This window comes from Momordica charantia, assembly GCF_013281855.1.
Source record: "Momordica charantia cultivar OHB3-1 chromosome 5 unlocalized genomic scaffold, Mcharantia_2.0 BLBB01000005.1, whole genome shotgun sequence".
In the NCBI taxonomy this organism is placed as follows: Eukaryota; Viridiplantae; Streptophyta; class Magnoliopsida; order Cucurbitales; family Cucurbitaceae; genus Momordica; species Momordica charantia.
Genome location: NW_028275163.1, coordinates 8,973,679 through 9,045,379, shown reverse-complemented (window position 1 = coordinate 9,045,379; position 71,701 = coordinate 8,973,679). Strand labels below are relative to the sequence as shown.

General features: G+C 38.3%; 4 protein-coding genes across 10 annotated transcripts; 3 read left to right on the top strand and 1 right to left on the bottom strand.

Moving 5' to 3' along the window:
- Nucleotides 1–9,612: 9,612 nt before the first annotated feature.
- LOC148211250 (uncharacterized) lies at nt 9,613–11,226 on the top strand. The gene is made up of 3 exons (XM_088124343.1): nt 9,613–9,788; nt 9,876–10,143; nt 10,555–11,226. Exons 1-3 carry the CDS (start codon nt 9,613–9,615, stop codon nt 11,224–11,226), a joined length of 1,116 nt encoding a protein of 371 aa, XP_087980469.1.
- A 14,036-nt stretch (nt 11,227–25,262) lies between these two features.
- Nucleotides 25,263–31,846, top strand: LOC111015170 (FKBP-like peptidyl-prolyl cis-trans isomerase family protein). Of its 2 annotated transcripts, XM_022290103.2 has the most exons (11): nt 25,263–25,422; nt 25,531–25,591; nt 25,793–25,930; nt 30,163–30,248; nt 30,349–30,399; nt 30,494–30,574; nt 30,658–30,702; nt 31,000–31,055; nt 31,320–31,395; nt 31,479–31,621; nt 31,721–31,846. In XM_022290103.2, exons 1-10 carry the CDS (start codon nt 25,351–25,353, stop codon nt 31,581–31,583), a joined length of 771 nt encoding a protein of 256 aa, XP_022145795.1. In that variant the 5' UTR covers nt 25,263–25,350; the 3' UTR covers nt 31,584–31,621; nt 31,721–31,846. The 2 variants fall into 2 exon arrangements, with proteins under 2 accessions (XP_022145795.1, XP_022145793.1); XM_022290101.2 differs by having other exon boundaries at nt 31,479–31,846.
- On the bottom strand, nt 31,784–34,687 carry CYP51G1 (CYTOCHROME P450 51G1). Of its 2 annotated transcripts, none has more exons than XM_022290100.2 (3): nt 33,914–34,687; nt 32,257–33,277; nt 31,784–32,031 (listed from the first exon to the last, which is right to left on the bottom strand). In XM_022290100.2, exons 1-2 carry the CDS (start codon nt 34,373–34,375, stop codon nt 32,279–32,281), a joined length of 1,461 nt encoding a protein of 486 aa, XP_022145792.1. In that variant the 5' UTR covers nt 34,376–34,687; the 3' UTR covers nt 31,784–32,031; nt 32,257–32,278. The 2 variants fall into 2 exon arrangements, with proteins under 2 accessions (XP_022145792.1, XP_022145791.1); XM_022290099.2 differs by lacking the exon at nt 31,784–32,031 and having other exon boundaries at nt 32,033–33,277; nt 33,914–34,384; nt 34,483–34,686.
- A 19,364-nt stretch (nt 34,688–54,051) lies between these two features.
- LOC111015206 (ubiquitin thioesterase otubain-like protein) lies at nt 54,052–59,570 on the top strand. Of its 5 annotated transcripts, none has more exons than XM_022290162.2 (10): nt 54,053–54,409; nt 55,139–55,418; nt 56,226–56,291; nt 56,374–56,457; nt 56,556–56,678; nt 57,492–57,544; nt 57,680–57,729; nt 57,800–57,900; nt 58,823–59,098; nt 59,392–59,570. In XM_022290162.2, the coding sequence occupies exons 2-9, from the start codon at nt 55,251–55,253 to the stop codon at nt 59,084–59,086; spliced, it is 909 nt and encodes a 302-aa protein (XP_022145854.1). In that variant the 5' UTR covers nt 54,053–54,409; nt 55,139–55,250; the 3' UTR covers nt 59,087–59,098; nt 59,392–59,570. The 5 variants fall into 5 exon arrangements, with proteins under 5 accessions (XP_022145855.1, XP_022145854.1, XP_022145852.1 ...); XM_022290160.2 differs by having other exon boundaries at nt 55,124–55,418; XM_022290161.2 differs by having other exon boundaries at nt 55,121–55,418.
- Nucleotides 59,571–71,701: the final 12,131 nt, after the last annotated feature.

The window sequence follows — 71,701 nt, the reverse complement described above, 5'->3', positions numbered from 1 at the left end:
ACCTGCACAAAAAGGTGAGCACTCCGATGATCAAGTCAGTATAGGTCGGATTCCAAGTCTAGTTCGAAGCCAGAAATCATCGTACCTGATCGGGGAGTGAGGTCCCCTACTTATGGGTGGTGGTCTCGCTAATCTAGCGACTGTTACATTCGGTAATCTCGGGACCGTCGGTTACATCCGGTAATCTTGGGACCGACGGTTACGCCCGATAATCACGCCGCAGACAGCTGCGCATCTCGGCCCATACCGAGCTCCCCGGTGGGTCGGACCTGGGCCAGGCTCACCTCGGCCCTCACACTTGGCATTTGTCGGCGTTGGTGGCGGCCATCTCGGCCTTCCGAGCTAGGCATGATTCATGAGTCATCTTGGAGTACCGATAGGGGTCTTCCACGTGTCCAGAGTATTCCCTTCCCCAAACATTGGCCCCCTCTCTGTCTGGTCCGATCTCGACCTGGCAGAGAAGTTAATTCGACTTGCTTTGGACACGTGGCGACTTCCTATTCGTGGGAAAATACAACCGTCGCGGAAGATTTATCGTCGGAATATTCAAATATTCCGACGCTTCGGATCTCAGAGAGAATCCCAGCCGCTCGTTGATTACACGTGTACGGTGGGGAAATCCTCCCGACGGGCTATAAATGCCCCCAATCCTTCAGATCATACCTTACGTTCCTTGAATTCTTGGAGTTCGATCTGAAGGCAGCTCGAACCCTTGGTAGGTCGGTCTCTTCCCTCTCTCTTTCGAACATAATTGTCATGTCGTCCTCTATTAGCAGCAACCTAGGATCCGATTTAGCTCGTAGGTTAGAGTCCGAGCTCGAGGAGATAGAAAACTTTAGAATCTCCGATGACGGGGAAGATAGCGACGCCTCCACTTCAGGTCAGGGTTTAGAATACCCTTCTAGGATACCTGAGCACTACCTCGGATCCCTTCGTAGGGGGTTCGCTATCCCTGAGAACATCCTCCTCAGGCTTCCGGAGGAGGGGGAGAGAGCTGACCATCCTCCAGAGGGATGGGTCACTCTCTACTTCAAAATGTTTGAGTACGGCCTCAGACTTCCCCTTCACCCTTTTGTCCAAGAATTTCTCTTCCGGACTGGGTTGGCTCCGGCTCAAGTGGCCCCCAATGGGTGGGGTGTCATTTTCGCTTTGGCCATCCTCTTTTGGCTTCGAACTCGGGATAGTGAGGAGGCCGAGCTGTTGGACGTAAACCAGCTCCTCGCGTGCTTCGAGGCGAAAAGGATAGCTAAGAAGCCTGGTCGGTTCTATATGTGTCAGGCGGTATAATTAAGGGGCCGACCTCCATCAAGGGATGAGTGAGGAAGTGGTTCTACGCTTCGGGGGAATGGCTCGCAAAGGACGAGTCAGGTCGTTCCTTCTTTGACGTCCCCACTAGGTTTGGGAACCTAGGTACGGAGTAGTTCTTACTTTTCGTAATTTTCTTCTGTCATTCAGGTCTAACTCGGATTTTGTCTTCGTGCAGTTTCAATCCGACCAGTCCCCGAGCTTACGCAGGCCTCCTTCGATACTCTGAAATACTATAAGGAGCGCTTTCCGAGGGGTAGGAAGGTCGGAATCCTGGTGACTGACGAACTGCTGCTTGAGTCCGGGCTGCTAGATTACAATCCTGCAGTTCGTCCCATCGAATCCTCAAGGCCGAACTCTGAACTTGGTATGCCGAACTTGCCTTCCCCCTTTTTCCTCTAACCTTGTGTTGACCCTTGTTTCTATCTTGTAGCCATGGTTTGCGGATTTGCAAGCGGCGTGAAGCGCAAGTCTAAGGGCCGAGCCCATGCTCTTGAGGCTGCCCAGAGTTCGAAACCTCCCACCCCTGCCATGGTAGGGCCTGCCTCGGAAGATCCAGCCCCGGTGATCGAGCTGGAGTCTTCTGGGGGTCCCTCGAGGGAGAAGCGCCCCAGGGGTCAGACCGAGGCGGTGGACGCCCAGACCGAGGCGGCGGACGCCCAGCCTTTGGGAGAGGAGGCGAGGGAGGAAGCCCCTCTAAAGTGAAGAAGGAAGAAAAAGAAGGCGATCTCTCCCTCGGAGGTCGGAGCTTGCAGGGTCTTGCCTGCAGGTTGGGCTGATCGGGTGGACGATCCTACGGCCAGGATGGGCGGGACGTCCGATGTGACGGCGCGGTTCAGAATTGAGCCGTCAAGTCTCGAGGTGAGGGAGCAGGTGACCCGCATCTCAGCTGCGAGTTTGGACCGCTGCCTAAGGAGGGCATCCAAATTTGTGAGCGCCCCTGGGTCCGTTCTGCAGAGGACCATTGACTACGCCGCTGAGGTAAGACGAGTGCCCCATTTTTTGCTTGATTTCGCCCAACAGGTAGTTCGATCTAACTTTTTCCTTGTACCATTTCTCAGGCGTTTGTTGCTTCCATTCAATCGGCTCTGGTTATAAAGGTCGAGCTGGATGGGAGGGAAGCTTTGGCAGCGAGGGAGAAAGAGGAGTTCTCCGCTGCCTTGGAGGCTGCTTCCTCCACCATGAAGGATGAGCTGCTGAAGGCTCACTCCGAGGTGGAGACTTTGAAGGCCGAGGTGGAGTCTCAGGCCGAGCTACTGAAGAAGGAGGAGGACAGGCGCAAGGCTCAACTCCGAGCTGCCCACGCCATCACCAGGGGCTTGGAGAGGGAGAAGTTCCAGCTCCTGAAGGAGAAGGACGACATGCTCCAGGCGCTCGAAGCGAAGGATAAGGAGTTGGAGCATGCGACTGCCAAGCTGGAGACGGCGAAGGAGCGCCTCAGCAATGGAGTCCTGCTGGAGGAATCGTTTAGGCAACATCCTGACTTCGATGGATTTGCCAAAGACTTTTCTGACGCGGGCTTCAAGTTTCTCATGAAGGGCATTGCTTCCGACATGCCCGACCTTCAGATCGATTTCAGTGGTCTGAAAAGGAGGTATGCCGAGAAGTGGGCGTCTGGGCCTAGCGGCACCCTTGGCCCCCAAGCGTTGGTGGATCAGTATGTCAGGGATCTGGACTCTGACTACTCCGATCCCGAAGAGGACCAGGTTGACTCCACTCAGGAGGGCGCTCCCCCAGCAGGCTCTTAGGCGACCATCCTTCACGAGGCTTTTCGCTGTTCTCCCTCCCTTTTCTTTTTGTTTGTAAGTGTCAGGGCAGAGCTGCAAGGTCTATAAGCCTTGGCTCTGCTCTTCATTCAATAAAGAGACTCCCATTCGCTTCTACTTTGTTAGTGACCTCTTTTCTTTGCTTTCCCTTTGAACTGCAGCTAATGTCACCTCGTACCTCTTTACTTTTGAGGTCGCGCCTTTAATTAAAATAATTTGAAAGTTTGAGTTTGAATCTCTTAATGTTCAACACGTTCCACCAACTCTGGATTTTTAACATTTCACCCTTAACTTAAAAAGGTAAAAAGGCTAAAATCCGTAGCTATTCTTCATATCGTTCCTCGTATCCTTGGGCTTCGAAGGATTAAATTTGAACCATCGGCTGGAATGCGAACGCGTGCGAGTCCGTGGCCTCCATTTAATTTCTGGTCGAACTCGGAAGCATGAAATTAAATCATCACACTTATTCCGATCATAATGCCTTTGGGACAGTCGTTACAAATTCATTGAAAACCCTTTTGGCATTTCAAGGATAATAACGCTTCAGGTGTTCCGCGTTCCACGGGTGCGCGAGGACATCTTCTTTCAGATCGGCCAATACATACGTCCCAGGTCGGACTATGCCCTTGATCTCAAATGGGCCTTCCCAGGCCGGATCAAGGGCACCCACATGCGTTTGGACCCTCCTTAAGACCAGATGTCCGACCTGAAAGGCCCGAGGTCGAACGCAAGCATTGTAATGTCTGGCCATCCTGCCCTGATATTCTGCCCGACATAGCTGGGCCATTGTTCTTCTTTCTTCTAACAAGTCGAGGTTGAGGAGCAGCTCTTCCTCATTTGTCGAAGGCTCGTAATGCTCTACTCTGTCAGATGGCATGCCGATCTCAACCGGGACTACAGCTTCGGAGCCGAAGGCCAGGGAGAACGGGGTCTCACCCGTCGACCCCCGTTGGGTGGTCCGGTACGACCATAGAACTTCTGGTAGCTCCTCGACCCACCTGCCTTTCTTGGAGTCCAGTCTAAGTTTGATGCCTCGCTTGACGATCTTGTTGACCGCCTCCACCTGCCCATTTGCTTGCGGATGTGCGGGGGACGAGCTGAGATGACTTATGCCAATTTTGCTGCAAAAGTCTTTGAACTTGGCGTTGTCAAACTGCTTCCCATTGTCTGTCACTACGGCCTGTGGTATACCAAAGCGACATATGATATTCGTCCATACGAAGGACGTGACCCTGGATTCCGTTATGTGGGAGAGCGCTTCGGCCTCGACCCACTTGGTGAAGTAATCCACAGCAACCACAGCGAACTTGGTCTGGCCCTTGCCCAAAGGGAAAGGACCAATGATATCTACCCCCCACTGCGCGAATGGCCACGGGGCCGAGATGGGGGTGAGCAGCTCGGGAGGTTGGTGGATTATGGTTCCGTAGCGTTGGCAATTGTCGCAAGTTCTAACGAACTTCTTGGCGTCCTGGCTGAGGGTCGGCCAATAGTATCCTTGTCGGATCACTTTGGCTGACAGCGACCGGGCGCCTGAGTGATTGCCGCACACTCCTTCGTGGATCTCTCTGAGAACGTACAGGCCCTCTTCAGGGGTTAGGCATCTCAACAGAGGCAGGGAAAGGCCACGTCGGTACAATGCCCCATCTCGGACCACGAACCGAGCTGCCCGTCTTGCCAACTTTCTGCGCTCCTTGGGGTCTTGTGGTGAGTTGCCCCTAATGAAGTCCGCGATCGGGTCCATCCATGAGGGTTCTGGAGCGCCGATCTCCATCAGATCTGGCTCTAAGATCGAGGGTTTATCTAGGATCTCGACGGGGACCGACCTGGCCAGGTCGGTCTCGTACGCCGATGCTAACTTGGCCAAGGCGTCAGCATTAGAATTTTCTACCCGCGGAATCCGGCTTACTTCATAAGTTCGAAACTGGGCGAGGTATGATCTGACCTTGCCCAAATACTTCTCCATTCGGGTGTCTTTGGCTTGGTATTCGTCCTTGATCTGGCTCACAACCAGCTGGGAGTCACTGAAGACCTTAACACAAGAGGCCCCCAATGCTTGAGCGACTCGCAGGCCGGCAATAAATGCTTCATACTCAGCCTCGTTGTTAGAAGTCCGGAAGCTGAACCGCAAGGCGTACTCAAATCGTTCACCCCCTGGTCCGAGCAAGAGGACCCCGGCTCCGCACCCTTTCTCATTGGAGGATCCGTCGACATAGACTGTCCAAGGCAGGTCGGACCCGCTCAGCTCGGAAGGTGGTGTGAGCTCGGCTATGAAATCTGCCGCTGCTTGCCATTTCAACGCAGTTCTGGGTTCGAACTGGATGTCGTACTCACTTAGCTCTATTGCCCACTTCATTAGGCGTCCGGAAGCTTCCGGCTTGTGGAAGATACTCTTAAGGGGCAAGTTAGTGAGCACCACCACCGTATGGGCTTGGAAGTATGGTCTAAGTCGTCGGGCCGAGGTGACCAAAGTGAGAGCCAACTTCTCCATCTGAGGGTATCTAGTCTCGGCTTCGGTCATAGCCTTGCTTGTGTAGTAGACCGGGTTTTGCCGCACTTCCTCTTGCCTGATTAGGGCCGAGCTGACGGCACTGTCAGACACTGCTAGGTACAATTGGAGTTTGTCCCCCGGCATAGGCTTGGCAAGCAAGGGTGCCGAACAGAGGTAGTTCTTCAATTGCTGAAACGCTTGCTCGCACTCCGCCGTCCATTCAAACGGCCCTTTCTTTCGTAAGACCTTGAAGAAAGGGAGGCACTTGTCCGTTGACCTTGAAACAAACCGGTTCAGGGCCGCAATCCTGCCATTGAGGCACTGAAGCTGTTTCAGCGTTTTAGGTGCCTCCATCTCGATCACGGCTTTAATCTTTTCGGGGTTGCATCGACTTGCCGGTCACGCTGGGGCAGAACCAAACCCGGATCACTCAAATGGCCGAGTTCGTGGTAGTTGACGGTAGGTCGGCCTATAACGCCATCTTTGGGAGACCCATCATCCACTCATTTCGGGCCATTCCTTCAACACTTCATCAAGTTTTGAAGTATCCCACCCCCAATGGCGTGGGCACGGTCCGAGGAGAACAAACCGCTTCGAAGGAGTGTTATGCCGCCGCACTCAAAGGCCCATCGGTCTGCGCCCTCGAAACTCTCAGGGATGGGACGCTCGAGTTCGAGGCCGACCTGCCGAGGAAGGAGTTTGCCGCGCCCACTGAGGAGCTCGAGCTTGTTCCTCTGCTTAGTCCCGAGAAGCAGGTAAGCATAGGAACCAAGCTGGGGGCCACCGACAGAGAGGAGCTAATCCACTTCCTCAGATCCAACTCGGACGTCTTTGCGTGGTCCCATGAGGACATGCCTAGCATTGACCCGCGAATTATGACGCATCGCCTCAGCATAAATCCATCATTCCGACCTGTGAAACAAAAGAGAAGACCTATGAACAAGGAGAGGAGTGATGTAATTGTTGAGGAAGTTAACAAACTTTTGAAAGCTGAATACATAAGAGAAATTTCGTATCCCGAGTGGCTCTCCAATGTTGTATTAGTTAAAAAATCTAACGGCAAGTGGAGAATGTGCGTAGACTTTACGAACTTAAATAAGGCATGCCCGAAAGATTGCTTCCCACTGCCGAGGATTGATCAGCTCGTGGACGCCACAGCTGGGCACGAACTGCTCACTTTCATGGACGCCTATTCTGGGTACAACCAAATCAAGATGCATGTCCCAGATGCATTTCCCACAGACGGCGCCAAATGTTTATGCAAAGATGTGCACAACAGTGTGCTCCTGGTTGTAGCTCGAACCCGGCCTCCGGACCGACCTGACCACTTGGGCGGACCTGCACAAAAAGGTGAGCACTCCGATGATCAAGCCAGTATAGGTCAGATTCCAAGTCTAGTTCGAAGCCAGAAATCATCGTACCTGATCGGGGAGTGAGGTCCCCTACTTATGGGTGGTGGTCCCGCTAATCTAGCGACTGTTACATTCGGTAATCTCGGGACCGTCGATTACATCCGGTAATCTCGGGACCGACGGTTACGTCCGATAATCACGCCGCAGACAGCTGCGCATCTCGGCTCATACCGAGCTCCCCGGTTGGTCGGACCTGGGCCAGGCTCACCTCGGCCTTCACACTTGGCATTTGTCGGTGTTGGTGGCTGCCATCTCGGCCTTCCGAGCTGGGCATGATTCATGAGTCATCTTGGAGTACCAATAGGGGTCTTCCACGTGTCCAGAGTATTCCCTTCCTCAAACAGATATGTCGATGTCGATCGATATTTGGAAAAAATTATGGAAATTGTGAAAATTAATAAAAAATATTTTAATTAGTAAATAAAACTTTAATTATAGCTTAATTAAGTTATAATTCATCAAGTTTTACACATCATATATAAAAATATGAGTAACTTACTTATGCAAATGTCGAGGTCGATAGAAAGGTTGGAACAAGGTAACGAAAATTGATGAAAATAATTTGAATTAGTAAATTGAAGTTCAACGTTGCTTAAATATGTTTTATTAATAATTTATAACCAACTTTAATCTTAATTAAATACGTAATTGAACAAGATATGAAATATTAATATATACACACATATATACCTATGATGATTAAATTGAGTTATTAGAAATTAAATGATATGTTTAAAAATTTAGAATTAGATTTGAAAAGAAAAATAGATATAAGGTAAAAAAATCACAAGAATAAAAATAGGATGGATCAATAATCGAAATTAAAATAAATAAATAAATTTAAATAATAATAATATATTATTATTATAAAAAAATAAAGGAAAAAAAAAGAGGCAAAACAAGTGCTCAGCTCCCGCGGTCCAACATCCTATATGCATGGAGGGGGGAGGGGAGTGCCCCTGTAAAATCCCCTCCCTGCCCTTTGATTTCTTCACGCATTACCAACCAATTGTGGATGGGCTGGGCCATTACGTGTGCCTAGAAGTATAATATATATATATATATATATTTTAACGATACGTCGGTATATATCGTTGAAATGTCGATATTTTTTATATTTCGGCAATATTTAAAAATATCGTCGATAAGGGGGGAAAACAAATTTTCCCCCATATGTCGATGTCAAGTCGTCGATATGTCGACATTTAAAATACAACTTGTATTATACGAAAACAAACAGATGTCCCATAAAACTCTTTTTTTTCTTTTTATTCAAAGTAGATTGTTTAACCTTCGAATCTTAAAGACACATCACTATGCCAACTTAATTACAAAGGAGAGCACCCAGCGGAAATAATTGGTACTAGTTCGGATTACAGCCGAACTGGGCATTCAGCTGAATGGTTTTATCCGCTACCCACGTAACAGACCAACTGTTCCCCCACTAAACACGCAAGTCTCCTACTTTTTTGGAACTGGAACCGTTTATTCAAATGGAGAGCCATATTTCTCAACGGTTACTTTTCACATCTCTTATAAATATCATAGAAACAAATGAGCCTGGTACGTAAAAATTGATCAATTAAAATTCTTATTATTTACTTAGCACAAAAACTAACTAGATCGTTTGAGTGCTAACTTGTTTTTGCAGGTTCTTTATCCTAGAGTGTTCGTAAGGATCTATTGGAATTATCGGAAGTTTTACGGTAAGAACAATTGGCGGCATCTGTGGGGAACGAAAGTTTTCTTTAAGTCACAAATCAACAACGAGTCTTGTTCGAAACTATCACGACAATGGCGGATGATGGAATGTCTCAACGACCATTCACAAGCAGTCGGACACAGAACACGACGTGCACCCCAACTCGGGGGCGGGGACGACCACCTTTGATGAGAGGCGGTGAAGCGAGAAGCAATGTTCCTTGACCCAATACCTCAAGTACAGCCCGACAAATGGGCCAGGAGTTAACAAGCTTGCGCGCGGAACTTAATGAGGTCCGGTCTGAGTTAGGTGGAGTCGCCCACCTAAAAGCAGAAATAGCAAATTTGACTGCAGCTTTGCGTCGTAGTCAAATTCCAGAGATACCCACAGGGCATGTTCCGGGACAGTCAGTCAGGGTCCGAGAGGTTGATGTACACGAACATATAGGCGAATCCTCCATTCCCCGAGATCCGGCATGCGGAAAAGCTCCCGCGATATCGAGGGAAGAAGAAGTTTAGCCGTGTGTGTCGTCTGTCCATGAACGCATAAATTTGGGAGCGAGGCAGACAGCGACGCTCGATCCGAGAGAAGGCCTGCGGGTGCATATTACTACAGAGGCACCCGACCTTCGTCAAACTCTGAATGAACGCAGTGTATCCCAGCAAGTGGTGGAACAAACTCCGGTCACACCGAACTTGGAGTTTACCCCAGCCACAGGAAGAGTCACTTTGAACACGAATCAGCGGCCGCATACCACAGCGACCGCGACTACATCGACATATCAGGTCACGGTGGACATACCGGAAGTGCCAAACTCTATGAAAGAATGATTAGCAAGCTTCAAATGATTTTGAAGCTTTAAGGTAAAGTTGCAAGGCGGATGATGCCCACTGGGTAGAGTTGGGTTAACAGGAAGATCCCCCTTTCACAGCCCCCATAATGGTATATCCCCTTCCACCAAAAATGAAGAAGCCAGACATGAAACTGTATGACGGATCAACTGACCCGATTGACCACATCAAGCTATATGAAGGTTTGATGGAGCTAAGTGCTACAAGGGACGAAATGAAATGCAGGGCCTTTTCTGTCACTTTGAAGGGCCAAGCTCGATCTTGGTACCGACAGTTGAAACCCCAGACCATCGGGTCTTAGAGACAATTAAGAAAGATTTTCATTAACCAATTTTCTACGCAGCATGACAGGAAAAAGCCTGATACCCACTTTCTCACTATTTATCAATCAAAGGATGAGTCGCTGCACAAATTTGTTGGAAGATTCATGGCGGAAAAAGTTTCGGACTACTCGGATGATGTAGCCAGAATGACGTTTATGTCGGCTATAAATAATCCAGACCTGATTCAGTCTTATACCCTGCAGCCAGCCCAAACTTACAGCGAAGCTATCCAACGAGCGCGTCAGTATATGCACGCGGAAGATGTGCTCCGAGCGAAACATCTTCAACATCAAACGGTGACATCCAAGTATGCCCAGGCGTGGGGGCAGAGCTCGCAATCGAAAAAGATCATTTGAGCCGTGACACATGAACAAAAGAAGTCCACTCATGACAGTCGACCACGACAAGAGTGGACGGACGAGTTCATGATGTCGTTTAAAGGAGTTCGACCGTTACACCCCTTTCAATGTCTCGCTCTCGGAAATCCTGGCCAACATTGAAAATAGCGACTTGCACACCATGTTGGAGAAGCCGAATAAGATGAAGCCAAGCCTGGATAAAAGAAATAAAACAAATATTTTAGGTTCCATGGAGATCATGGTCATGATACTTCACAATGTTATGACCTACGAGATTAGATCGAAAACTTGATTAGCCAGGGTCGTTTGAAGAAATATGTGGGTAAGAAAGACGCTTGCTCTTCCTAGGGAAAGAGAAAGTTCGACAGCACAGACCGTGATGACACAGACAAATTGCCCTCGCCAAAAAGAAGAGAGGCGAATGGGAAGCGACCGGTGGTCATTACCACCATCTTCGATGGCCCAAGTGGGGGTCATTCGGGCAATAAAAGGAAAGCTCTTATCCGTGAAATCTGGTATGAAGTTAATACTTCCTATGTTCGACCAACAACTGCAATAACCTTTTCTGCGACAGATCTGGAAGGGATTCATCTGCCGCATAATGACGCACTGGTTATCTCACCAATAATAGATAATGTGCAGGTCAGGAGGGTTTTGATAGACGGAGAAGCTTCCACCAACATACTCTCCCTCTCAACGTATTTGGCATTGGGTTGGGAGAAGTCACAATTGAAATGGTGTCTGACACCCTTGGTCGGTTTCTCTGGCGAATCAGTAGTTGCTGAGGGATGTACGGACCTTGCGGTCATCATCTGCAAAGGAAAGGATGAAGTTCGGAAGGTGACCGAGTTCATTGTGGTAGATGGTGCGTCGGCATATAATGCGATACTCGAGCGTTCATATATCCACGATCTACAAGCTGTGTCCTCGACTTATCATCAAATGTTAAAATATCCAACAGCTGAAGGTGATACGCAACAACCCAAGCATATTGAGCTACTCGAGCCACAAGCCACTTGAATCCAATCATATAGATGGTTCAACTCGAAAGGCCAAGGTTAAAGGGATTACCTTTGCAGTCATTACCTTGAGCAGACAGATGACTCATTATGCTCAAGGTTGGAAACACTCCACGAGTTTGATGACCAATCAAACAAGCATGCTCTGAGGGGGTCAAACGAAGGCAGGATTCAAAATTTGAGAAGGGATTTGCACGAGACAAGGGGTGAGAACACTCTCAGTTCTATTCAACTTCAATAATCCAAAGGTGTCTTACAATGAGGGGGGTACAAGCCTATTTAAAGGCTAAGGCCCATAGATTTTAAAGGAAATTAACAAAATTAAAAAGAAAATAAAAATTGATAAATTGCTAAAAAAGTGCTAAACTTGCCTAAAGTTGAAATTAAAATTGATAAATCAAAAACAAATTCCACAAAATAAACCAAGGAAATAAGAAGAGAATCTTTTCCTTAGGTGTGATGGAGTGGGTGGCAAGGCAAGTTGGGAGCACCCATGGAGGGTGGCAACATCAAGTGGTGGGTGCCCATGGGGTTATGGTGCGCGCAACGAAGTAGGCACTGGACGAAGGCACGCGCGCGCGAAAGCGGCACTGACATGGTGTGCGTGGCGAGCGGATGCTTGGACGTGGGGCGCGCGCGGGCAGGTTGGGTTGCGTGCATGGGCATTGGGCACGCGTTGGGAACGTGTGCAGTAGTGGGCGTACGGTAAGAAAATTCGACGTGGACGGCAGGCAACGCTGGCATCAGGCGGACTCGGAGTTTTCAGTTTGCACTCGAAGCACCTTCTCTTCCAACCTGGTCTGTTTGACCTTGTACTTGTTGTTCTCAATAATGCATTTCTCGGATGCAGCGAGGACGTTGAGAGCTTCAAGTCTTAGAGTTTTGAACTCTTCCTTCTCTTTGGCTAGAGCTTCATGTTATTTCTTAAGTTCTTCCAGTAATGTGTTGTAGTCGGCCAACTGGGTGGAGCAAGCTTCAACCTTCTTGGTGACTTACGCCAGCTTGATCTTATTTTTTCGTCCAGCAGTGTCACGCTGAGAAAGTTCTACTCCAATGGAAGCCATTCCACGACATGAGAGAGCTAAGTCCTGAGATTGAAAAGTAAAACTTAAAAAACGAACATGGTAAAAGTATATAACAAAATAAGATATGGGTTAGACGTTACTCTTGCGATACATGTGGTTACCTCAGAGAAAAGCTCATGAGATGATGAAGGATTGATACTCCGAATGTGCTTCTCCGAATCACTAGAGAAAGCATGATAGAACTTATCCGCAAGCGATAAAAATTATGCCCCGCCTAGGTTGGTTAGGAATGGGGGAACCAAATCAACAGAGACGGGGGGAGTCCCAGAAACTTCAAAAGAGCACTCTCTAGCATTGGAGAGTCTAGCAGCAAAACCAGCATTGTCGATTAAAGGAGAGTGCGACTGACCTCGTCGAGTTCTTGAAGGGATATATCGGGCCCATCTCCTGGTGCTTCAAATTCAGATTCAGCCCCTCCATGACCTCTGTGCGGTGAAATGTTAATTCCAAGAAGAATCGGGGAAGTAGGGTCCGTGTGAAAACCAAGAGGTTGTACAGTAGGCAGATTAACAAGATCATCTTCACGCCGTGCTCTTTTCCTTTTCAAAGGTTGCTCTTCGACACCTTCGTCTTGTAAAGAGTGTACACTGGAAATCTCATTTATTTCCACTTCGACAAGAGTGGAAGCAGGTCTTCGTTTGGAGGTATTCTTCGGAGTAGGTGGTTTAGATAAAGGAGGATGAATTGCACGGAGGGTCCCTGGATTCGACGGCGGGTGCAGGTCGCGGTTGTGTCATACAAAATTTTTTATGTTTTTCCTTTATACGAGGAAAATTTGTGGCCACCTCTTCCCTTACAGCAGAGCTAGTTGTACCTTCTCCCAACAGGATTTCGCGGCGGCGGCTGCTGTTAAACTTAGATGGACGAGGGTTCATTTCTTCTACACAAGAATTGGAATTCGGTTAGTGAAAATTCCAATGAGAAACAAAAGAGGAAGAAGGTAAGGGAGATCAACCTTCTGTTAGTTCAGCCGCGAGCCCATAGTTCCTCAAATTCAAATTAGACAAGAGGTCAGGACTATTGCGATCCCTAGCTAAAAAAGTTGCATAGCCGGCCAGAACTGATCTGGTTTCTTTGTTCAACTCTGGCGGAGGGTCGATCAAAACTGCAAAAGCAACGAACTGGTTAATAAAAGAGCCTAGTTGAAATAAAGAAAGGAATAAAGAGTCCTCAGGCAAAGACTTAGCCAGTCTACCAGATTCCATAGGGACCTCACAGTAAGGGGCCCTTCACTAATCGTCATTAACCAATTCTCTGAAACGTAAAACCGCCTTTGTTTCTAGTTCTTTATGGAGGTGGGACCATTCACAATTGAAGAAAAGCCTTTCTCCATTACCGACCCGTTGACTAATTTTGCAATACCAGGAAAGCAACTTAAATAAAATCGGTTAGGAGCTTTGGATGATTTCTTGATAGTGTGGATGGCGAGCATTTGTTCGACAGACAAGGTGCAAGTTCTATCTTCACAAAATCTCCACCATAGATACTATAAGTCCATCAATGTGCCCCATCCATTAGGTGTTAATTGAGATGGAGCTAAGTTGACAGCATTGAGGAAGAACTGGGCAAAAGGATGTAAAGGAAACCTAATGCCATATTCAAACATTTGAGGATATAAACTAACACACCCTAGCGGGGTCTGTCGATTGTTTCACCCGCCACAGGGATCCTCAACTCAATATCATTCGGGATGGAGTAATTATATCTAAGAATCCCTAACAATTCTTCAGAACAGCTTGAATACGAATAGTTAGAGCATTCGCCACTAATGTCCGGTGATTCACTACGCTTACGTTGGTGAGATTTTCTACGTTTTATTGGGGGGTTCTCTAGGGGAGTTTGGGAAGTTGAAGTCCTATGAGAACTAGCATCAAAAAATTTGGTCTTAGCCATTTACGAAGCTTAAAAGGCAAGAAGAAAGTTAATATCAAATGTAAGGATTACCTAATGCAAAGCGAGAGTGAAAGGAGCACCCAACCTCGTCAATTCGCGATGGTCGAAATCCCCTGCCCTAGCCGCTCAACGAAGCTCTCTGAACAATTTTCAATGCTTGAGTGAGAAATCGCGTTGAGGCATTATAAATACTTAACGGAAGACGGTATTAGTTCGGAAGAGTGGGGGGAAAAGACGAGTTCGAGTCTACAACGCTGCAATGCAAATTAAATACTACTTCAAGAATTTCAAATAATGATCCTAGAATCTTCTTGAAGTAGGGGGCTATTGTTTAACCTTCGAATCTTAAAGACACGTCACTATGCCAACTTAATTACAAGGAAGAGCACCCAACGGAAATAATTGGTACTAGTTCGAATCACAGCCGAACTGGGCATTCAGCCGAACGGTTTTATCCACTACCCACATGGCAGCCCAACTGTTCCCCCACTAAGCACGCAAGTCTCCTACTTTTTCGAAATTGGAACCATTTATTCAAATGGAGAGCCGTATTTCTCAATGGTTACTTTTCCCATCTCTTATAAATATCATAGAAACAAATGAGCTTGGTACGCAAAAATTGATCAATTAAAATTCTTATTATTTATTTAGCACAGAAACTGAGTAGATCATTGGAGTGCTAGCTTGTTTTTGCAGGTTCTTTATCCTAGAGTGTTCTCAAGGATCTATTGAGATTATCGGAAGTTTTTCGGTAAGGATAATTTAGATTTTTTTTTTTACCTCTTGTAAGTTTAAATTGTATATTTCCTTTTATGAATTTAAATTTATCTACAAATTTTTTTAAAATATAAAATTGTAACAAATATACAGTACTTCATCATTTAATTCGTGTATTAGTTAATTCTTGTTTCCATTTCTTCTTTAAATTTTGTATATATATATACATTGCATGGTTTTTTTGTGTCAAAATTTCAATTATTCCTCCAATGAATTATAGGCAAGAGTTCTAATTTATCCAACTAAATTTCTCCCGTGTTAAACTAGATCTTATCTTCAATTCTAATTTCCTATTGTAATATTAAAAATTGATTTTAAGTTATCGCATTTTGCATATCTTTTTTACTCAACTATGTGTTGGGTATTTTTCACATTGTGTGAAAAGCCAACTTTAAGGCCCACATGGGCCATTAATGTTTTAGGTTTTTTTTTATATATATATTATGGTGCAGCCGAAAACTATATTGTGAGGAGAGAGAGGGAAAATTTTTCTGCATGCAGTTCGAGGGGAGAAAACAGAAGAGAAAAGAAAAGCTTCCATACATAACGGTTTTTTGCACGATTGGAGATCGATTCGTGGTTCGATCGAGGTGAAATTTTGACAGCATGTTCACAACATGAGGGTCTTCAATTTGGATGCTGGAGATTTCTTTTGGAGTTGCCTATAGTCAGATACAGTGGATAGTTGGTGCCACTTTCTAAGTGAGATCTTTCTAATTTTCTTCCCCGCTTTATTCCCTTTGCTTGCCTAGATTTATTGTCTTAAGATATTATTATTATATGCCTCTAGTTGTTGCTAGAGAGAACTTGGTGTACCCACTATTGTTTATAGTGGGGATTTTGACTTCGGTCCGTGGTTTTTTTACTCCTCACATTGAGGGGATTTTGCCACGTTAAAATTGCTTCTGTCCTATGCTTGTTTGAATTATTATTTTTACTTGCTATTTCCTATTAGGTTCACACAAGAGGGGACAATTAGTCCATAAGTTTAAGTGTTTATCCCAACAAAGTGGTATTAGAGCGAGGTTAAAAATTAATTAGGTCTTGTGTTGAACAATGGAAACTAGTACAAGTAGAATGGTGACTTTGAATGGCTCAAATTATCAAGTTTGGAAAAGGAAATTGGAAGATGTTTTAGAATAAGAAATATGTCATAGAAAAGTTTGTGGCTTTATTAGATATTGGGTAGAAGAAAATATTCTAAACCATATTGGAGAAGAAATACATGCACAGACTATGTGGAACAAGCTTGAGTCGTTATATGCCCCAAAAACCGGTAATAATAAAATGTTTCTAATAAAGTAAATAATGGCTTTGAAGTATCAAGATGGAACACCTATGTAAGATCACTTAAATACATTCCAAGGTATCATTAATCAACTTGCTGGAATGAAGATCAATTTTGAGGATGAAATACAAGGGTTATGGCTTCTTGGTACATTGCTGGACTCGTGGGAGACTTTCAGAACTTCGTTGTCGAACTCAGCCCCAAATGGAGTAATAAGTATGAACATGGTGAAAAACAGTGTTTTATATGAAGAGATGAGAAGAAAATCACAGGGCTTTTAATCACAGTCAGAGGTTCTTGTAACTAAAGAAGGGGGAGAGTAAAGGTCTGAGGGGTAGAGATAGAAGCAAAAGTAATAGCGGCCGGTTATCCAATGTTGAGTGTTATCATTGTAGCATGAAAGGACATATAAAGAAGTATTGTCGACAACTGAAGAGAGAAAATAAAAATGATAAAGGTAAAGGAAAAGAAAAATGATGATGGTAATGACGCAGATAGAGTTGTTGCAGCTACTGAGGATTTCCTTATCTTATTTGATGGTGATGTTATTAATCTAGCTACACGGGTGATTGATAGTGGCACGTCACTTCATGCTACATCCAGGAGGGATTTCTTTGCATCCTACACATCTTGTGATTTTGGCTGTGTTAGGATGGGTAATGATGGATCAGCAAAAGCCATTGGTATTGGTGATGTGCACTTGGAGACCAAGAATGGTACTACGCTGGTTTTGAAGAATGTGAAACATATCCCTGATAGTCGCATGAATTTAATTTCCATAGGTAAGCTTGATAACGAAGGTTTCTGCAATACCTTCTACAATGCATATCCATTTCACTACAGGCTCAATGATTGTAGCTAAGGGAGAGAAGTGTACCTCACTGTATTTGATGCAAGCAAAGATTATTGATTCTGCCATAAATACAGTGGATGATGAAAAGAGTGTTGAATTATGACATAAGAGACTCAGTCACATTAGTGAAAAGGGATTGATGATTTTGGCAAAAAAGAATCATCTTTCTGGTATAAAGAATGCACCTCCGAAAAGATGTGCTCATTGCTTAGCTGTGAAACAAACTAGAGTTTCCTTTAAGGCGTTTCAACACTCGATAAAGCCAAATATACTTGACTTAGTATATTCTGATGTATGTGGTCCTATGAAGATAAAAACACTAGGAGGTTCCTCATATTTTGTGACATTTATAGACGATCATTCTAGGAAAACTTGGGTCTATATGTTGAAGACTAAAGATCAAGTGTTGCAAGTGTTTAAACAACTTCATGCCATTGTTGAAAGAGAAATTTGTAAGAAGTTGAAATGCATCCGGACCGATAATGGAGGCGAGTATTGTGGACCTTTTGATGAATATTGCAGAAGTCATGGTATTCAGCATCAAAAGACAACTCTGAAGACTCCTCAGTTGAATGGGCTAACTGAGAGAATGAATAGAACACTAGTTGAGCGAGTGAGATGTTTGCTTTCACAGTCACAGTTACCGAGATCGTTTTGGGGTGAAGCATTAAGCACAGTTGTGCATGTTTTGAATCTCATGTGTTCCTTTGAATTTTGAAGTCTCGGATAGAATTTGGTCAGATAAAGAGATATCCTATAATCACCTGCATGTCTTTGGATATAAAGCTTTCGTACATGTTCCTAAAGATGAGAGATCGAAGCTTGATGCAAAGACAAGACCATGTGTGTTCCTTGGCTATGGCCAAAATTAGTTCAATTATAAACTGTATGATCTAGTACAGAAGAAGCTCATAAGAAGTCGGAATGTTGTATTTGTTGAAGACCAAACCATAGAAGATATTGAGAAGACAGATAAAACAGAGTTTCAGCACAGTGATGATTTGATTGACTTGGATTCAGTTCCTTTGACACAACCTTCTACATAAACTCAGAATGAGGTTCAGAATGATCAATTTGATGGTACAGTAGAGAGTCTAGAACAGGTTGAGGTAGATGATGATGTTCATGAACAGTCAGCAGAAACAGAAGTTCTTGCAGAGGTTCATGCAGAGGTTTCACTTAGAAGATCTACCAGAAATCGGCGTTCTTCCACACGTTATCCAGTTGATGAGTATGTGTTATTGACTGATAATGTGGGAGAACCTGAGAGTTATGAGGAGGCCATGGAAGATGAAAACAAAAGAGAGTGGATTGATGCAATGAAAGATGAAATGAAATCATTGCATGAAAACCACACTTTTTACCTTGTCAAGTTGCTTAAAGGAAAAACCACACTGAAAAATAAATGGGTTTATCGAGTGAAACAAGAAGAACACACCTCACAACTGCGTTACAAAGCGAGACTAGTTGTCAAAGGGTTCAGTCTGAAGAAAGGTGTTGACTTTGATGAAATTTTTGCTCCTGTTGTAAATGTTGGGTACTCTGTCCTAAAACTTGTAGTTCTTAAACAGTGAACATTAATGTGAGGTTATTCAGACAAATGTTGTTAAATGAAAGTGAATTTGTTTTTTTAATAAATCCAATAAACTACGAACCCTTGGCTATTATTATGAGTACTTGGACTTTATGTGGAGACATAAACTGGATCAAGTTCAAGTAAATAGCCTAAACAGTCTATAGTACATGGATCAAGTTGGGTACTTTTTCCTGGAGACACTATTGAATACGGCCCGCTTTATGATTATTACAAATGTTGTAAGGTGTCATACGATCCTGTTTCGTTCGTGTAGAAACATGTGAGCGGGGGTGTTCTACACAATGAGATTGTGTAAGATTGACCCTGAAATAATCACTGTTATGTATTAACACCGTTTACGGATAACACTGATTATTTTCGTTTATCGATGACCTAAATAACTTGATCTAAATCCTGAGCCATCTATGAACTCCTATTTATTCAGGATTCTCCCTTGAAGGAGAAACGGTGTAACTTAGGGGTAAAATGGTTTTTTTTTTACCTAGCTGAGGTTACGAACGGCCTGTGAAGGATCAACTTACCTATGACGGTTATATCGAATGGACACAAATATATCTACAGTGAGGGGAGTGCATCTACAGGCTATAGTGGACACTCCTGTTAGTTAACGAATGTTGATTAACTAAGTTAAAGAGTTTGACCGGTTAGTCTCGAATCGTTGGAGCCCATGATCTGTAGGTCCAACAGGTCTCCATGCTAGCTCATAAAGGATAAAATTGATGAACTAGGTGAAGCAAGAATTTTAAGTGTTCAAATTCGGTTTTAAGGGAATATTGTATTTTATATGAGATATAATATATAATCTAATTGACATTTAATTATTATGGAGAATATGACTTATTTAAATTAGTTTTAAATAAGTTAAAAGCATGAAAAAGAGTTGTAATTTGATTAATGTGATTAATCAAGCTTAGGTGTCAAAGACCAATTAATATGAGATATTGATTTGGCTTGGTTTTTGTTTTAATAGAAAATTGATATTTCAATTTTTGTTTTTATAAAAATTAGTTTTATCAAAGTTGGATTTTCCCACTAACTAGTGGTTTTTGAAGTGTTTCTTCAAGGCAATGACACCTATCTTTTACATGCTAGTGGAGTTTGAAATGGAAGGCATGTCTTTGCATGCATTTGGTCTTTATATAGGTGATGAAAATCACTTGGATAAGGCTAATGCTTACTTGCATAAGTGTAGAATTTTCCACTCAAATTTCTATTGTCTTCTCCTAGCCATTAGTGTTTTCCCTTTGTTTTCACTCAAAATTCGGTCCCACAACCGTGTTCATCAACCCGAGGATAACACGGATTTGTTGTTGGTGGTCCCATTGAGTTAGGAGAAGAAGTTATAATGGAGGTCTTCAAATGTATAAAGTTAATTTTTTTCTCTTTACCTTTTTCATCATTTTTCCAAGCATGCTTATTTTAGTTAAATTGCTTCATTAAGTGTATTATGATCCTTAGCTTTCGCTGTGCATGTCTAAGAGTTCCATCAGTAAAGATGTCTTCTATTCGTGTAGCTATGGGTTTGGCAACGAGCCTTGACTTGGAGGTTGAGCAGATGGATGTCAAGACTGCATTTTTGCATGGTGATTTAGATAAAGAGATTTATATGGAACAACCAGAGAGATTTGAGGAGAAAGACAAAGAGGATCTTGTATGCAGGTTGAATAAAAGTCTTTATGGGTTGAAACAGGCACCAAGGCAGTGGTACGACAAGAAGTTTGAGTCAGTTATGAGGAAGCAAGGCTTCAAGAAGACTACTTTTGATCATTGCATATTTGTGCAGAAGTTTTATGATAATGACTTTATTATACTGTTGCTTTATGTTGATGACATTTTGATTTTTGACAGGAATATTTTAAGAATTGACATGTTGAAGAAATAGTTGAGCAAATCCTTTACCATGAAGGATTTGGGGCCAACGAAGAAGATTCTTGGAATCCGTCTAGCACGAGATAGAGCATCCAAGAAATTGTATATGTCTCAGGAGCGTTACATAGAGAAACTACTTGAAAGATTCAACATGAGTAAGACTAAAGCAGTAAGTTCTCCTCTATCCAATCATGTTAAACCGAGTAGCAAGCAGAGTCCTTCTACAGATAAAAAGAAGGAAGAGATGAGCAAAGTTCCGTATACTTCAGCAGTTGGGAGTTTGATGTACGCTATGGTGTGTACTAGACTAGATATTGCCTATGTTGTTGGGGTTGTTAGTCGGTTTATGTCCAATCCGGGAAAACAACATTGAGAGGCAGTAAAATGGATTATGAGATATTTGTGGGGGTACCAGTTTGAAGCTCACTTTTGGAAGTGGAAAGCTAGTGCTTGTCGGTTATACTGATTCATATATGGCAGGAGATTTAGATAACCGAAAGTCTACTTCCGGATATTTGATGACATTTGTAGGTGGTGCAGTGTCATGGCAGTCAAGACTACAAAAGTGTGTTGCACTTTCCACGACTGAGACAGAATATATTGCAGCAGCAGAGGCATGCAAGGAGATGTTGTGGATGAAGCGGTTTATACAGGAGCTCGGCTTCAATCAATAACAGTATGTGATATTCTGCGATAATCAAAGTGTTATTCATCTTGGTAAGAATTCAACATTTCATTCGAGAGCGAAACATATTGATGTGAGGTATCACTAGATGAAAGATACTCTCAATGATGGATTGTTTGAACTTGAAGATACATACTGATCGTAATGGATCCGATATGTTGACAAAGAATCTACCAAGAGAAAAGCTTGAGTTTTGTCGTTCCGTTGCAGGGATGGTAATTTCTTTCACACAGTGAAAATGGGGAGATTTGTTGGGTATTTTTCACATTGTGTGAAAAGCCCAACTTTAAGGCCCACATGAGCCATTCATGTTTTAGGGGGTGCAGCTGAAAACCATATTGTGAGGAGAGAGAGGGAAAAGTTTTCTGCACGCAGTTGGATGGGAGAAAACAGAAAAGAAAAAGAGAAAAGAAAAGCTTTCATACATAACGGTATATTGCACGATCGGAGGTCGATCCGTGGTCCGATCGAGGTGAAATTTTGACAGCATGTTCACAATACTAGGGTCTTCAATCTGGACGGTGGAAATTTATTTTGGAGCTGCCTATAGTCAAGTGGGTAGTTGGTGCCACTTTCTAAGTGATATCTTTCTAATTTTCTTCCCCTGTTTATTCCTTTTGTTTGCCGAGATTTATTGTCTCGAGATGTTATTATTGTATGCCTCTAGTTGTTGCTAGGGAGAACTTGGTGTACCAATTATTGATTATAGTGGAGATTTTGACTTCGGTCCATGGTTTTTTACTCCTCACATTGAGGGGGTTTTTCCACGTTAAAATTGCTTGTGTCTTATGCTTGTTTGAATTATTTTTTTACTTGCTATTTCCTATTAGGTTCACAAGAGGGGATAATTAGTCCATAAATTTAAGCGTTTATCCCAACATACACTATGTTGGGTGAATTTCACATACCTTCTAATTTAAACATTTAAAAAAGTATTTGGTTCACTGTTTTGATCTAGTTTGTTAAGCCCGTGTTTAGTTGGTGCAGGAAATAGGTTTATTAAGTCTGTGTTTTATATTTTGTTAAACTGACTTTATTAAACTTGTGTCCGGTTAGGTTGAGTTTTAATTTTTTTTAAAAAAATGTATAAACTAATTATTTAATTAAAATAATTTAAATTACATTTTAAATATATTTTACAAAAGTAAATTTTCTAATGAAATTAAATTATGAAATACTATTTTAAGAATATATAAAATATTTTTAATATATTTGTACATCAATTTTTTTTCTAATGATTAATTTTTAAAATAAATATTAAATTATCTATTAAAATACTTTTAAAAATAAATTTTACCATAGAGAAAATGTTATCAACCATTTATTTAATTTTTCACCATTTACTATCTTAAGTAAATTTGATTACTTAATTATTCTAAAAGAAGTTATTACTTCATTATCATCAACATTACTATTAAATTTCACTTATTTTTATTTGACAATTACGTTTTATTACAAAGTAAAAATCTTTTAAATAATAACTGTTTAAAAACTATTAACTTCAAAGTTAAAAAAGATATAAAATTAAAATAAATAATTATATAAAATTATAATGTCTTTCATTGATTATGCAAACAACTTTTACATTTTCACCAAATACACAAGAATACTTACATTTTATAGACCTTCTTCAAGGTAAGTTTCTGGTTCACTCATCAACAACGAGTAAACAAATAAAGTACATTTCAAAGTAGTGTAAATGTTAGCCTTCTTTCTTATTCATCATATTATCTTAATAAATTATAAATTTTAAAACTAAAATGATATATTTGCAAAAATTTCAAATTTTAAAAATAAGATTTTTTTATTTGGTTATATTTGCAAAATAAATTTCAAAACTAAAATAATAGAAATATTAAATAAATATATCACAAGCTTATTAAACTTCTTCATAACAAACAAATTCTGATACTTAAATAAATAAAGATTTAATATTATCTAAAAAATTGTCGACCTTACCATAAAATTTTTACAAATGTGATAGTGATAACAAAAGGTAAATAAAAAATAGTAGAAACAAAATCAACAACTATATAAAATGAAAAAAAATAAAAATAGTTAGAAATAGATAGCAAGAACAAAAAAAAAATTAGATTTTCTCGGATCATTTGGAAAAAAAAAACCTAGATAAAAAAGTGTTAATATATGAATTAATTATTTATTACATGTAGTTTTAATTAAATTGATTTACTTAATTATAATTATAATTATAATTAATTAATTTCCTCAATTATTTAATATAATTATTAACAAAATAAATGCATTTTAGGGGAGAGAATAAAGACAAAATATACACGGTACCAACTTGGAGAGTAAAGATAAAGTACTGTAGCAACTTGGGGAGTGGAATAGTGCTTACTGTTGCAACTAGAATTTACTGTAAGAAACCTGAGGGGTGAAATAACATTTACGATAGCAAACCTGAGTTTATAAAACTGTGAAACAAACGAGGGTTTGTAACAAACCCTACCCGCCGTTTTGAAAATGGGGAACCAAACATCCCCTTTAGGTGTTTAGTTATATTTTTTCTAAAAGTTATTTTGATCACAAGTTTGTTTGATTGCTCTTTCATATAAAAGTCAAATTATTATAAAATGATCGTAAGGTTATTATTGGACCATCACTTTTTAGAGAATCAATTTTAAAAAAATAATTTTACATCAATTTAATTATTTATTTTAACTTCAATTTCATATGGGTAGTAGGAAGAGTTATTATTTAACAAAATGGTCATTCAAACAAATAAAAGAAGAATATTGGAAAATGAAAAGATATTCATCAATTGTTTGATTCTCTTGGAGGTGAATGAATTTTGTTTAGTAGAACATATCTGGGAATAGTAGATTGAACTCCAACCTTTAGTCAAGGAACAAAATGTCTTATCCGTTGAACTATATCCATGTTGACAAATTAGAATGAGTTGAATGTGAAGAAGTAAATCAATTAATAAACTAACCTAGAAAGCATCATAAAAAGAACAAAGGAAAAGTAAAAGTACCCCCTCAAAAAAGTATCATAAAACCAATTAAGGAAAAATAGAAAGAGACAAGAGTAACTCATCAATAAGATCTCATTAAATTTTATGTTTTTTTTAGTATTGGATAAAATATACTTTTTAATCTTTGAGTTGGAGAATTAGTTTTGATTTGGTCTCTAATCTTTAGAAAATAATTCTAAAAGGTTCATGAAGTCAAACTTCTGTTAGTGACACAAGTCGTAGAGGAAGACCTGAAATCTGTAAACCTTCATTTAAGACTTGTATTGCACAGTGGGAGAAATCGGAGAGCAAGCCATCAACAGAAAATCGACCATTATCGACGAACTAGAGAAGAAGATTAATTTGGAACGGAGGAGTACTGAAGAAGAACAAGGAGTAGGGAAGAGAGCGAGAAAAAATAAAGAAAAAAAATAAAAAAATGCCACCTAAGTTAAAAATAATATAAAATTAATAAATATACAAGTCATTAATGTCACTGGCAACATTTTGTTAGTTAGAACTTTGACTCCAAGATCTTTTAAAACTATTTTCTAAAAGTTAAAAAGATCAAATGTATCAACTTTTAAAATTTAGAATCACATAGAAAACTATTATCAAACTACGACTAAAATGTTTGTGAAATTTGATGATTATGACCCGACAATTGATGATTAAGACGCAACATGTGGGAGTGGTGATTCGAACTCACGATCTTTTGGTCGAAAATATATGACTTAATCAACTGAGTTATACTTAGATTGGCAACAACAACCTAATAATTCCTATACTTTCAAGAGTGACCATTTTAATCACTATTTTCAAAAGTTCAACACGGAAACTTTAACATAAATCAAATAAAATTAAGAGATCAAAATAGTTATTTTTTTAAATAAATATTTTAAAAGTACAAAAATAAAAATAAACTCGAGTTGAAACTACCCGAATCAGAAATAGTATTTTAACAATTTATTTATTTTTTAGGAATATAGGAGAAGAGTCTAAAAGAGTCCTAAAATAACAGATAAAAGGAAAGGCGGGGGGCAATGTGGTACAAAGTTGAGGCCCTTATCTTCCCGCGGAAAGCTCTTTTACAGTTCAACCATGGCGTCCATTTCAGCTACTGGTTCTCTACTCAAATTCCCAGCTCTACTCCTCCGCAATTCTCTGAATATGGTATCTTCTCCACTTGATTCACAATCTCAATAGCTTTCGTGATTTTCCCTCTCTTAACAGTTCGGTTCCATTTTCTGGATAAAGCGTTTTGTTGCTATTTTGATTTAGAGTTGGCGCGGACCTCATTTACTTCACTATCCACTGGATTCCCTCCCTTCTTCATCTTCCGGTAATCGAGTTCGTTTCAGTTTCTTCTTGTTTTAACTCTATATTTTGCTGGTACCCGTCCCTGCGAGGTTCCGGATTTGCTCTCATTTTAATTTATCTTTCCTGAAAGTACTATGTTCTTAACGCAGTGATCTTTCTGGAGTCAAATTTCAAAGTTAAACAAATTATTACTTCTGGGTAATTGTTTACGTTTCTTATGCAGGAGACATTACTGAGGGATGTTTCAAGCTAGCATTTGACAGGAGGGCAGTGGTTCTCTCGTCCTTTGGCCTACTCGCTGGAGCCTTGTTGAATGTCGCAGCAGATGATGGCGTAGCTGTGGCATCTGAATTTGCTGATAGTAATTTCCTCTACTCTATCACTCGTTCATTTCTTTCTAGCCTTCGAGAAGAATTATTCGCGGCATGATCATTCCCATTTCAGTTCAGTTCAAATTATTCGCGGCATGATCATTCCCATTTCAGTTGTTAACTCCAGTTTTAGATATGACTGTCTAAAGTACGACTGCTGGTGAATGAGAAGGTGTAAGGATGCCAAATTCACTAAACGAAACAAGATAATGATATATGTATATCTTTTTTTGATAAGTGTGCAGGGGAGCTATTGCTCTTCTATACCCAGGGGCACCCACGCCCGCCCCAAGGCCCGGACCTGGGAGACATTCAAGGTTTTTTAGTATTAAACTCACCAGAAAGTTCGAACTTGAGACCTCTAAGTCAGTATGACCAAGAGATCTCAAGCCTTTGCTTGGGCTGTCGCTTGGGGGCTTGAAACAAGATAACTATATTGCGACATCAAACAGACTTTATAATACTGGGCTGCCGCTTGGGGGCTTGAAACAAGATAATTATATTGTGACATCAAACAGACTTTATAATACTGATAGCCTTTGGAGAAGGCTAGCTCTCTCCCTAGAACTATGAGAACTATACTAAGTTCCTCGCCTTAAACTATTCTCCAAGATGCCCTTCTTCTCTCCCTACTACCTCTATTTAAATCCATATCTTACCCCTAACTAGTTACCATAATAACCCCACTAATATACTAATAATACTCCCAAACTATCCCTATTTGGACTCTCACAGAAGGCTGCTACATATCTATTACATTTATCCTTTTACAGTCAGCCTTGTGATCTAATTTCATTTCTGTCTAGCGATCACTTTTAGGATTTCTAACCACCTTTTTTATCCTCAAATATACACCGGGGCATCAAAAAGATCTCGGAGACCCACCAAATCTTCTTCTATCCGAAGAAATGATTCACGATCTAGGCACTGTCTCGGAGAGACTCGGTGGGATGATGTGCAGTACTTCTGTGTGGCTAATTTCTATTTGGGTTGAATAGCTTAGTCCAAAACGAGGAGGTAAGAATCTTTTCTCTATTAGGATTAGGAATAATGCTCCATGGAATGTTGTGCAACCTTACCACCTCTTTAATGAATACCATGGCAATCTTAGGGGCTATGAAAGGGTATTCTATGGAATGATTTGGTTGTAATTGTACTTACTAAACCTGTCCACGAGCACAGAGATAGTGTCCTAACCCTTTGATTTGGACAGTCGATCAATGAAATCCAATGAAATGTCTACTTAAAACTTTTCAAAAAGGAAGGGACTGCAGAAGTCTTGCAGGGTAGATTTGTCATTGGCCTATGAAGGTTTAGGCTGAAGCTTTCTTTCTCTTCCAGTAGACTTCCTTGTTCAGCCATCAATCCCTCCTAACTGTGAAATTCTTGAAGCAGTGGGAAGGTAGGAGAATTAGAGAAAGATACATTTCGATTGTGAAATCTTGGAGTTCCATCTACCAACCTTAACTCGGTGGAGTAATTTCTCCATTTAATAGCCGATTCTTTCTTTTTTATATCTCCTCATCTTGCCCACTTAATGTCTATTTCAACTGAATTGAAACCTCCTGCCTCCTGGACGAGGCATTAGCTACCTTATGTTCTAAGTCTGGTTTTTATTAAATGTCAGAATCGTCGTCCAACAGTTTGGTTATCCAATTCTAATAATCTCCTGAAATTACTTTCTGTTCTAGGAGAAACATCAGAGCCTCCGTGCGTACAAATAACTTTTCCCCCACTAATTACTGCTGCCATTTTTATAATTCCAAAGCAATCACCATCAATTCTTTTTAACCTAGTCTTGTTGAGGTAGAACATGATTGTAATAGACAATAGATCATTTTTCTTGCATTATTATGACCCTTAATCCATGACCTGAGGTATTTGTCCCTATTTTGGAAGGCAATTGAAATTTTGGATAAGCCAGTACTTGTACGGTTTTCATAGATGTTTTGAGTTGCTAAAAGGCTACTTTCACTTGCTCCTTCCACCCAAAATTATCTTGTTTTCAACTGTTGGATAATTGGCGAAGCAATCTTATGGACATCCTCGGGGTTATGCTCAGAGTTGCTGGTAGCTAATTGAAGGTCAATTTTAGAAAAAACCTCAGCACAATGTAGTTCATCCAGCTGCTCCTCTACACCAGGAATGGGGAACTTGTTAGCCGATTGAGGGGCCCAATACTCTACACAGAATTGCCAGCTACCATTTTTCTTCTTTCCCAACAAATTGTTCTTGGTCTGTTGACACCTATGGAAAGCATATCCCTTACTGGCAAACCTATCTCATTCTTTTTGGATCTGAGGATATCAATAAGGTCTCGTATTTCTTGGTTTCCAAGAATTGCATGCTCCCTTCTCAGGTTGGTGCTAATCCAGGAAATGGCTGAAACATGGGAAAATTCTTGGACAGGTAAATTTCATTTGGTACTCCCCCATTCCTGTTGCTGACATGTCAGGGACTGGACTAGGTTTGAGTCTGCATCACATTAAGCTCAATTAGAATACCCTGTCCTTCAGTTTCCAGGACCTCCTTTCAGTACCACTTCCTCCTTACATCTTGTAACTTTGTGATAAACTTTACCCAATCCACACTCATTGATCCCATGGTTGACAACCACTGTACTCTTAGGATAAGATAACGTTTGTGTTGTCTGATGGTAGGGATAAAAAGGTAACGTTCTTGCAGCATGCACCAACATCACCCCTTGGCACATACCCCTTCCTTTAACCAGAAGTCTGGTTCCTATGATCACTCATTAATCAATGGTCTTAGTAGTTGGTATTTGCAACTTCTTCTCTACCTTTTCAGATATGAATTTGTGAGTTGCCCTGCTACTCCTAGTCTTGACTGCACCCCTCAACTTCATTATACATAAAGATCCAATCCTGCTAAGTTAAATAGGCCGGTGAGTTTCCTGTGGGTCCCACGATATTGAGTATAGTGACCAGAGGTAATAGATTAGTTGTAAACATGAAAGCTATTAGAGACTTGTTGGTTATTTTGATTTGATTGATCCATACAAACTTGATATTACTTTTGCCTTAGGAATAGCTATTCAATTTATATTAATCCAAGAAAAGGTTCTACAGATGTTATGTATAGAATGTTCAAGTACCTGAAAGAAATAGCTGGCACACGTATTCTTTCTTCTATAGGTAATAACCTTGATATCATTGGTGCCGATTTAGTAGGTTTAATTAGGGGTAGAAGATGAATATTTAGTATTTGCATTCTTTTGGAGAAATTTAGTGATTTATAGAATTAATTGGAGAAGTAAAGAGGAGCTAATAGCAGCAAGGTCAAATCTAGCCACACAGTTCTGGATCTTTTGACTTGGGTGTTTTTTAATTAAATTTATCTTGACTATGCTATACAAGAAAGGCAACTAGACAAAGCCCCAAATAACTATAGTATGAGAACAAAATCTCTACACTATTAATGTTAGCTATAACTTTGTGCAGTACTATAGAACTAAATGTGTTGAAAATTAGATAGCTCATCAAATAAAAATTTGATGATACTATTATTTAGTAAGAACAAACCTTCACTTTAAAAAAAAGAGACTGAGTTGAGGAAATTTTTGTAGGTTAGATCTTCCTATAGAAACCGGGCACGGGATTGGACTGAAGAACGTATTTGAACTTGTTGAGAGTATAGGAAAATTTCTGTCAGATATATTTTCTTACATGCAAAGTTATGTTTTTTACTATATCTTTTTCCTTTTACTTGTAACTGGTCAGTTAATTTTATCTTTTATTCATTCTCTAGTTTAACTAATGTTCTGAAAATTTGAACGTGGTTAGTTCCATATTTTTTAGTTTTGAATAATTTATGTTGTTAAAGGTAATATTTATCTTTGAATAATACAACCATATGGCTGTAAAAAATCCAACTGGACCCTTTTTTTCGTAATTATTGGGGCGTCTCTTTTTTGTACATTCTTTTTGTAGTAGCTTTTTTTCTTTTAAACGGCCATTTGTCTTTCATTTCTCTTTTAGAAATAATTATAAAATTAACCATCTTTTTCATAAGACAGCAATATGTAGGTACTTTAGCTTGGTAGTATTATTGATATTATGTACCTTGAAGTATCTTTTGGTGGTCTCGTCTTGTCTCATTCTCTTTTGGTATTTAAAACATGAGAACAGCATGTAATTTTTGTTGAGAATAAAGATTGAGTCAGCTAGATGTGTTAACAGTTGACATATTTGAACACGTACAGTGCCAGCTCTTAGGGGGAAGGATTATGGCAAGACTAAGATGAAATATCCGGACTATACAGAGACAGAATCCGGTCTTCAATATAAGGTCACCCATTATGAAGTTTATAGTAAAGTTCTCATTTAAACTTTTATGTGCATGCTCTCATGAGTCTTATTTGTTTTAACTTTACTTGACAAGGCTGCAGGATTTGAGAGTGGGGGAAGGTCCCTCGCCAAAAATTGGAGATACAGTTGTGGTAAGACCGTAGTACAATTTCTGGATAATCAAACAATTTGGGAAGAAATTATTTCTAAAATATGTCAAGTTGTATGGCGTTCATTTTATTTTAGGTTGATTGGGATGGCTATACAATTGGGTACTATGGCCGCATATTTGAAGCCAGAAATAAGACAAAGGGTGGTTCTTTCGAGGTAGGCAAATACTTTGGCTTCTCAGATTTTGATTTCAAGGACGTTCCATGCATTTGATTCAATCTTAATATTTTATTGCACAGGGTGATGACAAGGACTTCTTCAAATTCAGGTTAGGATCTCAAGAGGTGAGACGTTTGTTGTCCATTTTGAAAAAAAGTAAATTGTGACGATTCAAAAATGGACTCTACTGTTTCTATGATTTGTGTTCCTATTTGTTGGTATGATAGTTGAACTGTAGCTATTGTATTTTTTGTGAGAAGTAACTAATTGTCGTTTTCGTTTTCAATATGTAAAAATTATTGGCTGTTGTTAAATTGCATGGTGCTATCATTGGTTGTACTAATTTTTCTCAACAGGTTTTTGTTTGTTAGTGACCTATTTCTTTTAAAATTTAAGCTTGCTTCATTGTTCCTCGATGTCAGGTGATTCAAGCATTTGAGGAAGCTATCAAGGGCATGGCTTTGGGTGGGATTAGAAGGTGCTACATTTTCTTTTCTTGACCTTGGATTTGTTTTTCCAGTGTGGATAGCTTAACCGAGACATTTTCTAAATAACATCAATAATGGTTACTGAGATAAAATTGCATGGCCCATGACATCCTTATACAAGATCTATGCAATTTGATCCGAATCAAGTTGTTGCAAAGTTCAAAAAAGTGAACTCTATATAAAAATCAAACACATGTGCATATCTATCTTTTAACATATGTGCGAGATTAACAAACTATTTAGCAACGGTGCAGGATTATAGTGCCTCCAGAGTTGGGATATCCAGAGAATGACTATAATAAAAGGGGTCCAAGACCGACGACCTTCTCTGTAATGTTTCATTTTTCTTTAGTCAGCCAGTTTACATTTGTATGAATAGATAGGGAGGTTTTTTTGATAGCAAACACTTTCAGGGGCAACGAGCATTGGACTTCGTGCTGAGGAACCAAGGATTGATAGACAAGACTCTTTTGTTTGACATTGAGCTTCTGAAAATCATACCAAACACATCAGTTTAAGGTTGCTGTGTCACAAATGCTGCTCAGTGAACATGGAGGTTTCTTTTTTATCCTATTGTATATGCTTATGGTATCACTATTTGATTGGCAGAGGCTTTTACAGCCTTATCATTTACAGGGCTCCTTACATTTTACAGGGATTTGAGAAGCTGTGAGATTCTTTGCTTAATGGTATTTTATCTCATTGCCCCCTAGGAATGTATAGAGGAATCACATATGTATTGTATTATCATAATTTTCAATTTTCAATCACTACTTTTTTCTCCCTTTATTGTCAAAAAGAAGAATAAAAGAACCAGATACATAGACATACGATGATTTTGTTCTCTCCATTAAACTGATTCTGAATGGCGAGGAAAGTTGAACTTTATTGACACAGGGCTATTGAGGCCCAAAAAGTGGGATTTGGCTGAATTATGTCTCCTCAGCCGAACAACATGCAAAACACCTGGAGAAAAGTAGAGGTCTGATAAACTTAGAAAATATAGAAATACCCATTTCAAAGGGTTCCAACAGAAACAAAACTAATGATATTACAAACTAACATTAATTAGATTAAACACTGAATGGGAACTGAGGTAAAACTCGACAATAGAAACCTCCTGGAAGCACAAATGGTTGAAGTAAATAAATGAAGTTGATGCAGCTAATAATTATACTGGTTAAGACTTACAAACACTTGAATGTTCTTCCAATTAACTAACAGAAAGCTTCCTCCTCTTGTATCGGACCATAACTTTGCCTTTGACACCCACAACCATTGCATTCCAATCAATTTCAGGGAAAGGAGATATTAGCTCCAGTTCGAAATTTCTTAGCAATTGACTCCATATTGCCTTTATCTGTAGGTAAGCGAAGGGTTCACCAAGGCACCCGTGCCTGCCACCTCCGAATGAGATGTATGAGAACGCTCCTGCCACCTTATCTTCATCTCTCCCAGGGCCAAACCTGTCTGGATCATACCTGTCTGGGTCCTTGTAGACATGAGAAAGTCGGTTAGCAAAAGCGGGCGATGTCGCAATTATATGGCCCTTTGGAATATCGTATTCCTTCCCCTCTCTGGTTGTCACACTGAAATCAGTATGTGAACTGCGCATCAACATAATCAGTGGAGGGTGGAGTCTGAGAGCTTCTTTAATGCACTTATAGAGGTTGTCCATTTCAGACAAGATATCGTGATCAATCTTATCACCATGCTTTTCCATCAGCTTTTGCTGCTCCTCTAAAACAGCAGACATGTACTCTTTGTGGCGTAGGAGATAAGCCCCAGTCCAAGTAGAGGTGATGGAACTAGTGTGTTGACCTGCAAAAAGAGCAGCTATGAGCAAACCAGTGACCTCAGAATCTGTCGTCGATCGACCATCTTTGTACTTTGAGTCAATAAAACATTGCAACATGTCATTCTCTGATGTTCCACTGCATTTCCGAGAAGCTATAATTTTCGCGAAGATATCTGCAAGCTTTTTGCGGGCTTGGTCACGGCGTCGATGAGCTGGGATAGGCAGGTAGGGGAAGATGACACTGATTGGGAGCATCCCATTGTCGAGGTCATGAAACAATGCAGAAACGTCCGTGAAAAGCTTATCACGGACCTCTCTACCCAACAGGCATCTACTAGCTGTTAAGATGATGAGACGCTCCAACTCATCCTTAAGGTCCACCTCCCCACTGTCCCCCCACTTGGAGAAGTAGTCCTGCTCAATACCCCCACCACATTCCAAAATTACTCATACATTTTATTTTATACCATATAGCAAAACAAGAGAATGGAAATAGAAGATTTGGACACAAGCATCAGAAACTAGGCATTTTAAGAGATAAATGCAAGACTTCAGACAATACATTGAGAAGAAACAGCTCTAATGGTGTTGTTATGTAATTGGGAGTAGAAGCTTTACTTCCCTATATCCAAGAGCCCTCGCGCCTACCCCAAGGCCTAGACCTAGGAGCTATGAAGAGCCCACCGGAAGGTTCAAACTTGACACCTCAAAACCAATATGACCACGAGACTGTGCCACCAACTAGCTGCACCCAACTCTAAGAGTGTTGTTAAAAGTTCAAAACTACATTTAACATACATTCTCATTTGAAAAGAATCCTGGGCTACATTCTACTTCTTTAGAATTCATTTCTAACCACCCCCAGATTTTCATGGATCAGTGATGTCAGATAGGAAAATAAAGAGAGAGAGGGATGGGTGTTTCCAAAAAGTATGCAGATACGTAAAAGTCAGCAAGACAGAGTTCAAACAGAATCCTTATATCCATTAATATCATTTCTTATCCAAATTCAATTGAGATGTTTCAAGATGCAGGGTGGTGAAAGCTGACCTCAGCTTCTTTGACCATCTGATCCACATAGCCCTTCAACTTTGTGACTCTGAGAGCCTCCGTGAAGAACCTGAACTGCTCCTGGCGGATGGAGTAATCGACATCGAACACGACGCCGGGCCCGAAAGTTGGGACATTAAACTGGTAAACTTCCTGCTGGCTGAGATCAGACTCGGACGCCTTGAAGAAATGAGCAGAAACCTCAGGGCCAATCAAGAAGGTGATCTTCTTGTGCAATAAGTTCAAGGTGAAGACACTCCCTTGCTTGGGGTACTCCTCCCTCAGCATCACAATCGGACCCTTGAGAAAACGGAGCAATCCCCCAACCAAGGGCAGCCCGTTGACAGTGGGAGGAACTCGTTTTCCAGATCTGGAATTTACAAGTGCAGAGATGAGCTTGGCGAGGACCAAAGTGGCCACTACGAGTAGACCCACATTGAAGAAATTGCTCTCCGCTTCCATGGCCGAAACCTGCAAAATCCCACAACTCGGATTAAGATCAAATGAGATGCAGGAGTGAGGAATCGAAGAAAATTGATGGGTTAAACAGGAATTGGGGTGTGAGTGACCTAAATTGTGAGATTAAAGCGCAGATCAGGAAGGCATTTGAAGACGAGGAAAGGGACAGAAACAGCGAGGAGAGAGAGGGAGATTGTAATTAAGTGGATATTTAGAAATTAGAAGCGCAGAGGGCAGAGAGCAGAGGCTTAAGGGTTTATCTCTCAGAAAACAGAAATGCTTTGGCCTGATTTGGAAAACAGTGGGTCTAATGGTTTTCTACTTTTCTTTTTTTCTTTTTTGCATTTTTTAGAACATGTTTGATATTTCAAAGGTGCAAATTAATCCATTATTCACATAATATAGTCATGACCATAACCACAACTTGAGATTTTTTTAATTTTCTTTTAAATTTATTATTTTTAAAACGTATTCTGAAAAAAAAAATTTATTTTATGTGTAGCTAGTGAGGCAAGGTGAAGGAAAATTTTGTTGCCTCAACGGAGAAGGTAGAAAGAATGAACGAGAGATTGACTATGCTTGAAAGACTCAATCGATCACTTAGATGCATATCAAGAGTGGATGGATATATAAATGACACCATCAGATGTCTAGTATTCACTTTTACACTGATAAGATCAGCTCTAGTTCTGACAATGGAAGAGAAGATTCATATCTTTCTTTAAGAAGCTAATTTAAACCTTCATAATTCAGTTTCTTTGAGGTCGAGACTGACAAAGGCACGTTACGCACCTTCTGACCATCAAGTAAGGGACTAATGAGAGACTCCAAGACTACGTTGCCAAGTTCAATAGCGAGAAGCTACGTATCAAATGACATATCGTGGGATATCTCGCACTACCTTCATAGCCAGTCTAAAATACGACAAGTTTCTATGATCAGTGAGGAAAAAGACTTCAATGCAGAAGTACTTATTGAATTAAAATTATAAATTTTTCAGTGGGTTCGATTAATCAACACTTTTTACGAACGTTATCTCAAATTAAGCAATAAATTAAAAAAGTAAGCACCCTAATTAATTCTAATCTAGGGATAGACATTGTTTCAAAAAGAAAAAAAAATCTAGGGATAGGCAATAAATATAGAATTTAACTCTACCCACCAAAAATAATCATCAAGTAATAAAGTCAAAGAGTGGCAATTAAATACGAACAATTAATTCAAACAATTAATTTCATGCATTTAATGATAATGGACTTTAAAATTAAAAAAGAGAGGATCAAAGAAAATGACATTGATAATTTACAGTGGTTTAGTAAAACTTTACCTAGCACATTCTCCGAATGTCTCTTGAGTATTTGACTAACAACTTTGACTCTTTCCACAGCTTAGAGTCCAATCGTTATAATGTTATTTTTTTAGGGGTTAGAACAAATCAATCATATCGAATCGTTAGAACATCTTCTTTTTGCAAGAGCAATAAGAAACTCGATCTTTTACACATATAAGATCCAAACCATTACCATGCTTTTTTTTACCCTCAAAAGCAATTATTACCATAAATATGAAATTTAATAGCAAGCTTACCGACTCTATCGAACAAGGAATACAAATTAAAATACTTAAATGATTCAGAGAAATAAAAATTACATGCTAAAAAAATCTCGAGAGAAAATTCTTAAAAGCAATTCTTGATTGGGAGAAAAGAGTTGTTCTTATATAGAGAGAAAATGTGGTTTGAAAATGATTTTAAAATTGGATTCAAAATTTGTCATTGGATCTAGAAAATTGAAATCCATGGTGGAGATTTAATGGAAAAATATGGAAACAACTACATATGTATATAAAGAAATAGAAATTATGATATTGTCACTTGCCCCTTGCCCCTTTGTGCACGTGCTCTACACACACCATGTGTTATGATCATGCTCGTCCATGATCTTTTTTTTTTCTTTCTTACATCCTTTTATGGTTTGTATTTTGGTGATATTTTGTTAGAAGCAAAGAAAGTTGAAGCCACGCACCAAGTCATATTCAAACCAAGAAGTAGTTCCTTAAAATTGTTGTACATTTTGTGACAATATTTTGTTAATTTTAGATTCTTTTTCTTCGAAAATTAGGGTACATTTTGTATATAAATAAGGTGTTTGAGTGCCATCATAAAATAGTGAAATCAAATACAAATATTTTACTTTGAATGTGAAATATTCTCTTATGAAATTCTCTCTTAGTATCAGAGTTGTAATGGCCAACGCCTCCTCCAATACCTCTACCCACCCCACATTTAGCAGCTCATCACCCAATCAATTGCTTAACCAAATCACCACAATAAAACTAGATAAAAACCAATTACTTGTTGTAGAAAAACCTAGCCTTACCCATATTACGAAGTTACAAACTAGAGAGACACCTCTCTGGTGAACACCCATGTCCACCCATGTTTGTGCAAAAGTCGATTGGTAGTATGGAAACAAGCCAAACGAACACATCTGCACCATCGAGTTCGTCCATAGCAATGGAAACAGTCGTCAATCCATTATATGAGTCCTGGGTAACTACCAACCAGCTACTTCTTGGATGGATGTACAACTCTATAACTCCAGAAGTTGCAACACAGGTGATGGGGTATGAAAACGCTCGCGATTTATGAGTTTCCATACAATAACTCTTTGGAGTACAGTCTCAGGCGGAAGAAGATTATCTTCGTCAGATGTTTCAGCATACTCGAAAATGTTCTCTTAAAATGACTAATTTTTTTGCATGTTATTGTAAGGACCCATTGTCATTTGATTTCTTTTAAAAAAAAAAAGGTAAAGTTATAAGAGCATTATGGTCTTCTTGGGTCTAAAAAAAACTAAAGGAAAGAATTGAGAATTTTTGTGAAAGGCTTGTGGTTTTGGGTGGACATGTGGCTAATTAGGGATGAGGAGAAGAAGAGTTTAGCAAAAGAAAGAAAAAGAAAAAGAAAAGAAAAGAAGAGGGGAAAACAACGAAGAGGAAGGGAAAGAGCATAGGAGAGGGAGAACAGGGTTTTGACAAAACTTTTTGAGGATTAGAGGTCGGGAATCCTGTATTTGAAGGTAAAACTGAATATTTCAACTATTGAAATGAGCAAAACTTGGTAACTAAACTTGTTTTCTTAGATGATTTTAGAAGAATAGAAAGTGAATAAGGGTTCATGGATTGTTCTATTTTACGTTCAAGAAGTTTCTTGGAGATGGTAGATTTTAGACTTCCATAAAAGTTTGAGTTAAGCTTTTACTTATGAGCTCGTTAAGGTTATTTGGAGGGGAATAATGGCTATAAAATGGAGAAATTAAATGTAGCATAAGGGTGGTAGAAATTGTTGGGAATGACAAATATTAAAATCTGTTGTTGTCCTATATCGGAAGAATAACATTTGGAAAGTTGGTTTATAAGCATTGACTGTGTATTGGGCTTATAAATTTTGTGTGAGGTAAGCCAAGACCAATGCCCACACACGCGCCACTGCCGTCGTCCGACCGGCTTGAACCTAGCTTTCTTTTTTATACACTTTGAAAGTCAAGCAACGTGGCAAGTGTAGAGAATAAAGGGCTAGTCAAAGGACACATGGGTGGTCAAAATTGTTTTAAATTTTTATTTTAAAAAAAAAATCAATTCTTATTTTAGACCACTCTGTCACTATAAAAATCTCATTCCCCTGCCATTTCATTTTATCCCATTCATCTCAATTCTCTCATGTTCTCTACTCTATTCCTTCACTTTCCCCACCTTTTTCCACTATTTTAACTGAGCACGAGATTGATTTCACTCCATTCCGACGAGTGCACGTTTAAATTGGAGGTTGTATTAACCTTGGGGAGTATATCAGCAGTAAAACGATTTAACATCGAGGTCGTGCCGATTTTGTTTCAAGGCAGTGGTCCTCCCACGACACAACAATTTTTCCTCCCAGCACCAATTTTGTCATTTATTTTCCTACAGTTGAAAGCAAAACTAACCAATCTACCCATGGCTGTTATCCGATCTAAGAAGGTCCTGCCAGACTTGTCAAAATTGGAACCACTCGACTGATCCAACCACCGTTAATGGTCACAGAAGTTATTGATCTTCTTTGAGCAGTTGAAGATCGACTACATTCTCACTGCTGCTCAACCCGCCGTCGTTACTATCGCTGCCACCACTACCGCCACTGCTGCTGCAACTGCCGCTACTGTCACCGCAACCGTCACTGATCTGTCTGTCATTATCGTTGCCACCGTTTTAGCTGCTGCTGCTAATCCCGAGATGTCTACTGCCATCGAAGCTGACAAATTCGAGAAAGACAACAAAACGGTTCGTGGGCATCTTCTCAACCATATGAACGACTCTTTCTTTGATCTCTTTGTAGTCTAAAAATCTGCAAATGTCATTTGGGACACGTTAGAGTCTAGATATGGTGGGGACGATGCAGGCAGAAGGAAGTACGTCGTCGGTAAATGGCTTCAATTTCAAATGTTGGACGACAAACCGGTAGTGGATCAGGTTCATGAGTACGAGAACCTGATGGCAAGTATGCTGTCTGAAGGCATGAAGATGTACGAGATTCTTCAGGCTAATGCGTTGCTCTAGAAATGCACTCCTTTCTGGATTGATTATCGCAATCACCTGAAACATAAGAAGAAGGACCTGACTCTACAAGAACTGATCAGTCACAAGCGCACGGAGGAAGCTAACAAGCTGAAGGATAAGATCTCTTCTCAATCCCTAAATTCGGTTAAAGATGACTTGGTTAAATCTTCTAGTGCTTCTAAACACGGGTTCAAGAATAAAGGGAAACAAATTGCAAGGGATAGAGCTCAAAAGAACAAAGGTCTTCAACCTAAAAATACTGGTGGAAGAATCGAGAAATCCAAACTGGTTTGCTATGTCTGTGGAAAACCCGGACACAAATCCTATCAGTGCACTCAGAGGAAAGATAGGAAAGATCAAAGGGCTACTCCACAAGCCAACCTTATAGAGACGGATGACATCATTGCCGCTGTGGTTGTAGAAGTAAATCTAGTAAAGAACAAATTCGACTGGATTCTTGACATAGAAGCATCCAGACATTTATGCTCGAACCGTGACCTCTTCCATGACTTTCAGAACTGCCGATGGTGAATGTGTTTTCATGGGAAACTCTACCACAACTGGAGTATTTGGGAAAGGGAAGGTTCTTTTGAGACTCACATCTGGCAAAACTTTATCATTAAGTAATACGCTATATGTTCCTTCCCTACATAGGAATCTAGTGTCATGAGGTCTACTGAACCGAGCCGAACTTAGGATTGTGTTTGAGACCGACAAGGTTATTATCACCAAAAATGGTGATTTTGTTGGTAAGGGCTATTTAGCAAATGGTTTGTTTGTTCTCAATACTACTTCGTCAAATGAAATTAATTGTAGTTCTGCTTACATCGTTAAGTCTCTTGATGTGTGGTATGATAGATTAGGGCTTGTGAATATTGCATCAATTAAAAGGCTTAGGACTTTAAATTTAATTAATGCTTCCGATTTGCCTGAAACTACAAAGTGTCATGTCTGTGTAGAAGCAAAGTTTGCTAAAAAGGCTTTTGAACCCACTGCAAGGTGTACGAACTCCTAGAAATAATTCATTTTGATTTAGCTGATTTCAAAAACACAACTAGCAGAGGTGGAAAAAAAATATCATATTTCTTTTGTTGATGATTTTTCTCGATATACGAAAATATATCTCCTAAAATATAAAGATGAAGCTCGTAGTATGTTTTTTAAATTCAAAGCTAAAGTAGAAAATCAATTAGACATGAAAATAAAAAGGATAAGATCATATAGGGGTGGTGAATGTAGTGATAATTCGCTTAGAGATTTTTGTGAATCAAGTGGAATTATACATGAATTCACTGCTCCATATTCACCTCAACAGAATGGAATAGCTAAACGAAAAAATAGAACTTTAAAAGAAATGATAAGTGTCATGCTATTAAGTTCTAGTCTATCTGATGATATGTAGGTGGAAGCTACACTTTCTGCTTGTTTTATTCTTAACAGGGTTCCTCACAAAATGTCAGATAAGACAACATACAAACTTTAGAAAGGGTATTCGCTAAACCTAAGCTACTTGAAGGTATGGGGGCGCTTAGCAAATGTGGCATATTCAGCATTCAAAAAACCTACGGTTGGATCTAAAACTCTTGTGTTTTCATTGGTTATGCTCTAAATAGTTTTGCATATAGGTTAATGAGGTTGAATGACAAATCAATATGTGAATATAGAAATGCTGTATTTTTTGAAAATACTTTCCCTACCATTAGAACTAATGGTGATTCTGTTGGTACTTCAAAACTGCATGCATGTCGTTGCCCTCCACTTCTATTAATATTCTAAACTCTGAACCTAGATCTAATGATACAATAGATTCTGAACCTAGGAGAAGTAAAAGGCAAAAGGTTAGTAAAAGCTTTGGACCTGACTTCCTAACTTCCTATATGGTAGAAAACTTTGACAAAATAGCTAATCAATTTGCTTACCTGTATTTGATAGACGAATATCCTAAAACCTACCGAGAAGATATGAATGCCTTAGATTCTAGCCTATGGAAAGAAGCTATTAAAAGTGAGCTAGATTCCATAGTTATGAATCAAACTTGGGAATTGGTAGATTTACCTGTAGGAAACAAACCTATTAGGTGTAAATGGATCTTTAAACGAAAAATGAGACCATATGGTACAATAGAAAATTAAAAAACTAGACTAGTAGTTGTAGGTTACAAACAAAAGTATGGCATTGATTACTTCGATACGTACTCTCCTGTAACCAAGATTGCTATGATTAGATCTTTGATAACTTTGGCTGCTATTCAAGGCTTAGTAATACATCAGATGGATGTAAAAACAGCTTTCCCCAATGGTGATTTAGAAGAGGAAATCTACATGACACAACCTGAAGGTTTTCTAACTACTGGTAAAGAAAATAAATTTGCAAGCTTAAAAAATCTCTTTTTGGCCTAAAACAAGCTCCTAAACAATGGTATGAAAAATTTAAAGGTACTTTGGTAAACAATGGTTATAAAGTAAATTGCTCTGATACATGTGTTTACTCAAAGTTATTTGGAGCTGATTGTGTGATAATATGCCTGTATGTTGATGACATGTTCATTTTTGGTTCAAACTTAGATATCATTAATGAGACCAAGTTACTCATTTCTTCACATTTTGAAATGAAAAATTTAGGAGAAGCTGATGTAATACTTGGTGTAGAAATAAGGAAAAATGATCATGGATATTCCTTATGTCAATCACACTACATTGAGAGAATGCTGAAAAGTTTGATCACTTTGATAGTTTACCTGTAAGAACACCTTATGATCACTTTAATAAGAGCCACTGTGGGGGAAGTCCGTACCTGTATCCATACATTGTGACTCACAAGCTGCTATAGGAATTGCAAAAAACAGTGTGTACAATAGCAAAAGACGTCACATACGTCTAAGACATGGAGTTGTGAAACAATTGTTGAAAGATGGAATTATATCCTTGGAGTATGTGAGGTCCAAGAGGAACTTAGCAGATCCTCTCACTAAAGGCAACACAAGGAGAGTAATTCTGGAGTTCTCATGAGACTCAAGCTATGATGTTTTCTCAATAGCATGAATCCATAACCCTTCTTTTTGGTGGTCCATGTATGGACTTGATGGATGTAGTGAAGCATATGTGAATCCATAGCCCTTCTTTGGGCGGTCCATAAATGGACTTGATGGATATGGTGAAACACTATGAATCCATAGCTTTTTGGGTGGTTCATGCATGGACTTGATGGATAATATTCAAAGTCTTCATAGCTTAGTTTTTGAGTGGTTTATCTATGATAGACTTGATGAAGCGACAAAAGTGACTGTAAAGGTAAGGTCGGCTTCTATGAAAGAGTAGAGTTGAGGAGTCTCGTTCTAGAGCTTTCACGATGACCCAAGGTGTATGTGCATGACCATTAAAAGCACTTGACAACTATCACGAAATCAAAATCGAGGATTCACACATGTTGTGGGGGTCTCAACTATAAATACTGGAAGTTCAAGAGGTAACTCACTTTCATTACTTAGATTGTTGCCCTACTTCACTATGCATTAATTCAAATCGAAAGATATTAATGCTTAAGTTTTTTATCCTTTGCTCAGTTATTCCATCATTCTTCTTACTCCTTTCTTTTACTATGTTGTCATGGGCGATTGTTGAGAATGACAAATATTAAAACTTTTTGTTGTCCCACATCGGAAGAATAACATTTAGAAAGTTGGTTTATAAGCATTGACTATGTATTGGGCTTATAAATTTGGTGTGAGGTAAGCCAAGACCAAGGGCCATGCGTGTGTCGCCGCTACGTCCGGCTGACTCGAGCCTAGCTTTCTTTTTGGGACACTTTTCTTCTACAAAGTCAAAAATACTTGGAAAACTTAGAGGAATGGTGGATATGTAGATAGATGAACGTTGATTGAGAGAAAGTCAATCAACGTGGCAAGTGTAGAGAATAAAGGCTAGTCAAAGAACACATGGGTGGCCAAAATCATTTTGAATTTTATTTTTTTAAAAAATTCAATTCTATTTTAGGCCACTCTGTCACTTTAAAAAGCTCATTCTCTTGCCATTTCATTTCATCTCAATTCTCTCATGTTCTCCACTTTATTCCTTCAATTTTCCCACCTCTTTCCACTATCTTAACTGAGCACGAGATTGATTCTACTCCCATTCCGACGAGTGCATGTATGAATTGGAGGATTTGTTAACCTTGGGGAGCATACTAGCAGTAAAATGATTTAGTACCAAGGTCGTGCTGATTTTACTTTCAAGGTAGTGGTTCTGCCCACGACACAACGATTTTTCCTCACGGTTCCAATTTGTCCTTTATTTTCCTACAAAAATTAACCATGGAAATGGTAGAAAGAAAATTGAATAGAGAGAGGCAGAGAAGAACGTGGGTTGAGTTTTGAAGAAAGAAGAAGGGGTTGTTGATTAGAAGAGAGAGAAGAATTGTGGTTTAAAAAAAAAGGAGAAGGAAAATGCAATTGTTGAAAATTGGGGGCTTTCACGTGTGAAGTTGAAAGGAAGAGAAATTGAATTGTTTTTGTAGGTTACACATGTGTAAGGTGATAAGAAAAAAAAAAGAAGTGATGGTTTTTAATCAAGAGAGATAATGAATTATTAAATTTGATATATGGGGTAATTTGGAAGATAAAATGATTTATATTGGGAATAAGAGCATACTAAAATTATATTGGATTAAAGCATGAATTAATTTGATATTGAATTAATATATTTCAGGTCAGACAGAAATTGGATCCGCGAACGACCCGATTTGAAGGAGTTGTGAGTAGTTATTTTATTAAATGTTTTTAGATATCTGAAGTAAAAAAAAATGTTTTTAGATATCTACTATTATAGAATTTCTGAGAAATTATATATATTATGTATAATTTAGCATTTTTAATGAGAATTAAATCAAATATGTTTGTCTGAGAATTTAGAAATGTTTTACGATTTTAGATAAATGTTTAAATGTTATTTAGAAAGAGCTTTCATAAAATGATTTTATAATATTATGAAAGGTATTTAGAAAGTAATTTCAGAAATTGATATTAGAATTTCGTGAAATGTACTTAGAAAGAAAGATTTTAGAATTGATTTGAGGAGGTTTGAAAAGTTCTTAGAAAGAAGAAAAGAACAATTTTGGAAATATTTATGAGTTAGAGAATTTTATGCAGGAATAAGCTTTCAAACCACCATGTTATTGTATCTAGGTGATTACCCGTATGCTATGTGAATGTGTTTCTATAGTATACCCAGAAATAGAACATCTTTGAGACCATTTTACTCTACATGTTGAGAGAATTATTCTGCTGTGTGTATTGAGATTACTTTATGCCAGTAGACCAGAATAGAATGTGGGTACATGTGTGGTGTTGTGTTTCACTAGCTAGTTTTATATTTGAAAGAAAAATGTTTTATATGTTTTGGAATGCGTTTTATAGCAGGTTGAGAAGTTGGCGTAACTGGGTCGTAGGGGACGCAAGGGAATGCCGGGGCAACTAGGGTTAAATACGGATTCCAAATCCTGGTCCGAATTCTGGACTTGGGAGCATTGTCTTTTCAGTTTGCCTAGAAAGAAATTGTTGTTACAAGTTTGATCTTGAGAAATTTTATTGAATCTTTAGTTGCCCAAGTTTTATAAAATTTAAATAAAAATGTTGTTACTTCAGTTTATAAAATTTATTTTAAGAACTGAATTTTCAATTGTTTATGAAAGAAATTTTACGAAATTATTCTCTTATTATTTTACCACTCACTGAGCTTCCCAGCTCACTCTGTATTTTTTATTTTTCCCCCAAGATGTATCTGAGTTTCAAGGAGAAAGTAGATCAGCTTCTGCCATCCAGAATAGTTCAAAAATTGTACGACATTCTGATTCGTGTGTCGGTTGTTTGTAAGAAGTTTTATTAGCACCCTTTTTGTTAGTAAAGATTGTCTAGAATGGTTTTAAGAATGATTGTTCTGTAAATATTATTATTTTATTATGCATCCATTTAGAGTTTGTTAGTCAAAGTTCAGGTCAAAAATTGGGGGTGGTCGAAACCGAGGTAGAGGATAGTGGAACAACAATAGTCGGCAAATTTGCCAGGTATGTGGTAAGCTTGGACATTCAGCACTAGCATGCTACCATCTATTTGATAAGAAGTACATGAACAATACACAAAATCAGAGTAAAAACTTCAACGGTGACTCTAATCAAGGGGTTAACAACAACAACCATGGACAAGATACATCTTACACCTTCACAGCAACCCAAAATAACAATCCTTTTTTGGCCAATCCAGAAACAGTGGTAGACCTGAATCGATATGTGGATAGTGGTGCTTTAAATCACGTCATCGCAGACTACAATGGTATGGTTCAACCTACTGAATATGGAGATATGGAAAAAGTTACAGTAGGTAATGGCGATAAATTAAAAATATCTCATGTTGGTAAATTCTGTTTAGTTTCTGACGGTGGGTTGATCATGCTTGAAAATGTGCCGTGTGTACCTGAAATAGCTAAAAATCTAGTTGGTGTGTCTAAACTCGCTAAAGACAATAACGTATACCTTGAAATTCATGTTGATTCTTGTCTTGTAAAGGATACATGTTCGGGCAAGGTGGTGCTGAAAGGGGATCTTAGAGATGGACTTTACCGCCTCAATACAGTTGGAGTAGTCACTAGGAGTACTTCGAGTCCAGTTGACTGTGGCCTGGAGTTGGCTACTAATAAAAGTATTTGTTCTGTGTCTCTTCCCAAATCATCTAGAAGTATAAACGTTGTGGTATCCAAAGACGTTTGACATCTTCGACTTGGACATCCGTCTTCTCAAGTTTTTAGAAGTTTAATTAAACGTTGTAATCTGCTCGTGAAAGTTCATGATAATGTTAGTTTTTGTGAAATATGCAAATGTGGTAAATCTCATGCTCTGTCTTCCCCTATGTCTAGTTCACGAGCTAATGCTCCATTTATGTTAGTGCATACTGATCTATGGGGCCTTACGCCTATTATGTCGTCTGATGGTTATAGATATTATGTTCACTTTCTTGATGACTATAGCCGGTTTGTATGGATTTATCTTTTGAGGTCAAAGAGTGACGCACTTTCTGCATTTAATCATTTTACTACTTCGATCAAGACTCAATTTGGCAACCATATTAAAGTATTACAGTCTAACAATGGAAAGTAATATAAACGAGTCCATCAGTTATGCCATCAGTTGGAGATAAAATCCAGATTTTCGTGCCCATACACTTCTACGCAAAATGGTCGAGCTGAGCACAAACATTGACGTATTGTCAAGATCGGTCTCACTTTGCTAGCTCAAGCTTCCATGCCTCTAAGTTTTTGATGGGAGGCCTTCCTGAAATCAACTTTATTAATCAATGGTCTTCCTTCCCCTTTGCTTAATGGTAAGTCTTCCAATGGAGTTATACAACGAGGCCTTAACGTCTCCGAGTTGAGAATATTTGTGTGTGCATGCTATCCCTTTTTACGCCCTTACCATACTCATAAGTTTCAATTTCGAACTGACAATTGTGTTTATCTTGGCCCAAGTCCAGCTATAAGGGTTATAAATGTCTCAACTCATCAGGAAGAGTCTTCATCTCATGACATGTTCAATTCAATGAAGGTGATTACCCATTTGCTTCTAGATTTGGCCTACAATCCATTGTGTCTAACAATTCTTTATCTCATTCCACCGCTACTCTAAACCTTCATACATGGTTCGGTAGCCTATCTACTCTTGAACCCACTACTCACCCACCATCCAACACCCCTCAAGCACTCCCACCAAATTTACCTATAACCCAAAATTCACAGCCTGCTAACCCCCAAGCCCCAACAGCCTATCAAACCTCACCTCCCTAGCCACGACCCAATAATCCAGAATTCTCCATCGATAGTCCCATAAGCTATGAACCTTTACCGATTAACCATCTCCTATTTCTAGCCCATCCTGCCAGCTCCCTATTATTTCAGCTGACCAACATGCGTTCTCCACCCTCTCAAATCAACCATCTTTACCTCTCTCTCCACTACTACACACTTGAAGCATCCGACCTAAACTTACCAGCCTCGTCCCCTTTACCTTCTCTCTCTATTCCTGCACCGGAAACTACCTTAGTGGTTGGAAGATCTATAGCACCTCAGCCTACCCCACCATTTCAGTCTATCTACCCGATGATCACAAGAGGGAAAGCTGGAATATTCAAGCTTAAGGTGCTCACATCCTCCACCCCTACCGATTGGTCGGTAACATAACCCATAATTAATGTTAAAGTTGCTCTTGCTACTCCCATCTGGAAATCAACGATGGATTTGAAGTATAATGCTTTTATGCAAAATTAGACTTGGACCCTCGTACCTCCTACTGATTTAGTCAATGTAGTTGGGTGCAAATGGATTTCCGCATAAAATGCAACGACAACTTGACTTCAACAATGCCTTTCTCAATGGCAAGTTAGATGAAGATGTCTATATGTCCCTACCTCTAGGATATGCAGATCTCAGATATCCGAGTTATATCTGCAAACTACATAAAGCACTTTATGGCCTCAAACAAGCTCTTCGAGCTTGGAATGTCACTCTCAAATCTGTCCTGCTTTCCTAGGGCTTCACCAACAGTAGATCAGACACATCATTTTTCATATATCATCGAGGTCCATCCATCGTCCTTTTTCTGGTCTACGTTGATGATGTCATTGTCATTGGAAACAATGTTGCTCTAATAAACAGTCTTGTTCCCACATTGGATAAAACATTTGTGTTGAAAGATATTGGCTTGCTAAGTTATTTTCTCGGCATCCAGGTCACTCATCTACCTTCCGAAGTTCTTTTAACTCAGGCCAAATACATAAATGACGTGTTGCGTGGCCTAGATATGAAGGGTTTAAAGTCAGCCCCCTCCCCCACTATGTTGAGCAAACCCTTGTTAATCTCTGATGGAGAACCCATGAGTGATCCATTTCTATAAGAAGCATTTTGGCACACTTCAATATCTCACCAACACTCAGCCATACATCGCGTACATTGTTAATCACCTCAATCAATTTCTCAAACAGCCCACTGACATACATTGGCAAGCTATGAAATGAGTGTTACACTACTTAAGTGGTACGAAACACATGGGACTCCACATACAACCAAGTGACACGGTCTCTCTCACAACTTATTCTGATGTAGATTGCACATCAAACATTGATGATCGCAAATCAATTGTTGCTTCTTGTGTTTTCTTTGGAAACACTCTTGTTTCATGGTCATCAAAGAAACAAACGGTTATTGCTCGCTCCAACACTGAGTCCGAATATCGTGCTCTTGGTCATGCTTCCACTAAGGTTATATGGCTGCAACAACTCCTTGGTGAAATTGGTTTAAACGTTAGTTATCCGCCAATTATTTGGTGTGACAATATCAGTGCTAGTGCTCTAGCAACTAATCCAGTCTTCCACGCTCAAACCAAGCACATTAAAATAGATGTCCACTTTGTTCGAGATCACGTGTTACGTCGTGCTCTTGAAGTTCGTTATGTACCGTCTGCTGATCAACTAGTCGATTGTCTGACTAAACCACTCACTCACTCTTAGTTTCACCTACTACGATCAAAACTCGAAGGGCTTGACCTACCCGTTCGTTTGCGGGGGGATGTTAGCGTACCTTCAACAAGAGCATAATTTTTAGGTTCATTTAGTGTGACCATTTCTATTTCTCGTTTACATATTGATGGGTGATATTAAGACTTGCTTCCAATGAGAATCGAACCATTCACTTTGAGGTTACTCGTGGGTGCATTCACCAACAAAACTATACTACCATTTTGATTATACTTACACAGTGTGTATTACTTTGCCTTAGACCCATAAATAAAAACAGTAAAAACGAAACTACTTTTTGCAGTTTCTAAAATTTAACCGCATTTTTGGAAATGTTTCTCAAATTTTAAAAACAAGAAAAGGGATAGGTTGGCAAACATGTCTGTTTCTCAATGGGAACAAAGAAACAGGAATTGATTCATTACCAAACGGGTTCTAAGGATTTGTTCATAATCTATGATTATAGAGTGGATTAAGCCTCTAAAATTGAAATCTTTCTTTCCCCTCAATTCCATCCATATGCTTCTTAAAATTAGAATGATTAGAAATTCCCTCTCAATTCCATCCTCTTTAATGCTCTGTTATGGGATAAGATTTGGTCAAATGAGAAGAAGTGAGCCTAAGCAAACCGAAGAGGCCCAAGTAAACCAAACGACCGAGCAAGGGACAAATGGAGGGGCCAAGCCACATGGGCCGACCAGGGCTCGGCCAAATGGCCAAGCCCTCCTCCTACCTCTCCTATCAGTAGAGGTTTCCCACTTGACATTCTCGTTTGGAAATAAAACCCCAAGCACCTTTTCGGAAGCTCTGAGCCGAGCCTAGAAATATATGAGCACTGAGGAGTTCTTTTATTCGAAATAAGATTCCGAAGGAAAACGTGCCGAGCAGAGTGCCAAGAGAGAGAGATCTAGAGAAAAGCAGCAGGGGTCGAGATGGGACAGAATGGATGCCAAGTGGGATGGAACAGGCGAAAGGGATCCACTTAGAAAATTCGAGAAATACACCTCGACTACGGTTCCGATAGAAATAAAAGACCAGAGGTTGCTTAGGTGGCCTGAAAAGATGAAAGCGCCACCCAACAAGAGAAGTAAGAGACGATATTGTCTCTTTCACCGAGATCATGGTTACACGACACAAGATTGTTTCGACCTTAGGGAGGAAGTGGAAGACCTCATTCAAAGGGGTTACCTCAAAGAATTCATAGAAGACCCCAAGGCGACTTCGAACAATGAGTACGACAACAAATCCCCTGCCAAAGAGATAAGAGCAATACTAGGAGGTCTCACAGAAAAAGAATCTGGCAGGAAAAGAAAGGCGAGTGCCCAAGAAGCCTGAGTGAGCCCAGGACAACACGGAATTTATCACACCTTCCTTGTAGGTCAAGCCTCCAAGATCTATTTCTCAAAAGATAAGGTGACCCACCTCTTCCACCCACATAATTACGTACTGGTTATCATTTTAAAGATAGCCAACACAAAGGTGCATCAGATCTTGGTAGACGAAGGCAGCTCAATAGACATAATATCTCGATAGCCTATAATGCCATGGATTTGGGGGATAGAATGTTGAAGAGTAGCCCAGCTCCGCTACTAGGGTTCAGAGGAGAGCAGGTCATCCCAGAAGGAAGGATCGAGTTGCCAGTAACATTTGGTAGTGGGATGAAAAACATCACTAAAATGGTGGGAATTCCTGGTTGTTGAATATTCTTCCTCCTACAATGCAATATTATGAAGGCCGACCATACACACGCTAAAGACAATATCCTCACTGAAGTTTCCAATACGGGAGGTATAGGTGAGGTTAAAGGAGAGCAATAAGTGTCGCGCGAATGCTACTACACCTCACTGAAGGGCAACGATAGAGGGCAATAGAACCTTTATCCAAAGATAACCATTGCTACTTGAATTTTCTTTTCGAATAAGTATAGTTTGAATTTGATGTTTGGTAGGAGTAGGTACATTTTATTAGATAGGATTCAGTTTATGTTTTCAACAATTCATGTTATTTGATTCCGTACTTTTTGGTTTAATAAAATCTTGGTATGATTATTTATATACTTGAGCGGTAATTTTCATTTTCAATCAATGTACCCCTCAAGTAGGGGGCATGGATATACTATCGACAAAAACTGGAAAATGGTTAAGATCTCGATCAAGGCCGAACCAGAAGCGGGCCACTGACCTTAGTAAGGTTAAAATACAAGGCATAATGAATAAGATGAGCCAAACAACAAAACCTATTGGTATAAAATCGTTGGCCAAGAGCCAAAATGAGTTAGAAACCTATGGGAATTGGAGGCATGAAAGCACAACAAGAACCGACAAGATGATAAAAGGATAACGATAAACGATACCCCCGAAACATTGATAAAGAGAAGGGGGTAGCACAAACAACTTAAATTCATTAATGCTCTACTTATCATTATCATCATTAATGTCACCGGAAGCATCAACGCTCTTGAAGGAAGGAGTAGTCCGTTCCAGGATGTTCGTTGGAAAGCTGGCGGAGAGACCACGAAACACCGCACTCCATGGCGGCATTCTGCAAGTTGACATACTTCATGGTCTTCTTGAACTCTCCCGCCAAGAACTCATAATTGGAGAGCTGAGTTGAGCCTTGTCAAGTTTCCTCTGCAGGTCAACCAACTCGGCCCGAGACCTCCTCTTCTAAACTTTGAGGTCGTGCTGGACGTTCTCAACAAGTTGTTGGCTCGGTCCAGGGAAGAAAGAGCTTGATCCAACTCATCTCGAGGGGCATAGTTACGGTGAAGATGGTTAATCTCGTCAACAACTCTCCCAGAAAATACCACCAAGTGGGTGAAAACCTGAAAAAAAAGAGTTAAAACATAAGTGATGCCGAGAATGAGAAGACAACTGTAATACCGACCTGATGAAGGTTACCAAGGCAGGTGTCAATACTCTGCTGGGATCAGAGTACCCAGAACCCAACCTGACAGACGATTCATCGAGTCCTTGCCAAAGGCTAAACACTATTTCCATGTAGACCAGCTCGTTGGTATCGGCTGTGTATGGTCTGGAAAATGGAAAGGTAGAGGCATGGGAGGAGAACCTAGGGTGACCATGAGAAGAAGATGAAGTAGATGTCCCCTAGAGGAAAGCGGATCGACGAGGAGCAACTGGAGGCATCGAAGATCGGGCTTGGAATGGTCGAGAGGGAGGATCATCCTCCATCAGATCAGTCATGTCAACGTCTGAAGCTTGACTCGACCCGGCACCAAATCTTCGGATACTGCGCCATCGTTCCCTCTCGAACAAGGAAGTAGCGCGTCTCGACATCTCTACAAAAGAAGCAATAGAATTAGGAAATATTAGTTAGGGAATAAAGACTTGAACGGGTATTCGGCGATCACCTAAAGATTGATGAAAAGGTGCCAAACCGAAATCCACCAAATTTTGCTCCGTTACAAGGTCAGGACCCCACCGATCTAATTCTAGCAGCTGAATAACCGTGTTGTAGAAGTCCAACGCTGCATCCATGAGCTCGTGATGACGGGGAGTTGACAACAAAAGAGAAGAGTGTTAAAAAGATAACAAGGGAAGTCCTGAGAGAGCCAGGGAAACTACTTACCTAACTCCCTACACTCCATTGGGACAAGAAAGTGCAACCCATTGTCATTGGGGGAAAGCTAGTCACCCCAATGAAAAACCATTTGTCCTTCCAATTCTTCATGGAGGAAGGGCCCATGATTAAGATCTGAATCCGGGAGCTCACATAGAAATGAAGGTTATCTTAAGGACTATGCTTTAAGTAGTAAAGAGACATAAAAGTAAAGGCAGTCAAAGGTTGGTCACCACCTAGGTAAGATAATAAAATAAAGCAACCAATCAACGTAGACCATCCATTAGGTACGATTTGTGAAGGGGCCAGTTGATTAAAGGCTAAGAAGTTTTGAAGAAATAAAGGGAGAGAAAGGTAAGTGGACAGGTCATTCACGGGTTTGGCGAAGAAGTGACCACACATAGATGTGATGGAGATAGGTCGGTCACGGGCCCGACTGAGGACGGCTTGGTCACGAACCTGACCAAGAGCAGCTCGGTCACGGGCCTGGTGGTGTCAGTGACAAGTCCATCATGAATGACCCGTGACCCACCTATAGTATCGATGTGGCGAAATCAAATTGGTTTCTTACTTCTGACGCGTCACTTTTAAAGGAATACTCCTAAATTGATGAACCTAGTCAGTGGGTAGATTAACATCTTGAGAGTGTGAGCAATTGTTATGGGATAAGATTTGGTCAAATGAGAAGAAGTGGGCCTAGGCAAACCGAAAAGGCCCAAGTAAACCAAACGACCGAGCAAGGGACAAATTGAGGGGCCAAGCTGCCACATGGGCCGACCAGGACTCGGCCTCGACCCCTACTCGGCACCGAGCAGGTCTCGATCGAATGACCAAGCCCTCCTCCTACCTCTCCCGTCAGTAGAGGTGGCCCAACTTGTAAACTCCCGCGGTCCAACGACCCCATTAACCTAACCTTAGGGATTTTCAGGTAGAAGAAACCCTATAAATAAAGCAACATGCTAACCCTAGAGGTAGGTCTAATATCCATGCCTTAATACTGGGCAAACTTGTTTCCCCATTCTAACTTAAGCATCAGAGTCCGTGTGACAGAGGTCACACCAATTTAGCTCGGCTCAGTTTTACAAGTTACGGCCCCGTGATCATCAAGTTTGGTGCTAGTTTGGTGAGAATCCAGGAGGCCGAATTCCAGCATCAACACTCTCCTTATCCTCTATTTTCGACAACTTGCTCTATTCTCTCTCTTATTTTATGGTTTCTCCAATTTGACGGTGCTTAAAATCCTATATTTATAAAAAGGATTGTGTTAGTGCCATGACGCTATCTCAAATTTCGATGTACGCTTCAAGTTTGTAGCACCATGTCGCCATAAGTGGGCACTATGACCCTATCATCTTAGAATTTGATCTTGCGCTAGGTCTACAAGCGACATAGCGATGCTACCACCTCAGATACTTGCTTGTATCTTCGTGCTTCAAGTGTCAAGGTACTATCTGAGGCATCTAGGTGTTATGTACATTGTTCCTCTGTCCTCCTCACTCACTCCAACTTAGATTTTTCTCAAAATTGATTCTAAATGTGTTTAGTTTCCTTTTATTGATTTATTCCTACAAATTATACACTTATGTGTATAAATCTGTCATGAACAATACGAAAATTAATAAATAACCATATATAATTCTCATAAAATATAACTCACATAGTGTGCTATAAAAAAAACATACGAACTTGTAGACTTTTTATGGTCTCTCTAATAGCTTGTTAATAATTATGACAAACATATTTTATTTTTGAGATAATAACAAACAGATTTTAAAAAAATAATATTGATAATTTAATAGATAATTAAATTGATTAATTGGATGTATAATATTTGTTATTAATTAAAGGCTAACTATATACTTTAGACACTTTTGACATGTTTTTTCTTTTTTTTTTTAACAGAAAAGATATTTATTTTTCTGCATAGCCTTTCTCGTACCAAGAGGGCAAATCTAAATACATTTACATAAATTTCATTTCTCCTCTTCAAAACAAGGTTCGATTCAGATTAAGATTCAGATTCAGAATTTAGAGTTTTCAGTTTCAAATTCACCATAGGTGACCTCTTTTCATTTTCTTCGGCAGCCCTAATCCGTCTCTCCATCGTCCTCTGATTTAATTGTCATTCTTCGCCGCGTCAATGGTATCATCTGTCTTCCATGCCTCCCCTTCGCCTTTGCTCTTTTAGCATCTGCTTCCCCCAAGCAGTGTGCAGTGCGCAGTGTGCAGTGAGCAGTGAGCAGTGAGCAGTGCGCGAGCGTCCTCGATTGCCGTTCAGCTCTTCAACCTCCATCCTCTATTCTGCATCTTAATCTGTAAGATTCTCTCTCTTTTTCTCTCATATTTAATCATTGGTTGGTTCGATTTTATTGGATTATTATTGGATCTGGATTCCCATTAAGTGGCTACTACTTTGGATGCTTGCGGCCTTTGTGCATGAAAATCGTGCTCATGTCTCTGAGTTTATATGCTTACGGACTAGGATGAGGGAATTTACTAATTTTGGACTGTTTTCTCCCAAATCGAGTTCGAATCAAGGATTTTTTTTTTTAAATCTAATCTCCAAGTTTTAGGGAAATTAAAAAAATTAATTTTAAGCTCCCTTTGTTTACCCCGGTTCTTTTATGCGAAGGGGCTCGGTCAAATCGCAAATTCACGGTGAGAACGTAATGATTACAGATATGAATTTTCTATCTCGTTGTTATGTTTCACTTGATGAGCGAACTGGAATCCTAGCTTATTATCAGCTGTTGTTAGTTCTTCGATATATGCTGTATAGCGTTGCTTATTTTCTTGTATCATGGTCTGTAAGAACTTGATTAAGAAATTGGATGTCGACCATATAAGCTCTTTAAACAATGTATATCACTGGCAGTATTTTTTAGCAACAGCCATGTTTTATGTTCTATATTCAGTGGCAGTCAATTATTCATATCCCATGGTCTGAGACTGAACAAGTTAGCTTCAAAGATGAGATACGCTATCTATACGCATCTATTACCAGATAATGTTTTTACAAACGTCAGCAGGTGGTCTCCAAGCAGGCAAGTTTATGAACTGGTTGTATCGTTGCAGTGAAGTTCCAAGGGAAATTCTTGAATAAGTTTTTCATACCCAATCTCAAAAACTGAGGAAACAAGGTATTCCTTTAAGAGAATGCAGAATCAGGAAAATCTTGATGCAGATGGGAAACTGGAGACTACGATATCCATTCAAACACCAGAGTTCGATAATTGGGAAAATTTTGGTGATGATGATATCATGCAGCAGAAATCAGCAATTTTTGTTCAGGAAGCTGAGAAAGTTCCATTTGTTGGTGACAAGGCAAGTTCACCTTACTAAGTTTTGATCTCTTGTGTTTTATATCTTGATGTTGCCACACTTTTACCTCCTTTTCCAGTGTCTGCGCGTGCTTTATTTTTCTTTGTGTGTGTGTGTGTGTATATTTCCCTCATATACTGGTATGCGCTGCCCTTCATCTAGGGTTTAGTTTTATTCCTGGATTTGTTTACATTTTTTCATCCTCATTCTCATTATAAGGATCATGCTTCTTCTTGACATCCATCTATTCGATTGGGCAACCAAGTTTTACCCTTTCTTCTTCCCTTATTTCCCCATAAATTATTTTATTAATCATACCATGCTTGGTAAATTAAATTCACAAAACATTGTTAAGAAAAATAGTTACCATCGTCTAGTATAGGTTTGGAAATTATTTGGACTTTAGAAATGTTGAAGAGATCCTTATCGAAAAAAAAAAAAAAAGAATTGTGGAAAAAGTTCTTTGCTGTCTGCTTCAAAAGCCACTGTTTGTGTATGTTTAATAGCTTTTTTTCTGGTGTCTAACCTTCGGGCTTATGTATCCTACCCTTTATGTAGTGTTTAATTTTTAATTCTTAACAACTGGAACTCATTATTATTTTTTTTTCTTACTTTATTTTAGCTTGGCTTGATTTGTATTTTCATTCCTCAAAAATCGATTCTCTCATAAAAAAAATTACATCTTCTTTTGTTTTTTGCTTATTTTACATTTTGGATGACCTAAAATCATGGCTTCATAGTTCTAAGTTGTTATTATCAATTGCTTTTTCTTTATTTCCCTAATGAACCTTAATGGTGATGGAGTTGCAGGAACCACTATCTTATTTAGCAGCTGAATATAAATCTGGGAGTCCTATTTTGCTGGAGAAAATTAAGGTTCTATATGTGTCTTTGTTCCATTGTTATTTTTGGAGAGCTGTTTTTCTTGGAATAATAATCTATGTTATATGTTATGCAGGTGCTAAGTGACCAATATGCTGCCATTCGACGAACACGTGGTGATGGAAATTGCTTTTTCCGTAGCTTCATGTTTTCATATCTTGTAAGTCTTAATTCTTTTAATGCATCTCACCAGCTTGATTATTGTACTTGCTGTGCACCATTGACCTTCAGCTGCAACTGACTTGACTTTCTAATCAGGAACATATTTTAGAATCGCAAGACAAAGCTGAAGTTGATCGTATCAAAATAAATGTGGAAAATTGTAGGAAAACACTTCGAAGTCTAGGATATACGGAATTTACTTTCGAAGATTTTTTTGCGGTAAATTGTTACCATGCCCTTTTTTTAATTAATATATTATACAAATAATTGTCCCTGCTTTAAGCCATATGGTTTATTTTTGCCATTTAACTCTAGTCAGTGGACATTAAGAACCAATTTTTCTTACTAACCTCAAAATTACCATGATACCAAATATAAATAGTGATAGCTACGTCTATCTTATTGCTGAGATCCTTTCTTTGAAATCTTTTATGCTATAGTATGTATATTTTTGAGTTTGTTTGTGGCTTGAATTTGGGAGACATTGTCAAGAGTTACATTGAATCATTGATGCATGGTCATTTTAAATTAGTTTTGTTCATGCATATTTCACGAGGTCCTGCATATTTTTACCAATTGGGAGGTTCTTTTGTAACCAGTTGGGCTTCTGGGAATATCTCAACTCCCCTTCTTTTGTGATTTTGTAGTTTTCGTACTTGAATTTTGTTTGTTTTTAATAGTTAATCCGTTATTTTCTCTAACTCACAGCTCATGCTAATTTTAATATCTTCAGAAAAAAGATTGTGCTAATTTTTAATATTACATGCTATGCACTTCACCTCCTTGACACTCCTTTCTGTACTTCGCACATAAACCCGAGCTACTGTTCTTCAGTGTGCTTCACAGTTCACACTTTTAAAAACTTTGTCCCGGATGATACTACTTTAAAGAATTGAGATGTTTAGACTCGTCCTTCTTTATTATTGAATTCTTTATTTCATTTCGATTCAACCTAGCTAGGTATCATTAATTAATGGTTGGTGACTTTCATATAATTTTTTGTTAATGGATATGTTTAAAATATCTTTACAGCTATTCCTTGAGCAGCTGGAAAGTGCTCTTCAAGGAAATGAAACTTCTATAAGGTGTCAATGACCTGTCCTTCTACCTTGGAATTTTGATTCCCGAATTGTATTTTATTGTGGAATATTTAGTTGCTATCAATTATGAAATTTGGCCATTTATGATTGCATTTTGACTATTATTTTTCCTGGATGTAGTCACGATGAGCTTGTACTTCGGAGTCGAGACCAGTCTATCTCTGATTATGGTGAGTGATGTTTGTATATTCAACATTCAATTGCCTCTTTCTGTCTCTACTGACAAATTTGTTTGGCTAGTTGTTATGTTTTTCAGGTTTGTTTCATCAGGTGAAATACAAAAGCGTTCAGAATTTTTTGAGCCTTTTATTATGGGATTGACGAATGGAACAGTTGATCAGGTTTGTTAAATTTGTAAAATTTCCCTTCAAGTTTACCGATATGCATGTACTTTTATTATCTTTAGATTATATCCAACCATACAAGTTATGTTGAAATCCCAATTGATTCGGTTATAGTAACCATTTTAAGTATAGTTTCTAGCAGAAACAATTATTATTTAATATGCAATAATTATGATTTTAAGTCATATATACCTAGGATAGGAATAAGAACGGATGTTCCCCAATTCCATTCTTGTTGTTTACTTCATCTGGAGAACGTAGTAAGTGCAACCCACCTATAATGGAGATTCATTCTCTCATTTTGGAGCATACTTCACATCAATCACATTCCTATTCATTATTCATTCAATTTTCTTTAAAAAAAAAAAAAAAACTCTCTTACTTTTTTTACTGGTCCTTACATCTATTTAAATTTGACTTATTCTAAATAATATTAACAAACAATAATCAACAAAAAATTTTCTTCATTCTGATGCAATTTCCATAATAATTTTAGTAAACACAATTTTAGAAATTCTATTTCAGTTACATAAGTTTTCTGTCCTATCAGTTATCCTTTCGGTTCTCACTTTTCATTCACATTAAACAAATGAGGCCTTAGGGCCATTGTTTTATCTTATGTCATCACGTTTATATCCAAATGAAATTGCTTTAGTCTTATTGTTCCCTTTTTTCTTGTGCAACTGAATCCAAAAATGAACAATAAGCCTTGTTCTTTGTTTGGGCTTTAAACTTCAAAAGATTTTCGGTCACTCATGATGATGGGATTTTTTTCCTTGTGGGGGTGAAAGTAGAGCTGGGTTGAGCTTATATTAGCTTTGTAAGCTATTGTAAATGCACTTTTAGTTTCTTATTTAAGAAGAAAACCTGTTTTATCATGGTTTTCAATCACTTTTCTCTTTTGTCCCTTCGGGAACAGTTCTGCAAATCAGCAGTTGAACCAATGGGTGAAGAGAGTGACCATGTACACATCATTGCATTATCTGATGCATTGGGTGTCCCAATCCGTGTTATATACCTTGATCGAAGCTCTTGTGATTCTGGTGGTGTCAGCGTAAATCACCATGATTTCGTTCCTGCTGCTAGTGATGTCTCAAGTGATGGTGCTGGCTCTGAGATTAAGATCCCTTACATTACCTTGCTCTATCGTCCTGGTCACTATGACATCCTCTATCCAAAGTAATGCAATTTGTTGGTAAGATTCTCTGATCTCATGAACTTATTATTGGGTCTGGGATCATCCAGATAATAGGCACTGAAAATCTCAGTTCCTGCCCATCTCTTTATATGCAACCGGATTGACTGTCTAAATTGATGATGTTTAAGAGTATATTAAAGCTGCAAAATGATATTCCCGTCTATTATTCTCTACTACAATCTGCAAATTTCATAAAAAAAAAAGTTCAATGAGTCTTTGATATAAACTCTTGTAATTGCTTTTTTCTTTTTTCTGGGTTGTTCAGTTTGATTTTTTGTTATGCATTTCAGGCCATTGCAAACCCTGGTAGAGCTCTCAAAGTTGGACTGCACTTACAATATGTTAAACATGGATCCAGTTTCAATGAGGTAAAGGTTGGATTTTGATAACTCATGATGCCAGTTGTTCTGTACCGATTGATAACATACTGTTGAGCTGTTTGAGTAAAAAAAAAAAAAAAAAAACAAAACTATACTTACCAGGTTAACTGAAATTTGGAATAGATGTGATCAGTCATTGAGATTTTCAACAGTCATACAATATATTTCCTTGTGCAGTCTGAGATGGTATTTTCAATTCCAATTTAGTTCTGGAGGCTTGAGAATTGGTTTCATTTGGTCCTAAGGTTTAAAATTTTAAGATTTAAAACATGCTATACTTTGGTCCCTCTCATTAGTTTTTTATTAGCCACTTTGGGAGAAACATTATTTTTACAATATTGTTTAGGGTCATGTGTAGAATTTTTCTTTCCAAAACAATCAATCTCAAGGTTTCTCCATTGCGCCTATCCCGTTCTTTCTACCCTTCAACCCGTTGCTGTCTCTCCTCAAATTCATTGAATGAGATTTCCACAATGTGACTACCTCGAATAACCATTGGATGCAGATTTAAAATTTGTATGGCCTGAATAACTCATGGATACATGTGAAATATGTTTTTGTAATTTCTCTTTCTTGCATCTAGTCAGGTAAAATTTATTAGCACATTGTGGCAGCCTTCTCCTACAATTTATTCGGAGTTAAACTAAGGGGAGGAAATTGAAAGAAAGGATCATAACTTTTGCCCTAGGATGTGCGGAAGTGTAGAAATATATGGAAAAAAGTATTGATAAGGGGCCTTGGGCGAGTGCGGGTGTCGTGGGTATAGGTCCTAAAAGTATTGACAAGGAGTTAAAATATACCATTTTTACAGATTCCAGCCAAAGTCTCAAATTAATGTTTGAGTTTTAGCTTCCTACCTAGAGAGCCCATTGAGCCCATTTTTAGGTCAAATGGAAGGTATAAAGTGCAAGTTTATTTGGAGTGTAGCTGCTATGAAGAAAGGGACAAAAAAAAAATGATTGATGTAGCTTGAATATGATGTCACGATGAGTCTAGTTTAATCGGTTAAAGACTCATCGGTTAAAGTACTAGGTTCGTCTCCTGAACATTGAATATACAAATCTATGCCTTGTATTTGAATTGTAATACTAAAAATGTTTAGACACTATTTTGTCTCTCTATTTTCGACTTTGGTTCATTTTGATCTCTATACTTCCAAAAACGTCAATTGTGGTTTTTATACTTTTGAATTTTATTCATTTTGATTCTTGTACTTTTAAAAAGTGACTATTATGGTCTCTTTATTTCTATTTTTATCTCACTTCTTTCGATTATAATCTTAGCATTACGCTTCATTCACTATTTGAAATGTAGTTATAATTTTGTATTGAATGATTTAAATTTTTTTTTCATATATATATATATAAAATCCGTGTTAAAATTTTGTAAATAGAGAGTAAATTGGTCACTTTTAAAATATATAGGACAAAAACAAACATTTTGAAAGTACAAGAATTAAAATGAACAAAAGTTGAAAATGCAGGAAAAAATTAAATGAACGTTTTGGAAGTACCAAAATAGTATTTAAATTTACTTGCGAGAGCAGTTATTTGAGTAAAAAAAATAGCATTAGTTGGCTAGGTTTTACCGGTGAGAGAGGTCCAAAAAGTTGAAGCTGTGTTTTATATTTTATATTTTTGTTATTTTTAAGGCAAAGTAGAATTTCCTTTCCTGTTAAAAAATGGAAAGCTACTGAAAGAAATAGAAGGGTCTGTTTTTCTTGTCATTAATGGGTTATTTTTATGTTTCTTTCTAACATCTACCATTTCAAGTGGGAGATTTTTGTACTAAATATTTTTGTTGGCCTAAAATTTTTTCTTTTTCTTTTTTTTTTTTCTACATAAACATAGCTTCAAAAGTTAAAAAGACATCCATCTTTCATTCTCATGTAAATTTAAATCTCTACCCCTGACGTCCATTATTCTTAAAAAAAAAAAAAAAAAGATATCATCATTCTTTATATTGGTTATCTAATTGCGATTAAACAAATATGTTATAACAACCATTTTTACACTTGGAAAGTTTTATTTGAAGTTTGTCCTACGGTTTCTCTTTAATATTGAACAAATTTTCGCACGAGTATCATGAAAATTATCGTTCGCTTGTGTTTTGAGTACATCATTTACTACAAAAGTTATTTTTAGAAAAAGGATAAACCAATTGATATATTTTTCTCCATTTTATTAGAAATTATCTTTTCTATATTTAATGGATAGAGAGGTCTTTAGTCGCATCCAACACTGCTATTTCAATCTTAATTTTGCTCTCCGTTAAGTTTTGCTTGTCACTAATTAAAGATTTGCACGTGTTCTTTGTTGTAATTGTATCCAAATATTTGACATTTATATGCCTTTATTTTAAATATCATCATTGGTTGGACTTTGTAGAATGCACTTTTTTTAATAATAATAATAATAATACAAAATTAAAGAAAAATGTTCAATAGCTTAATTTTAATTTATTCTTTATGGCAAGTTTTGAATATTATTGTCCCTATAATTTGGTTAAATTTTTTAAAAAAGAATGCATGTGTAATTATTAGATGTAAATAAATGTTTATGCAACACGTTTTCTTTAGATGTGATATAATTAAATTTCCAGGCAAGGAAGAATCAAATTTTGCACGAAACGAAAGAATTGGGTCTTGTTGTATGTCTTCAAAAACTCTACTCTCTAAATGCCACCATTTTAGTGCACAACTTATTTTCTCTTTGCGTAAGAACTACCGAATTTTTCTTTCCTTTTTCCCCTCAATCTAAACTCTAATATCACCACTTATATATAATTCATCTTATACCGAATGTTATTTTATCACCTCTCTCTATCGCATGTAAAAGAAAAATATGTCAGATAAGAAAATATTTTGGCAACAATAATGATTTTCGAGATTTAACTAAATCACGTGAAGTACAACCAACCATTCGTAACTAGTAAGAACTAAAATGCAATTAAAATGAGGAAAAAAAAAAGAATTGCAAAGGTTTTATGCAATTTTGGAGAATGGAATGCCTAGAAAAAGGTGAAGGTTTGATGCAATTTTCATAAAAAGAAATGCCAAATGGTCAAAAAAGTGGAAGGACATAGGCCATAGTCTTCATCATAAAGTTCCACTCTCATTCTTCTTTTTTCTTATTTTCCAACACTTTCCATCTAACTCCATTCTTTTCTTTCCATTTTTTAAAAATATTTTCTTCTTTTTCAAGAATATTTTAGATGCTTGTAAATGGAAATCAACATATTTGGATCATTTTCAAAAATAACTTTCAAAACAAAATCCAGATCCAAAAACAAAAACAATATTTTATTGTTTTCAAAAGTAAAAGCAAGAAAAAGAGGCCAAAGCCTAAACAAGAAACAAAGCTACCCATAAAATATATTCAAAACTATCATCCAAAGAATATATTCAAAACTATTACGAGGAAAATCCATATCATCCAAATCAGAGATGGGTAAAGGAGCTCAAAATTATTATCCACTCAAGAAACAAATAACGGTCGTTTGGCAACGTTTCCATTCCTTGTTTCATATTTCCTCTTTTTAATAAAGAAAAATAGAATTGCATGATATTTACAATAACAATGTCTACATCATTTTTTTTCTTTCAGTTAACACATTTATGTTTTTGAACAAATTAGAAACGAGAATAAACAACAAGAAATTTAATTTTATTGTTTCTAACCTTTCTATACAATCTTGAGAATATTTCTAAAAAGTGAAAAACAAGGAACATAGACAACTATCAAAGGCTTAAGTTCGATCTTAATAAACTCGAAAATAAGAAACAAGAAACAGGAACGTCGTTACCCAATAGACCTTATAAAACACAACAATAAAATATATATTTGAACTAACATTAAAATATGGAAATTTGATGATAGTTTTGTTGTGGTCTGTGCATGGAAAAAATAAAGTGTTGGGTAATATTGCTTTATGGTAGCAAAATGGCAATGATTGAAAGAGAAATATTCCTCAATCATGTTGGAGAGTTGATGGAGAAAGCTAAGGACTAACCCCACAAAATAATGAGCTTTGTCCATCACCCAACAACTTCATTCATTTCTTCTTCTAACTCATTTATGTCTTCTCCCATATAACATCAATTTCAATATCAAAATCTACTCCCTTTTTTTTTCTCTTTTAATCAAATTAGTTTCTCCAATGTATGAAATCACTATTAGTAATTTTCCTTTTCTTTGTTTTCTTTTTCTAATTCCAACTAGATAAATTTTGACAGCGGGTCTAGTTTTCGTATTGAAATTTGAAATTTTAATAAATCAATAAATAACGTTTTCTAAAGAATAAAAAAAAATTTAATTTTGATTGGCTCCACGGTGGAAAAAGGTAAACTTACGAAGGATGTTATTAATATTTTTAACCGATTGAAGTATGTTTAGACCGATTGAAAAAAGCTGTTTGGAAATTAGAAGGATATAAAATACTTGTAACTAATATATAAGATGTCAATTAATAGATTGTGGTGTACTAAAAAATAATAATAAATGGATTATTGTGGTGTTCAATGTTGTAAATATTGTTCCAAAGCATTGAAATATAAAACCTTTCCCTTCTCCCTTCCCTTGGAGTGGACAAAAAATTTCGAAAAACTGATTCAATCCACCCAAAAGTGATTGAACCGATGATTGGTGTCAGTTTTTCCAATGTCAAAAAAGACTCAAAACTAGTGAGTCGTTTGATCAATCTAATAAAAAAGAAGTAGGGAGGAAAGAAGAAGAAAAAGATACAATGATTTTGCATGAAAAACCTCTAAATGAATTAGGGTAAAAACCAGGAGAAAGGAAGAAGAATTCCACTCAATAAAATAGGAGTTACAAACTTTCTTTTTTATGGAGAACAAAGAAACTTTCTCTATCTTTATCTTACCAAACCCCACACTCATACTTTAGCTCACTTTGGAATTGATGATTTTTGGGATGGGTTGCCAAGTATGGGTTCCCACTTATTTATAGCCCAACCCATACTTAGTCGTTATCAAGCAAATTTCTATGGCAACAAAATATGCCACATATTACCCTTGGATAAGATGATGATTTAGTGGCCATAAATTTGCCACATATTGCATTCCAGTAGTGTTTAGTTCAACTATCCAAGGAAAAATCTTATTGAGGTAGATTTGGAAACCACTTAACCTAGTGACTTCTAGCAATCTTGCCAAATTATTATTTAACAATCTCTCACTTCGAGATTTTATTGATAATCAATCATATTTCCACACCATTCTTTCTACCTTGCCACATTTATGTTGCTTATGTTTCTACTAGGCCATTCGAGGATCGACACCAATCGAACTTGTCAGCACTGACTGCCTTTGTTAAGTAGTCTGCTAGGTTATCTTTTGTATGGATTTTATGCAAGTCCACTGTTTCTTCCTCCACTTTCTCACGAACGAAGTGGTATTACACTTGGATATGTTTTGACTTGGACTGGAAAGCTAGATTCCTTACAGGATACAAGGCATTTTGACGGTCATAAAATAGAGAAATATTCTCCTGTTCATGCCCGAGTTCCTCGAATAGCATTTTCAACCAAACCGCTTCTTTACTAGGTTGTGCAGCTACAACAATACCCTACTTATATTGTTGATGTAGCCGCAACTGACTACAAATTTGAAACCCAACTTACATCTTAGCTAGCAAGAGTGAACACATCTGGTGGTGGATTTGCTTTTATTACGATCACCTGCATAATCTGAGTCAACATATCCTCTTACAATAACTTCTGATCCTCCATAACACAATGCAACATCTGTGGACCCTTTAATGTATCTGAGAATCCTTTTAACAACATTTTAGTGTTCTCGAAAAGGATTCGCCATATACCAACTAACTACTCCCACTGCATGTGCAATGTCTGGTCTGGTACAAATCATGACGAACATTAGGCTTCCCACTGCTGATGCATATGGTACTCGAGACATCTCCATCCTCTTTGCTTCACTGCTAGGGCTCATACTAGAGGATAACTTGAAATTAACAGGAAGATGGGTAGAAATTGGCTTACAATTTTGCATGTTGAAGTGTCGCAAGACCTTCTTCAGATAATTTTTCTAAGATAGCCAAACCTTCCTGTTATTCCTGTCTCGATGAATTTGCATCCTTAGAATCTTGTTTGCTGGTCCCAAATCCTTCATTTCGAACTCCCCAACCAAATAAGCCTTCAATTCTTTGATACGATCTTTATTAGGGTCTGCAACCAACATGTCGTCAATATACAACAGCAAGACAATAAAGTCTTTTTCACCAAACCTCTTGAAACGTGCACAAGGGTCTACATTAAGTCTCGTTGTATCCAAGGCTCACGATGAAGGCATCAAATCTCTTGTACGAACACCTCGGCGCTTGTTTGAGACCATATAGAGATTTGTTCAACCTACAACCAAAAACTCTTTTCCTTTTACTTCAAAACCTTCTAGTTAGAGCAAATAAATTTCTTCTTCAAGATCTCCATGGAAAAATGCAGTTTTAACATCTTCTTGTCAGATTGAAGTTCTACCTGCACTTTGAATACTTTGAAGACCAAACACACATCTGCCTTCCTCTTAATACGATACACCCAACACCTCATGGAGTAGTTATACATAAAGGACACAAATTACCCTGCTCCTCCCAAGGATGTAACTGGTGCTTGCCATACATAAGAGTGAACCAATTCTAGAATCTTTTTACTTCTAGAATTTGATGTGTTGAACTTTAATTTGTGTTGCTTACTTGTAACATAATGCTCACAAAATGGTAGAGATACCTTAGTGAACCCTGAGAGTAGATTCTACTTTGCAAGAACCTTCATTCCTTGTTCGCACATGTGCCAAGTTTCTGATGTCAAGTCATCAAGAGCTTTTCACTTGGACTTCTTGAGGCAACTGATGCTTCTCCTTACAAAGTCCCTCCCTTCAACATGTACAAGTTTGTAGCCACCTTTTCTCACTTCATAAGTGTAACCGCACCTTGCATCACCCTCACGATTCATTTCTCAATGATAACCTTGCAATAAAGGTCATCTAGTCAACCTAATGAGAGCAAATTCTTTGTCGGGCTTTCTACATGTCACACTTGTTGAATTGTGCAGACTATATTGTCACGGAACTTCAACTTGATAGTTCCAATACTAACAATCTTCAGGCATGATCATCACAGTTGAACACAAATCCTTCATAAAAAAGGTCAAAACGATGGAATCATTCCTATCCAGAGGTCATGTGATAAGTGGCTCTTGAGTCAATGAACCACATGTCAGCAAAACTCTTTTTGTCTTCAACAGTAGTTGTTGCTTCACAACTCAAGACATCACCTTCATTTGAAGTGCTTGCTACGTTTCCCTAAGGATTAGAATATTTCTTATTTAGATTCCAACAATCCTTCTTTAGATGACTCTTTTTGCCGCAGTAGTAGCACTTCATGTTCTTCTTACCTTTTAATTTTGCCCTTCCTTGATTTTGGCTCCCACTTGAGCCACGTTTCATTGATCTACCTCTTGTCACCGCCAGAGTCTCTGCTTGTTGCGAACTCGCCTACTTATCTACTTTGTTTTTGCATCGGATTTCCTCTCCCAAAATAGCAGCTCCAATATCCTCAAAGTTTCAGATAGTCGGTGAGAACATTCTTTGTCAGGTTGATGAAAAGTTGATCGTACGAATAAGGAAGACTTTGAAGTAGAAGTTCAACACGTTCATTTGGCTCTATTTTACAACCCAATGATGTGAGTTGAGAAAATAGAGTATTCAACATGTCGATGTACTTTGTCATTGAACTAGATTCTGACATTCGAAGAATATACAATCTCCTACAACTTTATGAGATGATCCCAAATCTCCTTTGTAGTTTTCTTCTCCTCTATGCTTGACAACACTTTATCTGCTAGTGCCAGATGAAGATTTGCAAGTGCATTCCCGTTCATCTCATTCCACTTGTCAATTGTGACATCTGTCGGTCTCGCACTAATGGCTGCAAAGCAAATATCTTTTCTCAATATAGCCTTCATCTTCAACTTCCACAATGAGAAATTAGTCGTGTTGAACTTCTCAATCTCGTACTTTGCCGCTATTACTTCTATCACAAACTGTAGACAATCTCATATGCCTTTCAATAAAGGTCAAAGATATCTAACTTATATTCTAACGTGGAGGATCCACTTTTATGGCAACCACAGAGCATACGATAAGTATATATTAACACCCAAAACCAGGATCTGATACCACTTGTTTCAAAAAGGTATTGGAATCGGATAGAGTAGGATCACAGCTAAAATGGATTGAAAAGAAGTAGAGAGTAAAGAAGAAAAAAAGGACAATGATTTTATGTGGAAAACCCTGAACGAATTAAGGTAAAAACCACAGGTGAGGAAGAAGAATTTCACTCAATAAAGTAGGAGTTACAAACTTTCTTTCTTATGGAGAACAAAATCTCTCATAAGAAGAAACTCTCTCTATCTTTATCTCACCAAGCATCACACTCACACTTTAGCTCACTTAAAATTGAGGTTTTTTGGGATGGGTTGCCAAGTATGAGTGTCCATCTATTTATAGTCGAACCATACTTGGTCATCAAAAAAGTTTCTATGGCTACAAAATACGCCACATATTACCCTTGGATAAGATGATGATCTAGTGGTCGTAGATTTGCTGCATATTGCACTCTAATAGTTTCTAGTTACTTCAACTATCCAAGGAAAAAGCTTATTAAGGAAGATTTGGAAACCACTTAACCTAGTGGCTTCTAAAGGCTTCTTGAGCAATCTTGTCAAATTATTATTTAACACTTTCTTCTTCATCTTCTCCCTATCTGATCTCCTCTGCTCTCATCCCTTTCTCTTCTCCTCCCACCTCATCGTCTCTTTTTACGTTATTTAAATGTATCTTTTCACTTTTGTCTCTTCATCTATTTCTCATAAGTTTCCTGGCTCTTCATATCTTCAGGAGACTTTTTTCTTCTTTTCTCACTACTTTGCTTTGATAGAATGAACGATTCGTTCAACGGTGCAATTATTGGATCGACATTTAATTTATATTTAGAATACTAAATAAATTGAGAAAGTAAAATACCTTGTAGAATCTCTCCACAAGATCTTCCTCGCTATGATTCGAACACTTGACCCAAGTTGGTGGGAACTCCTTGAAAGAAATGAGGGAGAATTTCGAGAGAATTCGTAGAGAATAAATGTGCATTTTGGCTTACCCCAAAGGTCTATTTATCAGAGTTTGACGTAGAATCTTTTTAATATCACATGTTCAAAAGTTTTATTTTATTGATTCTCATGATATTTTATCTTAATAACATATTATGATCTTTTCTATTTAATGTATCAATTACACCAATTAGGAGAATCTTATGCCAGTAAAGTCTTTTAATATCTCATATTAGAATTTTATATTATTTGATTCACAATCAAATAATTATTTTATTAGTATATCTTATATATTAATAACATATTAATTTTACTTGAAATGTATCAAATACATTATTCATTATTCTTATTCTCTTTATTATTTAATGTATTCCAAATACATTAAATATGAATTTGAACATTTCAAATTCAATTTTCTTTCAACATAATTTGGTCAATTAATGTTATTTTGAGCTAGGAATGGGACCTTATGGACCTACCATTTATAAGCTCCAATGATACAAAATTAATTAATTAACTTTCCTTATTAACTCAAGGTTACTCCACTATAAACCCGGAGTTGCACTCTTACGCACTGTAGAACAAGTTTTGTCAATGAATATAATCATTACATGCAAGTTGATTCTTCACGAGTTCGTTCAAAATTACAGCTGTGTCAAAAGTCCGTTATACTCCTGTAATTACATCTTATACCTTAAGTACCACTGATCCTCTAATGAATAATTCGTTTATGATCCAACCATAAACTAAGTCCCTCTCGAGCCAGTGAGAGGGGGACCTCATTGTTCAAGTCTTGAAATCAGCACTTAGGGAATTACTCATCTATTTACCCTATAATAGGAATGAGTGAATTTCATCTTGTGAGATTATGTTCCCATCTCCCTTTTGGTCACGTCCCAAAATAGTAGGCTTATTGAATCGGTTACAAAAATCATTCTCACCCATGTAAATCAAAGGACATGCCCTCAGAGGCAGTAGTTCATAAATTACTCGAGATTAAGATCGAGTCACATATGATCATCCTGTGAAATAATTATCTTATATTTTAATGGATTTAATTACAAAGAAAGATTAAATACTTCGCGGTCAAGTCTTATACAAACTCATTGTATATGATACCTCCACTCACATGTCTCCACATGAACAATTTTGGATCAAATTCATCTGTAACATTTACAAAGTGGGTCGTATCAATAGCCTTACCAGGATAAGGCACCCAACCTTATCCATGTACAATCTCTTTAGGTTATAACTTGAATACGATCCTCTTATATGTCAACTACATACTGTTCAAGATTACATTTATAACCTTGGATTTTCACAAAATTGGATAATATTTGCACATAACAAAATAAAATAAAATAATTATTTATTCATAAATAATTGAAATTTTCAAACTATGAGGTTTTAGGGCATAAATCCTAACACTAAATTCTTAACCTATTTTATCAACATGGTTGGTTGATCGGTGTTGCAAAACTTTTGAAAACTATTGAGCTCCAGTTTTTGGAGTTGTTATAGATTAGATTGGACGAGCAGAAGACAGGAGTTGGGCCGGAGGAGGAGCAGGCTCACCATGTAAGGAGGTTGAAACCCGACGACCTAGGCCGGTCATAGCCGACCTGGGGTCGGCGTCGAACAGTGCTCTGTGCCGACCAAGCCTCGGCCCCAATGAGTTTTCAGCCCCCCGACCGAGAACCCTGATGATTCTCTCCCGACCCCGCACAGCCCGATCCGAGTTTACCTTGTCTTGACCCTGGATTCGACATTGAACCAATTACGAAACACACATGCCCAAAAGTTCAGATCTCCTAGACACACTAGGATTCAACTTTGGTAATTCCTAAAGGGATTAGAATTCGACTTCTATAAATAGAAGGGTAAGTCAAACCCTAGAGCTATGCTTACATTACCCTATACTTTATACTCAACTGATCCTAACTTAAGCATCAGAGCCTTGGCAAGAGCCACACCAGTCTTGGTGCTATTCTATTTTGTACGTCTCATCGATCCCTTTATTCTAGAAGATTGGTGCGAATATTGACGGAATCCTAAGAAGCCAAATTTCTACATCAACAAGGGTCATTTTGAGATCAAAACCAAAACTATGTGCACATGTACTTATTCCCTTGTGCCAAATGACTCATAAATTTTCAAAATTTACCAGGTAAATATTATGTTTCGTATATACATGTACGTGGTTAATAATTTTTTCTTTTTAAATATTATAGTGTAAATATTGGAAGCAAATCTAAATATATGACCATAGAGGGAAAAAAACTTGGCACCTTGACGTTAACACATTAAATATTTGACAACTAAGAGAGAGAAATGCAAAAAAAAAAAAAAATTGAGTTGTGAAATATTTAATAGTATTAAGGCTTTAACTTCAAGGAGCCAAAGTTTTTTCCCATGAGAGAAAGACACTAGCATTTGACCACTTTAATTATGTTTAGGTAAGCACATTCAATTTTCTATTCAATTGCTAGTTCGGTGTTTTTTTTTTAATTATTAATTTTACAATATAAAAGATGTATGTACTAAAAATTAATATATATTTTTTAATAGCAATAATGCGGTAAACATTTACTTTTTATTTTAAATTAGTTTTAGATTTTTATAATAATTTCTCAATTTGTTCTCTCTTTCGTCTTTATTCAGTCTCAGCCTCCGGTCAAATTTCCTCTCCCAACCAACTCGAACACGCTCAATTAATCTTGCAAGAACATTATACTCTACAACAATAAGAGATGAATCATTATAGATTGGTCTTGTGGTATAAAGAGATATCAAGGTAAATTCTAAAATATTTAGAAGGAATTGGTTCAAATCATAGTGGCTACTTACCTAGATTTAATATCTTATCAATTTCTTAGGAAGAATTTTACTTTTAAAAATTAAAAACCAAAAAGGACGTTCTGAAATGTGAGAAAGTTAGAAGCGTCAAAATAGAATCTAAACCTTTTTTTTGTTTTCAGTTCCTATTGTTTAATCTTATTTCAATTAAATTTTTTATTTGAAAAAAAAATCATTAGTCCCCATGTTCTCTAATTTGCCTACTAAACATATATATTGTTTTCTT

Coding starts and splice junctions, on each gene's coding strand:
- LOC111015170 (XM_022290103.2), top strand. CDS start 25,351: ATGGCGTCCATTTCAGCTACTGGTTCTCTACTCAAATTCCCAGCTCTA. Junction 25,423..25,530: donor TCCGCAATTCTCTGAATATG/GTATCTTCTCCA, acceptor ATTTTGATTTAG/AGTTGGCGCGGACCTCATTT. Junction 25,592..25,792: donor CCTCCCTTCTTCATCTTCCG/GTAATCGAGTTC, acceptor TTTCTTATGCAG/GAGACATTACTGAGGGATGT.
- LOC111015206 (XM_022290162.2), top strand. CDS start 55,251: ATGCAGAATCAGGAAAATCTTGATGCAGATGGGAAACTGGAGACTACG. Junction 55,419..56,225: donor TTCCATTTGTTGGTGACAAG/GCAAGTTCACCT, acceptor ATGGAGTTGCAG/GAACCACTATCTTATTTAGC. Junction 56,679..57,491: donor CTTTCGAAGATTTTTTTGCG/GTAAATTGTTAC, acceptor ATATCTTTACAG/CTATTCCTTGAGCAGCTGGA.
- CYP51G1 (XM_022290100.2), bottom strand. CDS start 34,375: ATGGAAGCGGAGAGCAATTTCTTCAATGTGGGTCTACTCGTAGTGGCC. Junction 33,278..33,913: donor AGATGGTCAAAGAAGCTGAG/GTCAGCTTTCAC, acceptor GGTATTGAGCAG/GACTACTTCTCCAAGTGGGG.
- LOC148211250 (XM_088124343.1), top strand. CDS start 9,613: ATGGTATATCCCCTTCCACCAAAAATGAAGAAGCCAGACATGAAACTG. Junction 9,789..9,875: donor AAGGGCCAAGCTCGATCTTG/GTACCGACAGTT, acceptor GCAGCATGACAG/GAAAAAGCCTGATACCCACT. Junction 10,144..10,554: donor AACATCTTCAACATCAAACG/GTGACATCCAAG, acceptor TGCTCTTCCTAG/GGAAAGAGAAAGTTCGACAG.